This window comes from Rhineura floridana, chromosome 7 (genome assembly GCF_030035675.1).
Source record: "Rhineura floridana isolate rRhiFlo1 chromosome 7, rRhiFlo1.hap2, whole genome shotgun sequence".
NCBI lineage: Eukaryota > Metazoa > Chordata > Lepidosauria > Squamata > Rhineuridae > Rhineura > Rhineura floridana.
In genome coordinates this window covers 97,984,646-98,056,472 of record NC_084486.1, presented here as the reverse complement: position 1 = coordinate 98,056,472, position 71,827 = coordinate 97,984,646, and the positions used below count along the sequence as shown (strand labels likewise).

The window sequence follows — 71,827 nt, the reverse complement described above, 5'->3', positions numbered from 1 at the left end:
ATCTCTGAAATATATTGTATATGTTATGGTTTACCGTGCTGCTGCCCTGACTTACTTTATGTTTGTTGCTATTTTGTATTTTTATTATGTTTTTATATTGATTGTGTATTTTTATTGTTTTTACTATATTTGTAAGCTGTGCTGAGCTCTGTTTTTAACAGCAAAAGGGCAGGATATAAATTCTCTTAATCAATCAATAAATACTCCATAGTGTTGGAAACTAGAGTCTAGGCATTTAAGGCTGAAAATGTTGCTTTAAAAAAAAAGATTTCTCACATCTTTCCCCAGTTTTTGGTGGTAATTCCTAGGCACAAAAAGAAAACAACTGGACAATCCAAATATTAATATGCAAATATTTGCATAATATGCAAATAATATGCAAATTAACCTGCCCGGATTTGTGGAGCTGGAATATGGCAACCCTAGGAATTGTGGAAGAAATCTGGTTCAGGCCTTATAGTGAGCACCAAACTGGCTAGGCCTCATTGCATGTTAAGATAGAGTTATTAATAGGTCAGCTTCCTTGCATGCTAAATAGAATAGAGAGCAGCTGTTGCATAGTTTGCAGAGGAAACTGGAAACTGCAAGGCTTGCCAAATGATGTATAGGAAATGGTGGGGACAAGCAGATAAGGGTCGACTTACAAGAAAGGGGAAAAACAAGTTGTTTTGGACATGAATATTTTTTGATAAAGGTTTGCTATTGCCATTTATGAAAATATGTGTGTAGCTTCTTTGTGTAATTGTGTAATGTATGTACATCATTGAAAGGGTATAAAGCTCCCTGCATGGAGTGTGTTCAGGGGCTTGCACTAGGACTCTGTCAGGGTGTTTGTGCCCATGCAATTGCTTGTTTAATAAAGCTTCTAATTACAATGTCAATCTTGTGTTTTGAGAATTTCTTTAGGGCCTCCCAGGATCGAACTAGCAGGGATGAGGCCATTCTTTGGCTCCTGCCACACAGTCAAAATCATTTAGAAACAAATTCTCACTGGCCCAAGTCTCTTGAAACAGTAAGATATCAAAATTAATAATATCTACAAAGAGGAGATCTGCAATTTTACTTAGCCATCCTGCAATGTTCCAGGAAAGAAGGGTTAACTGTGATTTATATTGGCCCATATTTTGTCAGTCCTGATAACACAGGATCTCCTCTTGGTGGGTGTTCCGGGCTCTTTTGTTCATTCTGGAGGGAGTAGTTAGAATTATACTCACATGCATTGTATGTTGTTGCATTTCCCCTATATCTTCAATCACTTCTAATTGTGGGCTCATCCTACTAACATTTGATATCACAGGGCCTACCACCTTTATTGTGTGGCTAACAAATTCAGCAGGCCTCTCTGGTGAACCCAGTTCTTCTTCTTCCAGATACCTCATCTCATCCCAAGTATAAGGGTTATAGTTCTTAATCTTATATTTTAAGTCAGTGGGCACTATACTCCTTCTGTTACTACTCTGCTCAGACTTATATGCTGATACATTTACTTCTATAGCAGTCAGGTCACTCTGAGCACCCTTATCTCTCTTGGCAGTCACCCTTCCTTCTCCCACCCGTTCCTTTGGGTGATTTTCCTGATATACCAGATCCTGGTTCTCAGGATTCCTGCAAGTTCCCATTTTATCCAGAGAATTACCCCACCCTGTCTGCAAAGTTATCAGATGGTCTCTTAACATCCCCAGTCTTGTCACTATTTCTTTTTGTGCTTCTGCAGTCAGAGCACAAAAAGAGTTCAGGAGAGCTTTCTCTTCCTTGTCATGAAGATCCTCCGTCATATGCTGTATTTGCCCGTGTTCATTAATCCAAGTCGGCTTTTTCCATAACTATTTTGAGGTGAGTTTATGTGAGGGAATACGTTTATAAGTCGTATCTGGTTCCGTTAGCTGTATTAAATTGACTGAAGTATCAGCCTTCTCTCTTAAACAACCTTTTGTGGATTTTGAGGCATATCCTTTTAGGTCCCATGGGGCACTTGATTCTCAAAGAACCTTGAAACAATTATGCCACTTTGTATAAGATCTCCCCTGCTATCAAGAACAATTCTGGCTAAACCCCACTCTTTAAAGGTAATCACCGCACGGGCACTAGTTATAATGCAAATACTCCACATGACTTATGTCTGTTACAGAGAAATGAGAACCAGGAGGACCTTGTTTAATATTTGCAAGAGGTGCATTTTCTGTTCATTTTGATTTAAAAACCCGTTGGGTTTTGGATAATTAGAAAGAACCAACTTGTGACGGATCAACACAAGGTTTCAGCTGTTATCATTAACAGACTTCTTCTGACAGGATTTTGATCCAGGTGTTGTCATAGTCTGTAGATCCTGATTATCAGGATCCTGAACCTTATCCCTTGGATGCGCCAATGGAAGGCGTACCAAACCATCTATACTCTCAAATTCATTATCTGTGCATTTCATTTCTTTGATTATTACTGTCTTCTTAAGCTTTTGATCAGATTTCTGGTTTTGGATTAAGATCATCATCTAATAGTTCAAAAAGCTTAAATTCCATTTTCTTAATAGTATGCATTTTTAGTTTTTCACATTCTTGCTCTTTTTTAAATTATTAATGCTTTTCTTTCTTGTCACCTTCTTAGGAGCCTTATTGTTCTTCACAGCTAGCGTATTTTGTTCGTTTGTTTGTAACTTGTATTTATTTGGTTCTTTATCCACACCATCACTTTCAAACCCTGAGCCGTTCTTTTTAAGCACTTTCACAGGTGTAGTTAGAAATTCATTGTACTCAGATAAGTATGGAAGTATGGACTGCCTTCAAGTTGATTCCGAATTATAGCGACCCTATGAATAGGGTTTTCATGGTAAGCAGTATTCAGAGGGGGTTTACCATTGCCTCCCTCTGAGGCTGAGAGGCCGTGACTGGCCCAAGGTCACCCAGTGAGCTTCATGGCTGTATGGGGATTCGAACCCTGGTCTCCCAGGTCATAGTCCAACACCTTAACCACTGGGTTCAATAGCTTTCTTTAGCAAGAAAAGCCATCCTTCTATTGGCATATTGAACCCTGAGTAATCTCGTGCTGAGTGGGGAGCTGCTCCTTATTTATTTACTCAGAAAAATGTAGCAAGGAAGCCAAGCCATAAATCACATGGTCTTCGATATTTGTATACTAATGCGCAGAGCATGGGAAACGAGCAGGACGAACTTGAACTCTTAATACAGGAGGGCAATTACGACTTGATAGGTATAACTGAAACTTGGTGGGATGACTCCCATGACTGGAATACAGCAATTGAAGGATACAACTTGTTCAAGAAGAACAGAAGGAATAGAAAGGGAAGTGGAGTTGCGCTATATGTTAAAAATATATATCCCTGCACAGAAATACAGGAAGATGAGCTTGGTAGCTCCACCGAGAGTATCTGGATTAAAATTAACGGGGCAAGTAATAAAAGGAATGTGGTGCTTGGAGTCTAGTACTGACCACCCAATCAAGGAGAAGATGAGAATGTAACTTTTGAAAAGCAAATTGCCCATGTTTTGAGGAGGCATGATGTAGTAATAATGGGGGATTTCAATTATCCTGATATCTGTTGGGAGACAAATTCTACCAAATACGGCCCCTCCAAGAAATTTCTGACTTGTGTTGGAGATAACTTCCTCCTACAGAAAGTGGAGGAAGCAACCAGAGGATCAGCTATCCTGGACTTAATTTTAACCAATAGAGATGATTTGGTGGATGAAGTGGCAGTTACGGAACTCTGGGGAAAGTGACCACACCATACTTGAATTCTTGATTTTAACAGAAGCAAAAGCTGAGAGTAGCCATACGTGTACCCTGGACTTCAGGAAAGCTGATTTTAATAAACTCAGAACAATTGTAAGTGCGGTTCCATGGCAAGCCACCCTAACAAGAAAAGGAGTCCAAGATGGGTGGGAGTTTCTAAAAAAGGAAATTCTAAAAGCACTATGGCAAGCAATTCCAACAAGGAAAAAAGGGGGGAAACAGCAGAAGCCAATGTGGCTTCACAAAAAGCTTAGAGGTGACCTGAAAACAAAAAAGGACACATACAGGAAGTGGAAAGAAGGCCAGGCCACAAAGGAAGAGTACAGGCAGGTATCACGGAATTGCCGGGATGGTGTCAGGAAGGCTAAAGCTGAGAATGAGCTGAGGCTAGCGAGGGATGCTAAAAGCAACAAAAAAGCTTTCTTCAGGTATGTCCATAGTAAAAGACAGAGAAAAGAAATGGTGGCACAGCTACTCAATGAGGATGGCAAAATGATAACAGATGACAAAGAAAAGGCAGAAGTGCTCAACTCCTACTTTGGCTCAGTCTTCTCCCAAAAAAGGGTCTGTGATCCTCCCGGGAAACATGAAGTAGAAGGGGCAGGATTGGAGCTTGAGATTGATAGACAAATGGTCAAGGAATACCTAATCACTTTGAATGAGTTCAAATCTCCAGGGCCCGATAAACTGCATCCTAGAGTATTGAAGGAACTGGCTGAAGAACTCTCAGAACCGCTCTCTATTATCTTTGCGAAATCATGGAGGACTAGTGAGGTGCCGGATGACTGGAGGAAAGCTAATGTTGTCCCTGTCTTCAAAAAGGGCAAGAAGGAGGAACTGGGGAACTACAGACCAGTCAGCCTAACATCAGTCCCTGGAAAAATTCTGGAGCAGATTATAAAGCAGTCAATCTGTAATCACTTTGAAAGCAATGCAGTGATTACTAGGAGCCAACATGTATTTATGAAGAACAAATGCTGCCAAACTAATCTCATTTTTTAATCGGGTAACCTCCCTTGTAGACTGTGGGAATGCTGTGGACATAATATATCTCAACTTCAGCAAAGCATTTGACAAAGTGCCCCATGATATTCTGATTAGCAAGATAGCTAAATGTGGGCTGGATGGAACAACTATTAGATGGATCCACAGTTGGCTCCAGAATCGTACTCAAAGAGTGCTTATCAATGGTTCCTTCTCAAACTGGGCCGAAGTAACAAGTGGGGTACCACAGGGCTCGGTCCTGGGCCCAGTGCTCTTTAACATTTTTATTAACAACTTGGGTGAGGAGGTAGAGAGCATGCTTTTCAAATTTGCAGATGATACAAAGATAGCTAATACCATGGAAGACAGAAACAAAATTCAAAGGGGCCTTGATAGGCTGGAGCATTGGGCTGAAAACAACAGAATAAAATTCAACAGGGATACATGCAAAGTTCTACACTTAGGAAAAAGAAACCAAATGCACACTTATAAAATGGGGGATACTTGGCTCAGCAGTACAACATGTGAGAAGGATCTTGGAATTGTTGATCACAAGCTGAATATGAGCCAACAGTGTGATGTGGCTGCAAAAAAGGCAAATGCTATATTAGGCTGCATTAACAGAAGTATAGTTTCCAAATCGCGTGAAGTACTAGTTCCCCTTTGTTCAGCACTGGTTAGGCCTCATCTTGAATACTGCGTCCAGTCTCTGAACCAAGAAGGATGCAGACAAACTGGAACTGGTTCAGAGGAGGGCAACAAAGATGATCAGGGGACTGGAAACAAAGCCCTATGAGGAGAGACTGAAAGAACTGGGCATGTTTAGCCTGGAGAAGAGAAGACTGAGGGGAGATATGATAGCACTCTTCAAGTACATGAAAGGTTGTCACATAGAGGAGGGCTGGGATCTTTTCTTGATCGTCCCAGAGTGCAGGACATGGAATAATGGGCTCAAGTTGTAGGAAGCCAGATTTCGACTGGACATCAGAAAAAACTTCCTAACTGTTAGAGCCATACGACAATGGAACCAATTACCTAGAGAAGTAGTGGGCTGTCCGACATTGGTGGCATTCAAGAGGCAGCTGGACAGCTATCTGTCGGGAATGCTTTGATTTGGATTCCGGCATTGAGCAGCAAGTTGGACTCAATGGCCTTATAGGCACCTTCCAACTCTACTATTCTATGATTCTACTTCTCCCATACTACAAGCCAACTCAGTAACTTGTCTTAACATAAGTTCATTTAGCTGTTTATGCTTATCAGGTGATTGTACCTTCTCCTGGGTCGCAATGGTTTCAGCATGGGCCAGCTCTACTGCCAAGTTTGCAGTGGATAAATCCTCTGTAATCATCTTGCATTTCACTTTTAAAATCCACAGACCAATCTAGGACTGTGTTCAGTGCATCAGAGGACTCCCCTTCCACACCCTTCTCTTCATCTCTGTTTACAAGGAATTGCATGCTTTTTGTCTGCTCTCTACAATCTGTGTGTTCAGGGGAATGCTCTTGAAGGCGGGCAAAATCCCTGGTAAGCACCATTCTTTGCACATGAAAATATTAAATATAAAAAAGCTCAGTGGAACAGGGTATCACTGAGGGAGTGGCTTTCTTGTTCTAAACACACAGTTGCTTTCAGTCTTTGTATGCTTGTATTTAAATCCTAGAGCTTATAACGAAGCACGACATAATAGTCTGTGTTTATCTTTACCTCTTGGCTTGTGTGTTGTATCAAAAAAGTTATCTCTCCTTATTGGCACCGACCTCTTTTTTTTTAAGCCTCCTTCATTCCTTCAACAAATTTTATTTCAACTCCCGTCCACATAAGGAGTCGAATAATGAGGAGTAATAAAAAAGTAATAAAAGTCAGAAGTTACAGAGCTCCACACACATTCCTGTTAACACCACGCCATCTTGAATCCAAGTCCCAAAAGAAGCGTTAGACTAAGATCTTTTTATTCCACTAACAGAGTCTTCAACACATAATAGCTGCTGTATTTCTAGACTCATGCTTTTTGTTTTTTAAAAAACCAACTCAATCCTTTGGTAAGGAGGGAAGTTTACCAATAAATGTCATATTCTCACATGAATGTCTTCAAGCACAAAATATGTTGCCTCAGGGTCACATTTGCCTCATGGGCAACCTTTGGAAGGCCATGCCATGGTGGCTAGTGCCCACTGGGACTGGTGGGGCTGACCTCAGGGAGGCCAACAGTAGGTGGAGCCACAGCCAATGACTGGAGGTGCCAACCAATTCTTATTTTGTATCCTTTTCCCTGGTGAGTTCTACAAAGCCAATGCTGAGACTAAGGAAGAAGTGCCAGCCCCTGGATTGGCTGGTAAATTAGAAAGCAGGCAGATGTGGGGTGGCTGAGGGCAGACTGTGATCAGTGGGGCAGTGCTCCATTTGCCCTCATGGACCAGCCTCCGCTAGCCAGTGGTATGCAACCAAGAGGCAAAAAGTGGGCAGAGCAACAGATACAGCTCTTATCTTTATTTTTTATTTATTAGATTTATATCCTGCCCTTCCTCCCAATAGGAGCCTTTGTATAGCAAGCTACATTCTAGCTAGGCAAGTCTGCGGTTTCTATCTACACCCACCACCACCACAGCTCTCCATCCAGGCAAGAAACAAGCATTATCACACCTTCCAGACAAGCAGAAGCACTGGAAAAGGGCGTGGGTGAGCCCACTGTCCTGGAATACGGGGAGTCACCTGGGAAGAATCCCGAGGGCCAGACAGAGCGGTCTGGAGGGGCATTTTCGGCCCCTGCGCCCCAGATGCCTCACCCTGGTGTAAACACTGGCCCTGACAGCCTGGCCGGAGGGCCTGTTTATATCTGGCTTGAGGCAGGTATTTTTGAACAGTAATGTAGATAATTTGGGATTGAAATCGGGAGGGGGGGGGTGAGGCAGCAAACGAGAGCATCTACCCACCAGCACCCCAAACTCTGCGAAAAGGGCGCCACTGAGAGGCTCGACGGAGCGAGCGCAACCTAGTTTACGTGCTGCGCGTGACCCGCCTCTTCGCTACGCCCACGCTGCGGATCTCTTCTCTGTTTGGTCGAGAAAAGGCGAGGAGGAGCCATCAGTGGACCTCCTAGAGGTGCCCGAGGAGAACTGCCTGAAATCCAGTCGGCCCAGTTAAAAGTGAGTATACAAAGCGCAGCTGCGCGGCCCCCGGCGGCGATTTCTCAGCTCTGTAATGTGTTTGGGTATTTCCTGTTCTTACCAGGTCGCCTGCTCCTGGGGGACAGTGTTACCTTGCAGTGCTCGGATTTGCCCGCCGTCTGCGGTCCTAGAGAGCAGCCGTACTCTCTACCGCTCAAGCAGGAAGGGGCATCTACCTCCGCCCATATCTCTCGCCCTGACAAAGATCGGGTTCCGTGCCTTATTAGTGCTGCACGCAGGCAGTGCCTAGCCCTGTTCCCGATGCCTTCTCCTCTCCGGAGATAATTTGCGGGCAATAACGTGTCTAATTGCAACTTTGCAAGGAGCAGCCGTATTAATCTGTTGCAGAAAACAACGGCGAGCCTCTTCGCACCTTAAACTATGATTGTTTGCATATAATCAGTGTTCACAGTTTACAGAGTGCAAGAAGACACTGCTCATTTTTTAGTGGGGGTGGGTAGGATTTGTCCTTGCCCATATACTATTGGATAAGCATTTTAGGTATGTGTTTAATTGTTGCATTTCATCTTAAGTCACTTTGAGACTTTGTCTTTTGGATAAAGAGACTGACAAATTTATAAATAAAAATACTGTGCTGTATTAAGGAATGTGTCTTCAGTGCTATGTTGTGTGATCCTGAAGCCATCCTACCCATGATCATGATCTTTTGCTTCCCAAAAGGGTTCTTTTTCATGGTTACCTCTTTCATGAAAACAAACTGCTGAAAAGAAAAGAAAAAAGAATCGGGTTGAGTGCCTTTTGCAGGGAGAGGATCAAACTGGATGTTTATTTTACGTTTGCACTTCAGGTTCATCATGGCTGTTTCCAGCCTTGTCTGGCATTCCCCATTTGGACACCATTGGCCCTTATCAAGATTACAGATCAGATGGCAGAGAAAAGCCTTGAGTCTGTGGATTAAGAAGGAAGGAACAGGGTCACTGACAAGAGAGGCATACATCATGCCTTCCATCCGATGGAGCATCAGTCACCTCAAGAGAGGTCTGCATGCTACCCAGATTCACCGCCAGGAAGTGATGCTCACCAGTGAGCGGTATGGGGTGCAGAGACTTCCCTTTGCTCATGTTTCCAGTACTGACTTATCTTTTTTTGAACACCTTATGCCTGGCAGAGTCATCACAGATTTAGATGAACTGAAACCTTTTAATGTGGACTGGCTGAAGTCTGTAAGAGGTAGGTTATTTTAACAATTTCATTTAAGAACATAAGAAGAGCCCTGCTGGATCAGGCCAGAGACCCATCTAGTCCAACATCCTGTTCTCACAGTGGCCAAGGAGATGCCTATGAGAAGCCTGCAAGCGGGACCCGAATGCAACATTACTCTTCTCACTTGTGATTCCCAGGAATTGGTATTCAGAGGCATACTTTCCAACAGTGGAGATAAAACATAGCCATTCTAGCTAGTCACCATGGATAGCCTTCATGAATTTGTCATCTTCCTTTAAAACTATACAGGTTGGTGGCCATCACTGCATCTTGTGAGAGAGAATCTGAGCACCCAGTGTGCTGTGTAAAGTACTTTCTTTTGTCAGTCTTGAATCTTCCAACATTCATCTTCATTTGATGGCCCCAAGTTCTAGTATTACAAGAGAGGGAGATTCTCCCTGTCCACTTTCTCCAAAGCATGCATAATTTTGTACAGCTCTGTCATGTCCCTCTTTACCTGACTTTTTTCTAAACTAAAATGCCTCATATGTTGTAATCTTTCATTGTAGGGGAATTGCTCCAACCCCTTGATCAGTTTGGTTGCCTTTTTCCAGCTCTGTTATACTTTTTCTGAGATGAGGCAATCAGAATTGTACATAGTATTCCAAGTATGGTTTCACCACCATAGATTTGTATAACAGCATCGTGATATTGGTAGTTTTATTTTCAGCCTTCCTAATAATCTAGCATGGAATTTGTGTCTTTCACAGCTGCTATACACTGTGCAGACATCTTCATCACGCTGTCAACTAACAACCCCAGTTACTGCCAGTTCAGATACCATTAGAGTATTTCTAAGTCTTATCTGGATATGCTGGGGATTGAACCTGGAACCTTTTGCATGCAACACATGTGTTCTGCCATGCAACTACAGTCTTTCTGGTTTTGAAAAGGCCTACTTTTCAAAATTACATTTTAATTAGAAATCTGCAATCTATGTTTTTCTACCTACATATCGTCCTTTAGCCATCTTAGTGCTAGCTAATTCAGCACAGGTATTTTTATAGCAGGAAAGAGTAAGGTGGGCCAGCCACACTAGAAGCTTAAATAGATTTTCTCACATTTGCATTACAGGCTGCAGTAAAGTGTTGCTGAAGCCACGGACAACAGCAGAAATATCTGAGATTCTCAGGTAACATCAATTGCTTTTACATGAACTTGATCAACAGTTCTGTATAGTAGTTTCGTGGCAAATTCAGAAGTGCAGGGTCCCTTCATAATAGTCACAGCCACATCCCCTTCTAAGATTATACAACCAACTAAGATTATAGAATAATCTGGCCAGGCTCGAATACTGCTTTCTGCTTCTCTATCACTGTCACCATTTGACTGTCCTTTCTCACTGTCAAGAGATGTTGCTTGAATTTCTGAATTCAGTGTCTGCACATTTATCTCCTTTTGCTACAAACTGCTTGATGATGTAAATGGGATGCTACCATTAGACTTCACTGTCTCTTCTTCTGCAGTTACAGAATTCTCTCTCTCCACATCTTGGCTTTTTGAAGCAGAAACTAATAAGAACTCCTTAGCTCCAATCAGCAGTAAAGGACAAGGAAGCAAGTTAGAAGACTCTTCTCAGTGGCTAACACACTGCCCTTTCATGCTGATTGGCTTGTAAGATGCTGGAGATGTAGGGACGCTGCTGGGACCAGGCTCCCAATAAAGTAAGGGGTCTAAGACCCCCGAGACCCTGGATGACTACAGCCCTGGTTCTATATTTAGGAAATTTGCCTTACTTCATACCACACTCTTACATTTTAAGAAGAGAAGTATATGATGCTGTTTTCCCTAATATGGGTCATATTCAGAGGTCATATGAAATCCCGGAGTTTTTTCCTCTATGTCCCTGTATTCTCTCTGGTAGACAGAGGCACTTAGGAAGAGAAAGCAAGACAACTCCTGTTACATTCACCTGAACACACAGTGCAAGAGTTAGGTTAGTACTCTTGAAAGAGGAGTCTGTACTTCCTCACTTTGCTCTCACTGTGAGCAGCAGGTAAATCATATAGAATGACATAGTGGGAAGTAACCTTAGAGGTCATCTATCCCAACCTCCTGCTCATTGCGGGATATACATTGCAGGATGCACCTACAGCATCCGGCCTCTGCTTAAATACTCCAGCAAAAGAGAGTCCACCAACTTCCGAGACAACCTATTCAACCATCTAACAGTTCTTACCATTAGGAAGGTTCTTCTAATGGTAGCAGAAATCTGCTTCCCTGCAATTTCCACCCATCGGTTCTAGTCCTGACCTTTGGAGCAACAGAGAAGACATCTTAACCTTTAGTGTATTAGTTAAACTGAAAAACTGCCTGCGTAAACATGGCCTTGTTTTTTGTTGTTTTCTTTCTTTACGTTTTTTAAAATGTATTTATATAGCTTATATACCACTTAATATAAACAAACTCTAAGTGGTTTACAAAAGAAACGAATATGAACAATAGCATTTTAAAAATAATTTCAAAGTACTGGTAAATACCAATAAAATATGAAGCAAAATATGAGCAGTATAATCTACATTTTCATAAATACGCTCTACATTTTCTTTAGTCTAATTTTTCATAAATACACATAACATTTACAGTCCAGTCCATTTTGCATTTCCCATGGAGAGCACAGAATTAATGGGAAAAGACATGCTTTTAGTTTTGAAATCTTTTCTCCCTGATTGGCTTTTTCACAGTTTTCTGAGTTAAAATAAAGAAATAGAGCATAGACCTCTTCCAAGATTCTGGAGGTTCATCATCTGTTAGAAGCATTCTGTTTATTTCCTCATTAAGCAGAATGAAAGTTTCCTATAGAGGAAATTTCCTATAGAGAAATTGTGGCAGTTATGACAAAGGGTGAATTCAGTCAACTTGCTTTTTTATTGTTGTTGGGTTTTTTATAAAATACTGAAGAAGTTAATTGATGCTAGGTGAGATAGAAGAAGGTTTCTGATGTGTATGTACCGTGGATCTGAAATCTGTAGGAGTTATTTCTCAGTCTCTCTTCCTATGCACTTTTCTCCCTCCCACCTTCCCTTCTTCTCTCTATTACCACTTTTTCTCTCCCTTTCCCCCTGTTTTTTCCTTTTGTCTTCTGTATGAAATGTTGCTGAGGGCTGCATGAAATTAAGCCAAAGGCCACCTGCTCTTCTCTGGCACCTGGCTGCCCACCCCTGCATTAAAGGGATGCATGGCATCTCAGGCCACACCCATGCATGCATGTATACAGATATATAACCAAATAGAGAAAATGTGTGAACTGAAATCATACCAAGATAGCTCGCAGTAACTTCTGAGATCATGGCCACACTTTCTCCTATTGTTTCTACCACTATGACTGCAAGCTTAGGAATCACAGTGGCTATATATGTGGACTACCAAATTTGCACTCATGTGGCACTCTAGTATCCAGCAGGGTTTTGGATCTCGACCCACTATTTGAAGTCTACTGCAGTAATGGGATTAGTGTAAATATTAAAAGTGTATAGGCTATATTGAGTAGAAGCAGCCATGTTGACTCTGAGTTAGTCTAGAATTTAGGAAGGAAGAGTTTTCCGTTTCAGAAGTGCAACATTTTCATAGGCATATAATATACCTTTAGGAACAAGACCCTATGGGCAAAATGTGTTCTCTTTCAGGTACTGCAATGAGAGGAATTTGGCTGTGAACCCTCAGGGGGGTAACACTGGCCTTGTTGGGGGCAGCGTCCCTGTCTTTGATGAGATCATTCTCTCCACAGCTCTTATGAACCAGGTCATCAGCTTTGACAATGTTTCTGGTAAATATATTTTCCTAGGAAAAATTGGTTCATCTAGTAGTGATCCTCTAAAGATTACCTTTCTCCTAAATTAGGGATGGGGAACCTGTACCCCTCCAGATCTTGCTGGACTGCAGGTCCCATCATTTCTAACCGTTTGGCTGGGGCTCATGGGAATTAGAACCCAACTTCATCTGGAAGGTCACAAGTTCCTCACCCCGTCCTAAGAGTTTCTTGTAGGGGCCACATTTGCACCATACATTTGTTACACTATTATCCCACTTTAAACAGTCATGCTTTCCCCCAAAGAATCATGGGAAGTGTAGTTTGTGGTGCTGAGAGTTGTGAGGAGACCCCCAAATCCCCTCATAGACCTGTAGTTCCCAGAATTCTCTGGGAAGAGGGTCTGACTGTTAAACCACACTGACAATGGTAGCTCTGTGAGGAGAACAGGAGTCTCTTCACAACTCTCAGCACCCTTCACAAACTACACTTCCCATGATTCTTTGGGGGAAACCATGGCTGTTCAAAGTGGAATAATAGTGGAATAAATGTCTGGTGTGACAGTGGTCAGGGAGGACAAGATGGGAGTTTCCTGAACCCAGAAGGTATGGCAAAGTTGATCTCTCCCCTGCCAATAGCAATGGGGTGCAAGCTTAAAATAAGGGAGAGTGTATTTTCAAAAGTGTTTATGGCACACTGCCTAGTAGCACAAGCCACAGATAACAGCTGGGCAGCAAAAAAATGATACACCATGTAATGCTGGTTGTGTTACTGGCAGTAAATGAAAGAACTGGATAATGATGCCAATAAATAAGTATAATATAGGAAACAAGAAACCCACCTCTCAGGTCCTTGAAAATCTTGCTGAGGCTGTTTTGGAGGAGATAAACACCTGGTCCTCCTTTGACAGACTTCTGAAGTAGATTTCTTTGGGTTTCAATCAGGCTATCAAAAAGAAAGTTTGCATTAATCTCTCAGACTGTGAATGGATGCTTATTTTTTCAGGAATCCTGGTTTGTCAGGCTGGCTGCGTTTTAGAAAACCTCAACCAGTATCTGGAGCAGCTGGATTTCATCATGCCTCTTGACCTAGGAGCAAAGGGCAGTTGCCACATTGGAGGGAACGCAGCTACAAATGCTGGTGGCTTGCGGCTCCTGAGGTATGGCTCTCTCCGAGGAACGGTTCTAGGATTAGAAGTGGTAAGATGAAACTTTGAATGCTGCTTCCCGTATTTTGTCTTCTTCCTATCCATTATAATGAGGGTAGCAAGGTGGCTGCCCACAGGTCTGATTAAGCCCTAGCTGGTAGCCTGCCAGCCCCCTTGACCCAATATGGCGCCACCGCTGGAGGGTGGGAAATGCAGAATCACCAGAAGATGTTCATCCTCGTCAGGGTGCTGAGCTGGGTGGCAAGGTTGCCCAGAGGGTGGGTGCCCAGCCCAGAGCCACTGTCAGGATACATATCACTCCGTCCTCCTCACTCACCAAATGACTAATCTCATGAGTGTGAGGAGGAAGCAATCTTCATCCTGTGTGTACCTGCGTGTACATCTTCCCTAGCGTGTATGTGATATGTATGCACGCCTGCTAGTGTGTGTATGCCAGCTGTGGGTTGCCATGCCCACTTGATGGCCCCACCCAGCACTGGCACATGGCCCCTGGAAATGTCTGAAGGTGATGACATGGCCCTCGGACCCGAAAAAGTTAGCCACCCCTGCTTCATAACTTCACTCCTCCAGATACACCTTCTATATTTATTGAATTATTAGCTTCTTACTTCATTTCAAATATGACTCTGTTTTATTGTCTTTTTTTAAAAAAAATTGCAACCTGGAATATTTTGTGTAACGGTAACTAATTAATTTATTTGAAAATGGTATGAATAATTTTAGACCCCATCTGCACTATACTTTGAAAGCCGTGTTATACCCCGGTTCTCCTCACAGAGCTACAGTTCCCAGAGTTCCCTGGGAAGAGGGACTGACTATTAAACCTCTCTGTAGCTCTGTGAAGGGAATAGGGGTCTCCTAATAACTCTCACCACCCTTAATGAAGTTCCTTACAGCTCCCAGGAGTCTTTGGGGGAAATCATTATTGCTTAAAGTAGTCCAATACTGCTTCAAAGGTATAGTGCAGATGGGGCCCTATTGTTGTAGCCACCTTTCTTTAAAAACAACCAAATCCATCAAGGACCTTTGAAAGGATGCCCTCTTTCAGGTGCTGGCTGATGGTTCCATTCTGAACTGTTTGGCATCTTTGCGGAAGGATAATACTGGCTATGACTTGAAACAGTTGTTCATTGGATCTGAGGGGACCTTGGGGGTCATTACTGCTGTCTCCATCCTCTGTCCACGAAAACCCAAGGCTGTGAATCTAGCATTTCTTGGTAAGAGCCATCCTCATCTCTGTTTCCAGAAGTGGCATTTGTAATTATTAGTGATGTTATCGCAAGACTGGACTTGGATGCAACAGTCCTTGTGGTGAAACTGTTATGACCCCCTAAGTCTGGTTAGTTATATTTAGCTTGTGTTTCCACTGAAGGTGATGGCTGGCTTTGCTAAGAAAGGTCAGGATAAGAACAGAGAAGTGTAAAAGCAGAATGCTTAATTAAAGCAACAAACAGATTGCTTTTCACCATCAGCTTTAAAACTATATATGCCTGGAATACTTCTGGGCCCAGCTTCAAAATAAACATTCACTGTGCAAAGGAACTGTAAATAAGTTACAGAGCAATCCTAACCAGGTCTACTCAGAAGTTAGTCCTATTGCACTCAGTGGGGTTTAGTCCCAGGTAAATGAGGCTAGGTTTGCAACTTTAATCTGTTTTATTGGTGTCATTCCTAAAGCTGCAGTCTCTGTAGTTTTGCAGCACTGAAGTGGAATGAAACAGGTTGCGCCTCCAGCTTGAAGAATATGGGGAAAGAGAGTTCAGTGGTTAGCAAGGACACCCCAAATATAAGCTCCCCCTTTCCATCTCTGTAGATACAGCTTTGAGCATTACTGCACATGTGGACTCCTTTTTTAACACGAATAGCAGTGATGGTGTTCTTCACCTAGCTGTTTTCAATTTTTCCTCTACTCTTTTATTTATTGTTTTTATGTTTGTTTTTTTCTGAAAAGGTTGTCCAGGGTTCTCTCAGGTCCTGAGAACTTTCACTACCTGCAAGGGCATGCTGGGAGAAATCTTGTCTGCTTATGAGTTCATGGATAACAAGTGCATGAAGCTGGTTGAGCAACACCTCAAACTGGCCAACCCTGTGGCAGGTACCAGTACAAAATTCACAGAAGGGATTCCTTCACCAGTGTGGTCAACAAAACAAAAAATCAAATGGCTGGATTGAAATGTACTGGTTCCCTAGGTGCTTTCTTTGTTTGCTGCTACTCAGTTGTCCAATGTAATCTTAGGCTTAAATGCATTCTTTTGCTCATAGTCGCACTACATCATCGATTTTGTAGTCTTAAAAGATGCACAGGATACATGTTTTACCTGATGTTGTTTCACATCAAGATACTGATATTTTCTTATTTAACATTTACAAAAATTTTTTAACAAGCATTCCAAAACATGAATTTGTTAGACCATATGTAATTGTGATTTCTCTGCCATTTTCACAAATTCACAGAGCCATCCGGCAAGGGCAGGAGAATCTGTGGTGGTAGAACTGCCCAATCTTAAGCCCTGTTAGTCTCATGTTGGCCAAGATGGAATAGAGTCGGACAGACTGGAGGTGCATTGGAGGAACTTTCCCAATCTATCCCCAACATGACCCCAGAACACCCCCCCTTTTCCCTCTCCACCACTGGAGCACCAGTGGTGGAGGGGGCAACAGCAGGAGTCTTTTTCACAGTAGCCTGGAAAAGGCTTCTTAAGGACTACAGAAAGGGAGATCTGCAAAATCTTATGGTCCCTGGGATGCCTGTCTAGGATCCATAGGATTGATCCCTTATTGTTTAAATTACTATGACGCACCTGAAGAACATTAGAAGGAATTTCTAGTTCACAGAGCCATTTTTGGCTGTAAACAGGGGCAACTAACTTGTGGTTCTTCAGATGTTGTTGGATTCCAATTCCCATCAGTCTCAGTCTGCTTAGCCACAGGTTGGAGATGATGGAAGTTGGAGTCTAACAACCTCTGGCTGGCTGCAGGTTAGCCTCCTCTGGAATAAAAGATGGATGTCAAGGGATTTGGTGAGGTTGCGGAAGATGATCTGGCACAACCCAGATGCCAGTGTGACTCAGTAAAGGGCCTTGTCCTGTTCTCCTTTGGTAGAAACCTTTTGGGCAGGTCAGCAGGATCCATTGAAGATGTTTTTTAAGCAATCTATAATTTAAGAAAAACACAATTTTCTTAGCTTCTGCCTGGTGCAGTAGGAGTCATTCCAGTGAATATAGCATGGTTTTTTGCTGTTGCAACTGACGTCTTATATCTGTGTACAGTATTTCAGCTGTTTGTGACTGTCTGTTTTCGGATTCTGCTTTTACAATTCCAGAAAGTCCTTTCTATGTGTTAATAGAGACTTCAGGCTCCAATTCTGCCCATGATGAGGAAAAGCTGAGCCATTTCTTGGAACGCGTCATGGCCTCTGATTTGGTAGTAGAGGGAACACTTGCCTCAGAAGATAAAAAAATTAAGGTAATTTCTCCTTCTTCCCAAATGTGATTGGTTTAGGGCTCTGATTTGAATCTGAACTACATACCAATGAATGTAGAACTATTTGCTTATGTGGCATAGATCAGTGATCCAAAATTGTCAGGCATTAAGGAATGCTGTAGGTGAATGATAGTTAATGGTTTCCAGGTCTCAGGATCCTACTAATATACAGAATGCATTTTATTTTATTTATTAGCATTTCTAAATGGTTTAATGTTTTTAAATGTTTAACAGTATACAAAAGTACCACATAAAAACAATAAAACAATAATGAAAACACTAAAACAGTATTCTAAAACGGAATAAGAGTGTCCACTATTATGGATCAGGGAAAGCAAAAAGATGTGTCTTTACAAAATGTCTGAAGGAACTGATGGATAATGCTTTACGTATTGCAAGGGGAGAGCAGAATGAGCTGGATCCCTTAGCTGATTTGGAGAGTCATGAAAGGGTAGCAAATTAATAGTTATTTAATTTATTATTGTCATATTTTTAACTGCCAGAGAAAGGGAAAAGTTAATGTGGTATTTTCTGCCCCAGGTGCCAAAATAACATGACTGGCCTTGGGAACTGTCTACATTGACTTGGGGGATAATATTTGCTACTCTGCCTCAGGCAGCAAAATCTCTTGAGGTGCCCTTTTCAGGTCTGTTTCACAACATTCCCATTCAGTCATCTTTTTTGCAGCCTCCTCTCTCATAATATTAATGAGCAGATCTTAAGATAGTTAATGAAACATATTTAAATAATGACGTAGCTTAACTTCTGTATGCAGCAGTAGGGAAATGCCTTCTCTGAATGCCCAAACTGCTGTTTGAATTGTTCCAAATTCAAGAAGCAGTCTGACGATTAAGCATGGGAGCTTTTTGAAGAGGATATTAGGAAGGAAGGCGTGTTTGTGTTGGGGGGTTGTCACCTTTGCAAAGGTCTTGCATGTAATCAGTAAAGGTTTTTTTGAACTTGCAAGGGTTCAGTAAGCAGGTTTGAGGTTTCTAGGGCCAGGCCTTTCTAAACGGTAGCATGGAGAAAATAATCAGGTGTGCATCTAAGACATGCATGTGCAGCCCTTTGAATCTCAGCAAAAGCATTTTATAAAGCCACAGGTATTGGAAAAAAGATTTATATTGCACAGCTCTTTTTGTGTTTCATTTTGACTGGCATGTAACCTCTGGTGGCAGAACTAGTACTGCAGACATGATGTAAGGATGCTATTTGCTTTGCTGGATAGCTTATTGTGTCGATTCCACGTTTGGATGCTAGTTGGCCGAAACATGAAAATGGACTGCCTTCAAGTCGATTCCGAATTATGGTGACCCAATGAATAGGGTTTTCATGGTAAGCAGTATTCAGAGGTGGTTTACCATTGCCTTCCTCTGAGGCGAGAGGCAGTGACTGGCCCAAGGTCACCCAGTGAGCTTCATGGCTTTGTGGGGATTCAAACCCTGGTCTTCCAGGTTGTAGTCCAATACTCTAACCACTACACCACATATTGACTGCTTTCTCTGTGCACTGCAACAAAAACAATATAAAGAAGGGCGGCTGCTTTACTAGAAATTGACTGCTTTACTAGAAAGACAGAAATGGTTGTAAGTTAAGAGGGCACTTCCAGACTATTGCTGTTTTCGGGTGGGAGTCAGTCACATACCAGCAAATTCAGGTTACGCTATTATAGTTCATTGGGAAGTCTTGCACAACAAACCGACTTCCCCAAAAGATCAGACTTGCACTGGAAAGTGTGGTAGAACAATTGCTTTGATGTAACATCATCTACCTTCCTTGCAAACAAATCAGACTAAATGCTCAATTGTCTGGAAGAGATTTTAGTGACTTGTATGCAAGATTTTAGTGACTTGTATCACTATAATCTAGCTGCAATGCTGCAAAGGAAGACTTAAGCTGCTCTGGCATCACTCATTGCAAAGGCAAAATGTCACCCCAGCGCTATATAAATTTTTGGTGACTCATTGAATTTAGGGTAAATTCACTGTTCTTTGAAGATTAATTAGTGCTCTTAACATATACACCCAAGTAGCAGAGAAGGTGTATCCAGTGGCATTAAGCTAGCAGTCCACTTGTGTAAAACCATCCACTTGGAATGAAAATGAAATCATTTTGTTTCCATCCAAATCAATGCAGGCACTGTGGGCTTTACGGGAACGGATCACAGAGGCCTTGACTTACGATGGATTCGTTTACAAATATGACATTTCGCTTCCTGTGGAGAAACTCTATGATCTTGTGACTGACATGCGGGCACGACTAGGCAGAAATGCTAAGAATGTAGTGGGCTACGGCCATCTAGGTGAGTTGACGCATGCTTGAAAACAAATGGCCTTCCTTTGTCTTCATGGATTTGAGTCTAGAGTTATTGTAGCAAAGTGGCTGGATGATCTCACCTGTGCCCTGAACTGCTAGATAATGTTTGGCCAGCTTCTGTCTCTCAGCCTCAACCCAGATCAGGGGTAAAGGCATCTGCAGTATGGGCTCAATAATACTGAGCTACCTTACAAAGTTGTTGTACGGATTGGTGAAACAATGTAGCAGTTAGGTGTGGACAGTTCAGTTTGAAGCTGGTTGGGCCCCATTCTCATGTGTTCACAACAGTGTTCCATATCTGCATTTTATATGCCTTTTTAAAAAAAAGAAATATGAATGATTTTTTTTAAAGTCCTTACATCTTACGAGATAGCAAGTGCTGACTTCTAACCTTTTTTGAAAACTAGTAATAGCTGCCTGGACTAGCTAGAAAGTCTGGCTTGTGTTGTACAGGTTGAAAATTGGCTGCCCTGGGCTCCTTCTGGGAGGAAGGCTAGGATATAAATTTAATAAATAAATAAAGTGGGGTCACAAATGCTTCTGGGAGTGATGGGACATGATGATATACTGTCCCTCCCAGGGATGTTGCAAAGGCCATCTGCAATGGATCATGGGGGCAGCCATCTCTTTTTCCATATGGCGTCCATGAGAGGCTCAGTAAAAGCAGACTTTTTTTCCCTATACAACATGGATGGGGAACCTCAGGCCAGGGGGCCAAATGTAGCCCTCCAGGCTTTTCTATCTGGCCCTTGGGGCTCTCCACACGCCACACCCTCTCCGTAGCCACACCTCTCAATGGCCCTGCTTTGTACCCTCTAGAGTGTTTTGCCTGGATGGATTGTGTTCTTGAACTCTAATACTGTAGTGCTTCTTGCTTGCCTAGATGGAGGTGTATGTGTAGAAACTAGCCTGCTGTACAAATGTAAAAATCACATTTGTTATTCTGCCCACTTTCGCCTCTGGCCCTGCTCACCGCTGCCATATGGCCTCCAGAAGATTGCCAAGAAAGAAATGTGGGCCTTGGGCTGAAAATCATTCCCCTTCCCTGCTATATAATGTTTCTGGGTGTGACAGCACACTGTCATGTCCCATCACTCCATTTTCAAACTGTGTGGTAGGAGTCACACTTTTTGGCTACTCGTGGTGCGTATTGCCTGTTTAAAAATGGGGAGGGAGGAATCAGCTTTTGGAACACCTCATACAATTTGTTGTGGACATGGAATCCAAAGAAAGAGCTCGTTCTGATCTGCGCATTAATCCGGGAAGTATGGATCAAGCGAGTCTGCTTCAGAATTTGTAGTTGCCAGATCTCACACCCCTAGTAGCATGGTATAAATGCCAAGTTATTTTATTCTTGCTTTGTCTTGAACAGTGAGGCTGTTCCCAAGAGCTGTTCCCAAGAGCACCAAAAACATTATAATATGGAATTATACATGTACGCAGGCACACATCAAAACACATCAAAACCAACTGGAGTTGATTAACTGGGAATGAGGCTGGAATGGGATGAACTATTCCAATGCACACTATCAAGAAACTGTGTGGGAACCTGCTTTAATTGCTGTCCCTGGAAAAGCCATTCGCATGTAGTGACTCACCATGCAGATACTATTATTTTTCTCTATGTTACTGCAGTCTGTTCTCTGGCAGTTTGTGATGATATCCAGAAAAGCACTGCATCAGACTTGTGAACCAACATTACATACAAATGGCTTGTCTTGCAGAATAGCTACCCCTCCCCATCCTGGAGTAATTTAATGTGTTCAGTGTGCAGTCTCTTGTTTGTGTGCGTTGGCTCTCGGACATCTAATGGTGAAAAATAGCCCCAGGTAAACATTGGGGAAAGGGCCAAAATTAGATCCATGTGATGTGAAAAGAACAGAGCTTTTCAGGACATTATAAAAGTAAGCGAATGATGAAAGGACACATGGGGAAAGGAGTTTACCTTTTACTACAAAAAGAAAATGAAACTTTCCATTCTTACTATGCTTTGGTCTTTGACCCAAAACACTTGGCTGCTGCAGATCAACATTATCGATTAATTGATTGCATTTGTGTCCCATCCTCATCCAAGGAGTTGAGAGTGGCTATGTGATCCTTCTTTCCCCCACCCATTTTATCCTCACAACAGTCCTTTGAGGCAGGCTAAGTGACTGACCTAAGGTCCCCCAGTGACTTCGGTGGCTGAATGGGTATTTCAACCTTGGTCTCCCCAGTTCTAGTTTGACCCTAGCCCAGGGTTCCCCATCCTGGTAAGCCAAAACATCCAGAGGGCACAAGTTGCAGAAGGCCACTATACTGGTTTTAGGAGAAGCAGAAAGGGAGACAAGGCAGTAACTGTGAAATTGTAGCAAAGGCAGCAGGGCCTGATGAAGTTAAGAGTGGCTTCACAAGCTACAAAAAAACAGGAAGATGCTTGGTATTACTGTGCGCCCGGTGTAACATACAAAACATTCCTTTGGGGAAATAAGATGCACAAGCTCCTCTTTTGTGCATAATAAGAAGCATAATAAGAAAGCATAGCTCACTTGTACAACCTCTTCCTGTTACTTCATTGCAGCCTAACCTCACAGTGGTACATAAAATATTAAAAGAATAAATGGGAATAGTCTTGGAGTGCTTGTTTGTCTTTCAATACAAATGGAGGGGAGGGGAGCTCCCTGAGGGTTGAATAAAGGTTTGCCACTGTGTGAGCTTGCTCTAGGCTTGGCATCTCTGCCCTCTTCTGAGTCCTCTCACCATCTGAAAGGACGTTGGTGATGACAGTGGTGAGAGATAATGGAAGTTGTAGTCCAGCAACATCTGGAGGGCACCACATTGTATACCCCTGCCTTACACCAATTATTTTCACTATATATATATTTAAAAATACACATCTTTTGTAAAGAGAGAAAGTATGGGGAATTGTTGCACAGTAAACCCACTGAATGAATGTGCTGCCTGCATTCTGTTTTGAAACCAACCATTTCCCACCTTTGGGGCTTTGCTTTGGCAGGAGATGGAAACCTGCACCTGAACATCACAGCGGAGTCCTACAGTCATTCTCTGCTAGAGGCCATTGAGCCATATGTGTACGAGTGGACTTCCCAGTATCACGGGAGTATCAGTGCAGAACATGGCCTGGGCTTTAAGAAGAAGCATTATATCTACTACAGTAAGCCCCAAGAGGCAGTCCTTCTCATGCAGCAGTTCAAAGCTCTTTTGGACCCCAAAGGGATTCTAAATCCTTACAAGACATTACCGGTCAAGGCTGTATGATTGTGCCTCTGAAGAAGGGGATCTGTAGCCTTTTGTGTAGAGGTTTTCTAGCACAGGAGCTGTAATAAATTGTGATGCTGGAGCCTGAAATGGTGGCTTGTACAAATGGTAAAGCTGAATTCTCTTCCCAGTATTATCTGTCTACCAGCTCCTAAGCCAGCGTTTCCCAACTAGTGGGCCACCAGATGTTGTTGGACCACAATTCCCATCTTTCCTGACCATTGGCAATGCTGGCTGAGGCTGATGGGAGTTGTGGTCTAACAACATCTGGTGGCCCACTAGTTGGGAAAGGCTGTCCTAAGCTTTGAATGGTCTAGAAAGCAGAAAGCACTGCTAAAGAGAGTACCTTTAGGCACTCTGTTTTCTAACCATCTTACCTTCAGATTGCTCTCTATTTTCAGGGTTCTGTTCATCTGTATACAGCATGTACAAGTGGAATTTCATAGGGCATAGTGGTGGTAAGAAAATCTTTTACAGGCAGAAATCCCAGACATTTGTTTTCCATTGCAGTTACGTATATTCAAAACACAATCAGTAGCTGCAGGACTGTGCAAGAACCTTGAAGATAAGTGTGGGTATTATGTGCTTTGAACTGAGGGTAGGAAATAAACATTTTACCTCTTTCCATGGAAAAATCAAAAATAATAAAACTTGAAAGTGTTTTCTTGTTTGCTCTACATTTCAGTGTAGCCTTTCTTTGTAGCTTCCTCATCTTTATTTTTTATTTTTCAAAAACCTACATCTCCCATCATCCCTGATCATTGGCCATACTGACTGGGGTTGGTGTGAGTTGAGTCCAGCAACTTTTGGAGGACCACAGATTCCCCCACCCCCTGTCTTAACTGATGTCCTGTTTAAGCTGAGAATGAAACTCTAAAATGATGGCAGTATGAACTGTGTATTTCTGACCATTGGCCATGCTGACTGGGGTTGATGGATGTTGTGGTCCAAAACATCGAGGGCACCAGGTGCGGAAGGCTTCTCAAGAGTTTAGACTTGGTGCTCTTTAAACTACAACTCCAGTCAGCCCTACCTGGCAGTCAGTCAGTATTCTGTGTCCACTAGGGATGGGGTTCGCTGCCTAGTTCTGATCCACTTGTGTTCCAATAATCCATCATTTGATCCAGATCCACCCTTTTTTTGTTCCCGCTTGCTTTGGCACTGCTGATTCAATCCGTGGTGGGGGTTTTTGGGGGAGTGAATTTTTTTCATAATTTTTAATGTAAATGCTTATATAAATGATCACAGTGTTTCACTTTTTTCCCTATTTGCATATCAATGAGGCAGATAATCGCCTTTGAGTCTGTGTCTTGCCTCGGGTTAACTGATGTGCTGCGTAATGATTCCTCTCCCATTCGCAATTCTTGAATTAGTTTGTCAGCAGCACTGCAGCAGCATCACCAGCCCCACTAGTAGCACAGAGAGAGACAGCCCGTGATGAGCTGTAGCAAAGTATGAAGATAATTACATAAAATAGGAGGAAAAATTCAGAAATTGCCTATTGCAGTCGCAGCTGCAAAATCGGTGCCAATTACAGCCACTGCCCACTGCAAGAAATCAGTGCTGGTCCGAAAAGATAGTGGACTGTCGAACTCAGTCAGAATCAAGTGCTAGGTCTGATTTAGCAGATATTCTTCCCCCTCCCTAGTGCCCACTGAGTATGTTCAGTCCTCCTTGACCTAGGGTTTTTCCTAAAGGATTTTTTTTGTTGGCACTTCTCCAAAAGTTGGGGTTGCCCAAAGGCTGCTGTTGTCTCCTTCTTGTGCATGGATGGTACCATTTTAGCTTCATAATGACCCACGCTTGGAGGATGAATTCACTATCAGTGTATTGGATATTTAGTGGAATGTGAGCGTCTTTGTTGGACAATTGGGTAGTGATGGCTGGTGGCTCTGTGCTGAAGCACCGTGGACAGCTCCATGGAAGTTCAGGCTAAAACCTGGAGCTGATTCCACTGCCCCACTGACACAGAGACACCAGCCACCACTGCAATTGTGTTAATGTGGGGGCATAGTAGTATAGCATATGCCTAGCATGCAGAAAGTCTTAGGTTCAATGCATGGCATCTCCAGTTAAAAGGATCAGGTGGCAGTTGATGGGGAAAAGCCCTCATCCGGAGGCCAAGCAGAGCCACTGCCCTTCGTAGACAACGCTGAGCTAGATGGACATGCTCTGTGCTGACCTCCAGCTCCATCAGCCTGCAGCAAAGCTGTTGTGTGCATGCCACTTGCCTGATACTGCATTTAAGCCTCCAGATTGGCCTTTGGCACATCACCACAAACTGTGGTTGGGCGGGAGTAAAGGTAATTTTTCATTGCCTGTTCAAGCAGAATGGAGGGGTTGTCGTTTGGTCATCATGACTTATGTCCCATACAATAGTTAATTGGTGCCAATGGCACTCACAAAGCGAATGCATTCTCTTAACTGGGGAAAGTATCGTATTTTCCAGGTGTGAAACATAGCACTTTACTCCCAAGAATCTTATTGAAACACAAGTGATTCACTGACAGAATATTTTTCAATTGTGGGCTATAAATAAATAAGTGCCCTTTTATTGCTTTTTAAAATGTGTTTTTAAATTTGTATATTTGTTCTTAATGTTTTTATTGTTGTAAACCACCCAGAGAGCTTCGGCTATGGGGCGGTATATAAATGCAATAATAAATAAATAAATAAATTATGTAACGAGAGAAAGATTGTGTGTAAAACTCAGAGCACTAAGTTCTGACTTCTACCACTTGGGGGTGCTGTGACAGTTGCCTTCATAAACACACTTACTAGGGCGTAAGCCACATTAGACATAGTCATAGACATGTCATTAACATAGACATGCATAGGCTTGTGGTGTAAAATTACATCTTTTGATGAAATAATATTGCTGATGAGAGTTGTTGGTGAGAACGGAAATGCATCCTTCCCATTACTACATGAACCTAAAATGGAAATGGATTGCCTTCAAGCTGATCCCGACGTATGGCTACCCTATGAATAGGGTTTGCATGGTAAGTGGTATTCAGAGGGGGTTCACCATTGCCTCCCTCTGAGGCTAGTCCTCCCCAGCTGGCTAGGGCCTGCTCAGCTTGCCACAGCTGCACAAGCCAACCCCTCTCAAGTACTCTATATAAGCGGGATTGCTTAAATATCCTTCTGGGGTCTCTTCCCTGACAGGTTGTTTTTGCTGGGCAGTAGCAAATCCTATAAGTGCTACCCTCAATTCATCTACCCCTTTACCCTCGTGAGGTAAATTGAATGTTATGCACTTCTCCACCAGCTCCTCTCTTTTCATTTTTATGTATTCAGCCATGGTGTTTGAGTTCACTCACTCTTTGCCACACACTCTTTGCCAGTCACTCTCACAAGAAATCTTGTTTTGTTATTTCTGTTTGCCACACCACTGTTCTGGATTCTCTAGTATTCGTATCTGGATTCTCTGTTGTTCGTATCCCACCGCTACTGCCACCACATGTTAATGTTTAATGTTCATTTGAATGTTTTAAATTCAAATGGATTTTATTGTAACATTGTATTTTAACTCTGTTTTGTACACCGCCCAGAGAGCTACCAGCTATGGGCGGTTTAAAAATGAAATAAATAAATAAATAAACCCTTCCTTGTCCGCAACTGCCAGCTGGGGGGAAACTGGGCTCCTTGGGGCTATGCAGCTTGCCCACGGCTGCACAGGTGGCAGGGCACGTAAAATATGGTGCAATGTGTTGTTGTATTATATTCACTGTGCCAATGTTTGGGGGCCTAATCCAAGAGTATGAGAAATGATCTTAAGATATAGAGCAAAATTAATTGAATAAGATTTGGGATAGGAATGGGGGAAGAAATTTGATTCAGTTCTCATTTAAAAGCCAACTCTATCAAATTTGCACCTTCCAAAACAATATGAGAACCAAAACACAGCCATCCTTCGAAATTCACATGAATCTGAATTTTGCGATGCAGTTCTCCAACCAGTGTTTACAAAAATGCATATAGTAGGGGAAAGTGCATAAAAAATGAATATATTGCTGAAAACAACATTTACAGATCAACTATATTAGTTGAATGCATACAAAAATGTATTTATTAGGATAAATTTGCACTAAAATGCTGGAGAATTTTCATGAGGATTTAAAAACAACTTGCAGAAATATGGAGAACTGGATTTAAGAGTGGAGGGGGAAGTAACAGAGAACTTTCATCCTTAGTTTGTGACTCCACATTCAACTTGACATTCTGTACAAATATACAGAAAATATGGTGTAAGTTAATAATAAGCCATTGGTCCTTAACTCCAGTAAGTTTGCGTAGAAACCAGAAACAATAACATGAAGTGTTAGAAGCAATGTAGGCGGAACAGGATTCACTGCCGAAGGGAGTTTCCTTCTGCATAGGCATTCTGAGACCAAGTACTGAGAACATGTGGGAATAACCTGTACTGCCCTGTTGAAAAAAAGAACCGAAACTAGTGTTGTTGTTAATGGAGCCTCATCATCCTCTGTCTTGTTATAAAGATCTTCTATTTTTGCTTGTTTGTGCCGGGCAAAATAACTCAAGCAAGCACATAGAGAGTCCACAGTTCTCTCACCTACCATGAGTGGATGAAAAAAGTGTGGTGTTCATGATCATGCATAAACTGATCTGTCAGATAGGGGAGCCCAAAGTACAGAGCAAACATACTTCTTCTTTTGAGACTTGGGTCCTGTTCTTAACACACATTGAAACCTCAGGAGAAAGGCAGTTCAAGTGTATGTCCTTGTAGGGTCCTCAGTTTGGGAGGGAGGAACCAAGGACACATTTAAAAATTTGGGAAATGTTGTGGGCACCACCAAAAAAATGGCTACCATGAGGGCCTGGCAAGTCATGAAGGAAAAGTAACTTGCCAAAGAAATAGCACAAGACAGAGGTTGGTTCTGAACTCCAGGGGGCCGTAGCTTAGTGGTAGAGCATCTGTCTTGTATGCAGAAGGTCCAAAGTTCAGTCCCAGGGCAGTGAGAGACTCCTGCCTGAAAACCCTTCAGGGTTGCTGCCAGTCGGTGTAGACGGTGCTGAACTAGATGGACCAATGGTCTGACTTGGTATAAGGCAGTTTCCTATGTTCCTAAATCATGTATCCATTTCAGTCTGGCTTTAGGCCTGGTCATGGCACTGAAACTTCCTTGGTTGTTCTGTTTGATGACATTTGTTGGGAGAGAGATGGGGGAGAGTGCAACCCTGCTCATTCTTCTTGATCTCTTGGTGGGTTTTGATACCATTGACGACAGTATCCTGGAGTTGCTCAGGGAGCTGGGGGTTGGGGGCACTGTACTTCAGTGGTTCTGCTCCTACCTCCAGGGAAGTTTCCAGAAAGTCATTATGGGAGGCTATTGTTAACACCATGGGAGCTTTCCTATGGTGCCCCACAGGGTTCCATCTTGTCCCCCATGCTATTTAACATCTATATGAAGCTGCTGGGAGCTAGCATCAGGAGTTTTGGAGTAAACTGTCATCAGTATGTGGATGACACCCAGTTCTATCTCTGTGATCCATCTGAATTGGGAGAGGGGGTTGAAGTGCTAGACAGTGGAGGCAATGATGGGCTGGATGTGGGCCAACAAACTGAAAATGAATCCTAAAAAGACAGAGGTGTTATGTGTGTCAGGTTCTCGAGTCCAGGAGATGGGAAGATGGCCTGTTCTGGATGGGGCTGCACTCCCCTGGAAGGAGCAGATTCACAGCTTGGGGGTATTGCTGGATCCAGCATTGTCACTTGAGGCCCAGATGGCCTTGGTGGCTAGAAGTGCCTATTTCTAGTTCCAGCTGGTTCACCACTTTTGGCCCCTTTCGGACAGAGATAACTTGGTCACAATACTCCATGCTCTGGTAACTTCCAGATTGGATTATTGCAACACAGTCTGCATGGGGCTGTCCTTGAAGACAACTCGGAAACTTCAACTGGTCGAAAATGCAGCAGACAGATTACAGGCTGGGGTTGCTTTTATACCTCATACAACCCTGTTCTAAAACAATTGCTTTGGTTTCCTAATGATCCCTAGCATAGAATTTGCCTTTTTTTATAGCTGCCTCACACGTCGAGCTATTCACTATGAACCCAAGGTCTCATTCCTGGGTGGTCACCACCAGTTCAGACCCCATGAGTGTATATGTAAAATTATGAGTTCTTTGCTCCAATATGTGTAACTTTACATTTGTTTACATCCAATTGCATTTGCCATTCTACCCACCCATTCAGGAGAGGTCCTTTTGGAGCTCTTCGCAATCCCTTTTTGTTTTAACAAAATTGAACAATTTAGTACTAAAAGCAAACCTGGCCACCTCACTGCTCACCCAGTGATAAATAGATCATTTATGAGCAAGTTAAAAAGCTCAGATGATTATGATATATTTTGTATGTTATTTTCACTAATATATGCATCTTATGGATACTTTGCCCCAGTGTATGCACTTTTGTACACATTACTTGGCTGGAGAACTTCACTATAAAATTCAGAGTAATATAATTTTTAAAAATAGCTGTGTTTTGGTTTCCAGATTGTTTTTGAATCTGCAAATTAGGTAGATTTGTCTTTAAATATGAATACAGATAACAGAATACAAATAACAAATAGGCTACACCCCTGCCAAGGCAGCCATTAATCTGCATGAGCAGGGCCAGTGCCAGAAAGTGGCCAGGTCAGGGCCCTCCTCAGGATGGGTAGCACTCCCATTCTGTGGCAGCGTAGGCTCCTGACCCTGCCACAGATCGCAGTGAGGGAGCTCCGAGGCACTTCCCCTACAACCACGCGTAGCGCACATACGCCCCGTAGGGAAGCCTCGTCCATCACCTTGGTTGATTGTAGACATGCACGTGCAGCACGGCCAGCATTTACAGCAGGAGGAGCGGTAAGTGGCACATGCAGGCGGGCACCATGGCTCTGGGGCAGGCTAGTGCCCAAGGACCCAGTCATGCTTGGCGCAGGCCCTGTGAGTAAGCCTGTTTCATGTTTGCAGGCTGTCCTCTTGCTGGATTTGGGCACCAATTTCATTATTGTAAATTCTGAGAGCACCAATTGGTCCTTCTGCTGATTTTTTCAAAGAGTTTTCAAACTGAATTATTTTTTAGAGCTGGAAACCATTGTATCTGGTTTTTTAAAAGAAATGTTGCATTTTAATTGTATTGGGAAAATGTCTGTGTCCTTGACTTTTGGATGCCAGACTTGTCTTCTGAATCCCTAAGGAGATGCGAGCAGTTAACCATGAGAGAGATGCTTCCTCCCCAAATCAGTGTTTGTATCTGTCCAGATCAGGTGAGGAAGAAAAGTGTTGCTTGTTCCTGAAGATTTTTTTTCATAGACCTGATAGCTTATGCATTTTCTCATATAAAAGGTATTTGATCAGCCAGGATTACACTTACTGATACATTTACAATATTTTTTTATAAAGAAAAGCTGCTTATTTCAAAAACCGTGGATAAAAGTCATAGTTGACCAGATTTCAGTTTTTAAAATCCATTATGCATAAAGTTCTTTTTATCATGCATCTAAGGATATTAAAATCCTTCAGGACATTTGGAAAATCACAGATTATCTCATATCTCAACTTTGAATACAGCCTGGTACATATTTTTTCTTCTTTTTGACGTTTTAAAATTGGAATAGTTCCTTTGACTTACAGTATGTGCTTTGTATTTATTGCCTCCAGTCTTATTTTCACCTGGCAGTCATTGTGGGCCTTTGTGTACAATGACTATTTCTTCTTTGCTGCTGCTGATAACCTATGCTTCCTTGAGATGATCAAATAGTTTCTGATTCTCAGATGAGACCAGTGAAAATAGGAACTGGGAGAGGACTTTCGATGGTGGAAAATTGCCTCTTCATCACCTCATATTCCTAAAGAGGCATAGGTAAAATCAAGTCATTTGAAAATATCTTCAAATTAATTATTATGCAAATAATGCTGAGAGACCATGACATCCAGCTCATTAACCCGTGTAATTATTTCTCCATAAGTGATGACAAACTTCCAGAAAAGGTTGGCAGTCTAGTCACTTTTAGATAGGGATGGATGGATCTGTCGATTTTGGTTCCTCGGTTTCTCATTTTTCCAGTCTTAAATTCAGTTCTCCACATTTCTGCAGCAATTTGCCATTTTTATTTTGAAAATCCTCATGAAAATTCTTTAGCATCTTAATGTGAATTTCTCGTCATAAACATTTTTATGCATTTTTACTAATGTACACATTTTTGCAAGCAATTTCTCCTAATACCTCATTTTTATGTTATTTTCACAAATATATTCATGTTTATGCACAATTTCCCCTAATATATGCATTTTTAAAACATTCGTTGGTTGAAGAACTGCACTGCAAAGTTCAGATAAGTGCGAACTTTGAAAGATGGCTGCGTATCGGCTCTCATATTGATTCAGAAAGTGCTAATTTGATGAATTCAGCTTTCAATGCAAAATTCATTGAATTTCTTCCCCATCCTTACATTTAGACCCACAATAACTGCATACATAATGCAACCCATCATTATCAGGCTACAGAAACAAACCCAAAGCTATGGCAGAGCTCTTATTCCCAGAGTGGTTTAACAGTCAATCCCTTTTCCCGGGGAACTCTAGGAATTGTAGCTCTGTGAAGGGGAATAGGGATCTCCTAACAACTCTTAGCACCCTCAACAAACTACAGCTCCCAGGAGCCTTTGGGAGAAGCCGTGACTGTTTAAAATGGTATGATACTGCTTTAAATGGATAATCCATATGGAGACTATTTCTGATTTCTAGTGGACTTGAAAGACAAGAAGCAAAATGCAGGAAAGCACATACAAGCACAAAGGCAGACAAATGTCTTATCGGTAACATAGGGAGCTGGCAGGGTCTCTCCAAGATTTCAGGCGAGAGCTTTCTCAGCCCTACCTGGAGCTGCCAGGGATTGAACCTAGGACCTTCAGCATGTACAGCATGTGCTCTGCCACCGAGCTACGACCCTCCTGCTCAAATCCTCTGCCATGGTTGTGAACCAACACAGAGATAAAGGACACATGACCTAAATCACAGGGTTTGCCCTTGAGTGCAGGATTATCAAATACTCAGCACTGGGACCCCAATCTGGAAAGAGCAACTGGCATAGGGGTAGAGATTTTTAACCCGTCACCTCTCCCGCATCCCAGTCTGTAGCAGCAACAGAATTCCCTTTCTTACCCACAATCATGGGACAAAGAAGCTGGGTTTTCCATCCCATTGAATCTGAACTGGCACCCTGTGTCCACCTTGACATCCCACCCATCAAAGTATCGGTAATAACACTGAACTCTGAGAGAATTGATTCTCTGGTAAGTCATGGAGGTCATGAGATTCTTACTACAAGGTGGTTTGGGCAGCTTCTTACAAAAAACCAAACCAATCTTTGCCAACTCTGTCCCTTGATAGAAACACTTATTTTCATTCGTCTTTCAAGTGTATATTTCATTTAACAGCAGCATTCCATCCTTACCATTCATATTTCTGTATCATTCATCTCTTTACTTTGGCACCAAGCCATTCCCTTGTGCCTGCCTGGACTGTTGAGACTGTGGCACATTCAGCTGGCTAACGAGAAACTCGCATGTCATTAAAGCAGGATCAGCAGCAGAATGAAAGGCACTTGCAGGTAAGAAATAAGTAGTAGTCGTAACTTATTTTGCAGAAAGTATTGATGAATGTATGCTGTTAACTACTTACATTGTTAATATATCTGTAGGTTTAATAACAACTTATTCTGGCGAGGTAGATTTAATTCAAGGTGGGTTTCCATGGCTAAAAAGATCCTCCGTGGCGCAGAGTGGTAAGCGGCGGTAACACAGCCGAAAGCTCTGCTCACGGCCGGAGTTCCATTCCAACGGAAGGAGGAAGTCGAATCTCTGGTAAAAGGGGTCGAGGTCCACTCAGCCTTCCATCCATCCGTGGTCGGTAAAATGAGTACCCGGCATATGCTGGGGGGTAAAGAAAGGGCGGGGAAGGAACTGGCAATCCCACCCCATATATAAGGTCTGCCTAGTAAATGTCGCAAGACATCACCCTAAGAGTCGGAGCAAAAAATCTGAATTTCACATATACGCTCATGGGGTCTGAACTGGCGGTGACTGACCAGGAGAGAGACCTCGGGGTTGTAGTGGACAGCAGGATGAAAATGTCGACCCAGTGTGTGGCAGCTGTGAAAAAGGCAAATTCCATGCTAGCGATAATTAGGAAAGGTATTGAAAATAAAACAGCCGATATCATAATGCCGTTGTATAAATCTATGGTGCGGCTGCATTTGGAATACTGTGTACAGTTCTGGTCACCTCATCTCAAAAAGGATATTATAGAGTTGGAAAAGGTTCAGAAGAGGGCAACCAGAATGATCAAGGGGATGGAGCAACTCCCTTACGAGGAAAGGTTGCAGCATTTGGGGCTTTTTAGTTTAGAGAAAAGGCGAGTCAGAGGAGACATGATAGAAGTGTATAAAATTATGCGTGGCATTGAGAAAGTGGATAGAGAAAAGTTCTTCTCCCTCTCTCATAATACTAGAACTCGTGGACATTCAAAGAAGCTGAATGTTGGAAGATTCAGGACAGACAAAAGGAAGTACTTCTTTACTCAGCGCATAGTTAAACTATGGAATTTGCTCCCACAAGATGCAGTAATGGCCACCAGCTTGGACGGCTTTAAAAGAAGATTAGACAAATTCATGGAGGACAGGGCTATCAATGGCTACTAGCCGTGATGGCTGTGCTCTGCCACCCTAGTCAGAGGCAGGATGCTTCTGAAAACCAGTTGCCGGAAGCCTTAGGAGGGGAGAGTGTTCTTGCACTCGGGTCCTGCTTGCGGGCTTCCCCCAGGCACCTGGTAGGCCACTGTGAGAACAGGATGCTGGACTAGATGGGCCACTGGCCTGATCCAGCAGGCTCTTCTTATGTTCTTATGTTCTTAAATGACTCACACTATAAGTGCAGGGACACCTTTACCTTTTTTTTCCATGGCTGGTTCTCAGGTTTTAGGCAAAAGAGAAACATTTGAAGAAAGTTTAACGTTAGATGGGCAGTGTTTTTCCAGAACTCCCCTAATGACAGCTGTAATTTCAGGAGCTATTGATGAATGTGGATTATGGACTTGTGCAGGGATTTCATAAAAAATGTTTTATACTCCACAGCTGTCTGTTCATCTGATGCCATTGTAACTTTGTCCAGGGTTATTCAGAATGCCTGTTTCTTCCTCAATCAGTTTGCACTTTCTTAAAAATGGTGTCAAATTTTAGAAAAGATTTTTAAATACAAGAATGTCAGAGCATTGTCATTGTGGTGGCAGGATAAATCCTGCTTATAGCATAATTGGCCGGTGTCCCCTCTCCCAGCTAATAACACTGCACAAACTAGGTTGTCTTTTAGCTGGTGCAAGTGTGTGCTTGGATGTGTGTGTATATAGTTTATTGGGAATAAAGCTCCCATTTTGGGTGTGGATGGCAAGGTGGGCCCTTTGAGAGATTCTAGGGGCCCTTGTATGTGCATGCACACTCAGGAACGTAGGAGGCTACCTTATACTGAGTCAGACCATTGGTCCATCTAGCTCAGTATTGTTTACACTGACTGGCAGCCACTCCCCAGGTTTCTAGATATGTTAGGGATTGAACCTGGGACCTCCTGCCTGCAAAGCAGATGCTTTACCATGGGGTCATGAGCCTTCCCCTACTTGAGGCTCTGCAAAATAAACTTTCAGCAGTTACTTCTTCTGGATTATAGTTCTTCAGTTCCTGATAGAAGTGTACCCCATGATCCCACTGTATTCCCCCTTTCCTAATGGGCAGCTGTGCAAGAGATGTAAGGGAAAGCCTCCAGACACGTGGCTGGAGAAGGGGGCCATATGACTTTTCCTCCCAGATCTCACAAGGCCCTGGAACTGAAGTACTGTGATGTTTAATTACAAGATAATTGCATGGGGAAAATGTAACTAATCCATCATGGCCTTAGCCCAATCCAATACACATGCAAATATTTAGGTAATGAGCAAAATGAAGAGGATCAGACAAAGTTTTTCTTTTGCCTTTTAAAATGATACAGGCAAAGTGGATTTAACATTTTAATTACCTACAGGCTTCAAAAAGAATTGAAAGATAGACTAGTGCCTCTCTGAAGAGCAGTTGTCTCCATGTGCATAAACTAGTCTGCACGTTTCATGTACTTATTTGAAATCTTTTACTCTGCCTTTCCTTTATATATGCTCAAGGTAGCTTATGATATGAGAGTTAGATAAATAATTGTCTAACCATAATTAAATTAAGCCAAATGGGATTGAACAATGAGTTTAGCAAAATCGAGTTTAGCAGTCTTGTCCGATGCCATCTAAGGGCCAAACGAGGTGGAGTTCAATGAGTGACTGGATCACCCAATGACTTTTTTCTTTGGTTAAAAGTAACTGTACAGGAGCAGAAGATCTGGATGAGGACTGGGGCTGAACCCTGTGTTATTCTCTGGCTTAAATTATGTCCTCCCAAATTGCAGTAAACCATGGAGGGGGGCAAAGACTTGTATCTTTATTGCCTTTTCCCTCCTCTCATAGCAGTTCTGAGGGCACTGTCAAACTGTTACTGTTTTAGGGAGGGATTCAATCACATACAGGCAAATTCAGATTATGCCGTTAAAGCTGATTTGGAGCTCCTATACAAACCGACTTCCTTTTTTACTTTTTACTTTTTGCAGTAAGAAAAGTGATGGGGAAGTGTGGAATAATAATTGCTTTGATGCAACATCATATAACCTTCCCATAAACAAACCGGAATGATTGCTCATTAAATAGCCAATGTCATCTAATCTCCTTGCAAACAAATGAGGATGAATGTTCAATAAACAAGTGGCTGCAAGCACCCTTAAATTTTGAAAACAGTGCATGGATGAGTTCCCTGCAGCTGCTTTTAATCAGGGGGAAAGGAACTAGGAGACCATGTCGGATTTAGCCAACCTTATTCACAAGCAGTCCTAGTGTGATATACCCTAAATACATCATTTTGTAGTGGTATCATCATCATCAATAATTAAAAATAGATTATGATGAACTATAGTCATATCAAAATCTAGTTTAGCAGGCTTGTCACAGCAGGTTTTTGTTGCTGCAGCTAAATTTGAATAGAAGCTCCAACAAAATTCTTGCTTGCAGTTCAGTGTTTATTTGTTTATTTGGCGTCATCAGTGTGCAATTACAGAATACAAGAGGAATAATTGTAAAGCAATTTACAGTCTAAAATTTGATACATGGGAGAAAACAGGAAGGGATGGGAAGTAAACATTAAACACAGCATAGGATCTAGACTTGCACTTCCATTTGTGGAAGAAGCCAAGGCTGCATATACATCATACATGTAAAGCACATAATTCCCCACAAAGAATCCTGGGAACTGTAGTTTGTTAAAGGTGCTGGAAATTGTAGCTTTGTGGGGGATAAACTACAGTTACCAGGATTCTTGGGGGAAGTTACATTCTTTAAATATTCATTAAAAGTATGTTGTGTTTGTGGTCCAAGGGGAGGTGATTTTTGCTAATTTCCCCTGCGGCCCCCAGTGCTGCCTCCCAGGCAGTGAGAATATGTGGAAATCACCTCCTTGCCTCTTCCTCCAGTCTTTGTTATGGACAGAGTTCCACTCATGCGTAATCTGGATCAACTAGGGATAGTGATGAATTTCGCAAAAATTGAGCTGAAGACCAATATTTGACCAAGTTCACACTTTCACAAACAGAACTATCATTTCCTAAACATGTGAGAGATAGAGAGCGGTCTGTGATATCAAATCCGCTGGGAAGCATTTCACCCTGAATGAGTCAATGGGAATCACAGTCTCCAAGCTAAAGTTTGGAACTCTGCTCAACTTGCCACCATTGTTTATTGGATTGAATGTTTATGTGAAGTTAGAACTTGTCTGTGCCCTTCCATCTGACTTTGGTTTTGCAGATAACAGCACCAGGGTGAAGGCGCATCAAGTCTCTCCCATAATCTCTGTCTGTCCTCCCCTCCTGATTTTCTTTTTGAAACAACATCCCACTATTAATGCAGTTTGTTTACAAAAATGATTGCTTAATGCACGTCTATTTTGTCCAACTATACAGGACCACTGCAAGGAAGTGCTTGTCTTGGTGTAATTGCCCAAGATAGGGCAACAGGGATGGGAGGGCTTTTCAGTATGCCTTTGCGATCAATTCAGGGAGGCTGGTGGCTCCAATGTCAGTGGGGCAGTGAATCTGCTCAGGTTTTAATCCAACCTGTTCAAGGAGCTGTCCAAGATGCTAAAATCTGGAGCAGATTCACTGGCCCACTGACACGAGAGCCACGGGCTTCTGTGGAATCAATATACTTTTTAATTTAATTTCTGGGACATACTGGACCAGTTGTTTCTGAGAGGGGTCAACGGGCTGAATTTGTCAAGCCAGATCCTTGAAATTCAGCTACTGCTTCCTTACTCTTGAGTAGATTATGGTTATGCCTCACCCTGGGGAGGTACACCGAGACTTTTCCTTTGAACAACAAAGTTGCTGCTTTAAGTATCTTCTGAAGTCCCATTGAATTTAGTGGGACTTACTTCAGAGTAGACGTGATTAGGATTGCAGCTCACACAACCCCTCCCCCCATCTTCCCTTCAAACTGACAAGAGCAATTTCCTCTACAGCTGCAATCCAAACTATATTTACCTGGGAGTAAGTCCCATTGAACTCAGAGGTATACTGACTGACAAGTCACCATGCTCAAAAGCTGACACAGGTCTGATTGTGTGAGCAGGGGGGACTTCTCACAGCTTTGACCTCCCCAGATGATGCGTTCCCATTACACATCCCCTCCTCCAACCCTGCTCTGCTTAACGAGCAATATAATGATTGAGGCATGTTCAGCAAACAAAGGTGGATGAGCTCGCTGTGGCTTGTTCAGGGACGATACTGTGCAAACCTGATCATTTATAGACTTTAGCTTGGCACTGCTGGATGCTGGGTTGTTGTTTTTTAAGAGAGGGAGAGCTCTATCTCTCCCTACCACCTGATTGCAGGGAGGGAGTGCTCATCCTAAACTGGTGCCTGTAGGCTGGGAAGGGCTGGATGTGGGCTAACAAACTGAAACTTAATCCAGACAAGACAGAAGTACTGGTGGTCAAGGGAAAAACTGCATCAGGGACGGGGTTGCAGCCTGGTCTGGATGGGGTTGCACTCCCCTTGAAGGAGCAGGTCCGCAGTTTGGGAGTCTTCCTGGATCCTGCCCTGCTGCTTGAATATCAGGTGGCTGCGGTAGCCAGGAGTGCTTTTGGCCAACTTAAATTGGTCTACCAGTTGCGTCCGTTCCTGGAGGCAGTTGACTTGGCCACAGTGACACATGCATTGGTGACATTGAGGCTTGATTACTGTAACACACTCTATGTGGGGCTGCCTTTGAAAATGGTTCGGAAATTGTAGTTGGTTCAAAATGCAGCAGCCAGAATGTTAACTGGAGCACGGCGCAGGGAGCATATCACCCCTGTGCTTTATTGACTCCACTGGCTCCCAATTTGTTTCCGGGCCCAATTCAAGGTGCTGGTTCTGACCTTTAAAGCCCTAAACGGCCTTGGACCAATGTACCTGAGGGACTGCTTACGCCCATATGGGATTTAAGATCATCTGCCTCTGGTGTCCTCTGCGTGCCTGGAGTGAAAGATGTTAGATTGACAGGCACGTGGGAGAGAGCTTTTTCAGCTGTGGCCCCCAAGCTCTGGAATACCCTACCTCAAGAAGTTCACTCTGCTCCCTCCCTGTTGGTTTTCCGGAGACTTCTGAAAACAATCTTGTTCTGGAGAGCCTTTGGGAGGGACTGAAGGTAGAGCCTGACACTGATTTTGTGTCTTCTACGTTAAATTTTACCTTTGTAGTCCCTTTAGTATCAATCCCTATATATATGTATGTGTGTGTGTATATATATATATATATTGTATTTTATGTATTTTAATTGTATTTTATGTATTTTAATTTATTTTAATATTTTTGTGATTTTATTGTTTACAATTTTATTATGTACGTGTTTGATTTTATTTTTGTAAGCGGCCCTGAGTGCCCTATTAGGGTAAAAGGGCGGGATAGAAATATTTTAAATAAATAAATAAGTGAAAAGTGTCTGGAAAAAGTCTTCATGAAAATTTGCCAACATGTTAGTGTGGTATGTATTTGCAGAGCTTGGAAGATTACTTTTAAAAAGTAATAAATTACAGTTACATGGCCCAAAAAAGTAGTAATTACTGTTACAATGACAATTGCTCTGAAAGTAACTGATTACTTTACTTTTACTCAAAAGTAATCACTACAATTACATTTCAGTTACTTTTTAAAAAAAATACCTACAAGGTGCACATTTAAGTAGCCTAAAACAACATTAAAAATAAAGACACACATACAGAGGTAGTAGAATAATTCTTTTTATCCATAAGATAGCAATGGTGGTCTCTCCGCTGGTAAGTGAGGTGGGGAGGGAGGCTGAGGCCACTACTCAGATCTTTGCACATCAAACCAAGTGCAACCCCCCCCCTCAGCTAGCCAGCATAATCTCTCTCATTTAACCACCTCCTGGACCCTGCCTTGCCACCAACTGTCAGCTCTGCACTGAGTCAGCAGTGCCGGTGGGGGCTGGAAATTCCTGGGTCATTGGCAGGGAAGGAAAGTCCTTAGCCGGCAGTCTGGTCGTAAATCTGCCAGGTCTATGAGGAGGGAACCTGATAAGGGCCAGGCCTGTCCGAAGCTTACTTGCCAAGTCCGAAGTCCAGAAGCGAGGTAAGTAGAGGTCCGGGATCAAGTGCCAAGGGGTCAGTCCAAGAGATGTTGCAAGGAAGCAAGGAATACACGAAGCCACGCCTGACGTTGCAGCCAGCAACAAGCTGAGGCCAATGTGTGCCTTATAAGGAGCAGGTTGGACAGCAGGTGTGAGCCCTCAGCGTTTGGGCCTTAAGGGGACAGGCCTGCCTCTCTTCTGCCTGACCTTCTGCTGTCTACGTTCTGCAGGTGAGGGGGGAGTATCCTGTTCACTGTCTGCGTCTGGCTACAGGGCCTCTGCTGTATCTGGGGTGCTCTGCAGCTGAGGGGGAAAAGGAGCTGGATTCTCAGGAGACTCCTCCGTGTCTCCTTCTGGGTCTGCTGCTGTTACTCCCGAGTCATCCTCATCGGAGGAGTCCTCTGACGGGGCCATGACACCAACTAAGGGATACTCACCCAAGCAACATTTTTCCCTGAGATGCAAAAAAGTTAAAATACTGCAAAATGCAGCACAGTAGCCAGAGAGGGGGGTGGAGGCCTCCCTCATTGCCTCCTACCCACCTGTCAGCTCTTCACTGAGACAGCAGTGTCGGTGGGGGTGCAGGCAGAGCTGGAGATTCCTTGGTAATTGCCAGGCCGTAAGTCCTCAGCCGGCAGCTTGGCTATAAATCTGCCAGGCTAGCAAGGAGGAAGCAAGATAAGGGCAGAGGCCGTTCAAAGCTTACGTGGCAAGCCAGAAATCCAGAAGAGACGTCAGTGAAGGTCCGGGTCTAGTTTGCCAAGAGATCAGTCCAAGTCAAGGTTCAGGGGATAGGAAGACACATATTGGTCACGCCTGATGTTGTAGTCAGCAACAAGCTGAACCCAAGGTTTGACTTTTAAGGAGCAGGTTTGTCAGCAGGTGTGAGCCATCAGCGTTTTGGCCTTAAGTGGACAGGCCTGCCCCTCTTCTGCCTGACCTTCTGTTGTCTACGTTCTGCAGGTGAGGGGGGAGTATCCTGTTCACTGACTGCGTCTGGCTGAAGGGCTTCAGCTGTGTCTGGGGTGCTCTGCAGCTGAGGGGGAGAAGGAGCTGGGTTCTCAGGAGTTTCCTCCATTTCTCCTTCTGGGTCTGCTGCTTCTGGGTCTGCTGCTGTTACTCCCGAGTCATCCTCGTCTGATGACGGGGGCCATGACACCACCCACAGAGCATGAGGGAAGAGTGATGCTGCACAGAAACCCAATTTGAAGCACATGTTTTTCATCCACAAATCAGAGGAGCAGAAGACTTCCCCTGCCAAGTAATGCCCCAAAGTAATGCTGGAAACATTACAATTACTCCACAAAAGTAATAAAATTACTCCTAGTTCTATTACAATCAAAATGTAAAGGAATTACCCACTTGTTCCCCAAAAAAGTAATGAATTACAAGTAAAAATCATTACTTGTAACAAATTACTTCCAAGCTCTGTCATAGATAACTCCCACTTGCAGTTGTGAAGCACACAATTAACATTTCTCTTCTCCCCATGACCCCCCTCCCATTCTGTGCTTTACAACTGCTTCTACATTACTGATATGCTAAAGGGCAGAAGGGCAACCTATGACCCTCCAACTGCCATCATTGACCATGCTGGCTATACTAATGGGAATTGGAATCCAACAATATCTGGAGCTTCCCCAACCCTTTGCTAGCTAGGGTACTTCACCTGAAACTGCAACAACAGCAGAGTCAAGGTCACTCTGAAGTTGAGCGGCTTTATCCTCAAAGTGTGTAGCCAGTTGGTCATAGTGAGTCCTGTATACTCCAGGGGTGTAGGAGTCAGTAAGCTCTGGACCATTTGAAATAACTCTGCCGGCCAGCTACTGGAGGATGCAGTGTGAGCTGCAGAATGAGCTGTCCACAGCCCGCACTGCCACATAGTGGGCACAATTGTGTGTGCTAACCAATGTTCGGTTGGCTTCAGAGTGAGACTTGTGCCACTTGTACTCCAGTCTTCATCTGGCTTGCTTCACAGCCCAATGCTCCTCAGAATACCAAGGAGATACTTGGGCTAGAGAGACGCTTGGGAGCAATCGTGTCAACACCTGTTTCATCTCACCATTCCATAGTAATGTCCAGGGCTTCAACAGGATTGTCAGCTTTCTCTGCTAGAAAATACCTCGGAGCATTCAGGAACACATCAGGTACCACCAGTGTCCAAGGATGGGCCATCCAAATGGGCCTGGCCAGCTGCCCTCTGACTGAAATGTTTGATAGGTCCCAAACCTATTCACGCTTCCAAAGTTCTTCTTTGGAGCTTTAGGGGTGAATTATTGCTACAATAATTCTACCTATGAAGGTCATGGCAGTAGAACATATCATAAAAAGGAATATACATGAAAAACAGAAATGGTGTATTTGGAGTACATACCAGTCCCAATCATTTGTCCATAAAAGCTATTTTTCCTAGGGTTTGTCTTGATAATATTTGTTACATTTTGCACTGACAATGCATTTTGAATTTTGAATCCATATTCATAGGCAGATCTTGACCAGCAGCATCTGTTCTTGTCAATTTCACTCCTTAAGGGTGGTGGAGAAGGAACCCCTAGAACTTCTCTACCTTCCAGTGAAATCGGCTAAACTGAGCAGCTCTGTTCAAAAACCTTGTCCTTGCCATACACTATAACCTGGAGCTGTTTTGGTTTCATTTATCCTGAAAGTAAATTCCTTGGAATCTGCATAATCTCTGACTATAATTCTCATTGTTCTTATGGTGCAACTAATATAGACCTCTCTGTGCAGGTAGAACAAAGTTCCTTCATGTTTAGGCCATTATGCTGCACAATATATCTTTCCTAAGTAGCAAATGCAGTGTTTAAACCAGTCAGACATATGCAGTAAAACATTTTTCTTTAGAAATCACGGACTAACTCTCTGCTATCCCAAAGCTGAGCAAAATGGATAGTTTCTATATTAGCAGTGTATGCAGACTTTACTTCCTGGTAAAGACAAAGTAATCTGGGTTTTATTCGACAAAGATACCACATGTTAATTTTGGAGGGGATTTTGGTATTGAAAGTCACCCTTGAGAACACACACATTGTGTGTGGGGGGGGGGGGATAAGCAGGTGAATGAGCTCAACTTTCACGATTCTTTGGGGAAAGCCAAGACAATTTATAATAGCCCTGTGTCTTCAGAGTTAAAGCAGTACTGAAAAATGCAGAACATGTTGTTGTTCTTTTTCAGGTACTTTCGACAATTTACATATCTCACTCTTTGGCTGGGAACAATAGCCTTGATAGGATTCTTTCAGCGCAATGTAAAGGGTGGCATGTAAGTTAATTTTCTAAAATGACTACACTAAAGAAGATACCTGCTACCAGAAAATTCAACCTGTTTTAAAAAAACAAAAACAAAAAACAACCCTTGATATTTCTCATAGGCATACTAGGAGCAAGTGATTTTGATGGTGACAGCAATCTGACTTTTGAATATAATCTCATCTCTTCATTTGTTTATGGCATTTGATAAATTTCAGTAAACTGACTCAGTAGATAGTAGAGCCCATCAATTAAAACTACTTCCTACCATTTGCTTTTCCATTGCTTTTTACATCACATCAACACCATACACATAAAGCACATTTAACTCACATTTAAAGCACATGGCTTCCCTCAAAGAATCCTAGAAACGGTATTTTGATATGGGTGCTGGGAGTTGTGTGAGGAGTAAACTACAGTCCCCAGGATTCTTGTGTGGAGGAGCCATATGCATGAAATGTGCTTTGGATATATGGGTGTTGGGTTTTTTGCATTTATATTGTGCAGAACATGTTTTCTACAGCACTAGTGGGCATTTCTAGAATATTACATATAAGGGTCAAATGGGCACTTTTATGTATCTTTGGGGCATGCCCCAAAATACTATTTTGGGCTATGGTAGTATTCTACAAAAATCATAGGAACAAAGGAAGCTCTGTTATGTCAGGCTAGACTATTTGAACATTTAGAATAGTATTGTCTCCTCTGACTGGCAGCAAATGACAATATTTGGCCAGCTGAATAGCCTGAATATGGTCCTTGTCAGTGTTTATGGTAAACAGAAGTCATGTGGACATGAAACTATCAGAATATGTGGATGTCTTGCAGATTTCATTTGGTGGAATATTTTATCCACAATGAGAAAATCCCAAACTTCAGGCTCTTTGGCAGAGAACTTTCATACCACCTGCTTTCATTATAACTGGAGATGTCAGAAATTGAACCTGGAGTGCAAATCACTGGAGCTGTCAGAGACTGAGACCTTCTGTGTGCAAAGCTCATATCACTGACACAGTCTCATTCCAAATAACTGGTTATTATGCCCTCTCCCCTGGCTCTGCAGAGGATTCTATAAAACTACTTAAATAACAGTTGGTAACTTTTCCTCCCTTGCTACAACAAAATCCCAAGTGGCAACTAAAAAGGGAAACACAATATGTCTTAAAATTAATGGATGGTTTGAAAAAATAGTTTGGGATTTTCTCATTGTGGATAAAATATTCCACCAAATGAAATCTGCAAGACATCCACATATTCTGATAGTTTCATGTCCACATGACTTCTGTTTACCATAAACACTGACAAGGACCATATTCAGGCTATTCAGCTGGCCAAATATTGTCATTTGGTCATCATGACTTATGTCCCATACAATAGTTAATTGGTGCCAATGGCACTCACAAAGCGAATGCATTCTCTTAACTGGGGAAAGTATCGTATTTTCCAGGTGTGAAACATAGCACTTTACTCCCAAGAATCTTATTGAAACACAAGTGATTCACTGACAGAATATTTTTCAATTGTGGGCTATAAATAAATAAGTGCCCTTTTATTGCTTTTTAAAATGTGTTTTTAAATTTGTATATTTGTTCTTAATGTTTTTATTGTTGTAAACCACCCAGAGAGCTTCAGCTATGGGGCGGTATATAAATGCAATAATAAATAAATAAATAAATAAATATATAAGCAGAAAACTATAATCTCCCCAATGTGATTGCTTTTAGATACATTATATGATGCCTCCCATATTCTTTATTATTTTATACTTCTGTCTTTTGTTCCTCTGAGTGATTTGCAATGTTAAAACAAATAATTTGTTCATATTTTAATTTGTTCAGAATGTGTTCATTCACATTTTTCACTATTACCACTTTCAGAGTTTTTGTCAATTCTTAAGACTGTTTGAACAATTTAAACAAAAAGCATATAAAATGGGGGGGATTAAGGTATAGTTTAAAGACAGAGAGATATTTCACATTTTAATGTTCTAGTATCAAGTGCATGTGTTTTTTCTCATTCAGAAGCCCTTATTACTAGGTAATGCTGTTCAACAGCCTGCCTGCTAGTTAGGTAGTGTGTCAAAATCCATTTCCAGATCACAAATCACTGCCTGTTATGGCCCCTGACAATACAGAAGGTCATCCATGATACAGACTTTGTTTGCTTGTGCTAATTCACAGCACAGTGAATATAGAGTGGATTGTATGCTGGGCATGGTGCATATTGCACATGTTGGGTGTGCATTTGGAGCCTGTTCAATGCAGCTCCATCTATGGAGTTGTGCCAGTGCAGAGGCACAGTCTCACTTTCTGATAGGGGGAAGTCAAGGAAATTTGAACCACTAGCCTAGCTTGCTTATCATTGCCTCAGTTTCCACTTCAGGTCTTGCCATGCTCATGGAACTAGCCAAAACTTCACCACTCATTCCCAAGAGAAATGTATCAGCAGATTTGAGGTAACATCACAAGATTTTGCAGTTACTCCAAAATATTTAGACCAACTCCTCAAAACAGCTCCGTAAGGACTCAGTGACATGGAATGCTGTCAGAGGCTGTGTACACATGACCATTTACTCTGCATCCCGTGCACCTCCACTGCTAGTTTTTGAAGCCACATACACTCAACACTAGTCACAATCCATATCGATGCTGTAGGGTCTTGAGAAATACTGTTATCTGATGCGTTCTTCCACAAACCAGCTTCAATTTGACTGGAAAACATAAGCCACACTCACTTTGCAGTTAAGTCAAGTGTGTACACAGCTGTTGCGCATGCGCAGTTGACAGCTTTATGAACAGGAGTACTGGGGTGGATGGGTTGCAGTCAGGGTCAGCAAAACCAAACAGGTAATGCACGTCAGGTGAAGATATCCCTTCCCCCTCTCTAATGTGTACAGCAGCATACAATTGCAATGTGAAATGCAGCAGGGGATGGAGAATGAAGACTGTAAACACATTGGCAACCAGATCAAAGCATTTTCAATAGACACACCTGGAGGGGGAATGGGCTGATCTGCCCATCAGTTGCAAAATCTCTGTGAAACTGAGTTTTAAAAAAAAAAAACGCACTCAAGTGGCTCTCACCAGGTTTTACAGCAAAAAGGGGTGGGGTTTGATTAGCACTGTGTGCCCCCGTTTTCAGAAGAGAGCGGTGGAAATGCACTGGCAGAACAGTGAGTGAATCTCTATCCAAACTCACTGCATTTTATGCCTTGAATATGTATATTATGCCTCTAATATGTACATGAGTTAAAGAAAACTGACAACTGTAATAATAATAATAATAATAATAATTTAATTTGTGGGTCGCCTATCTGGCCAATGGCCACTCTAGGCGACGTACAATTTAACAACAATACATTACATCATAATAAAATACATCATAAAATACAATAAAACAATAAAACAGTTCCAGTACAGAGTAGTAGGCTATTCGTCGTAAAAATTTAACCCTCCCCGTAAGTCCCAAAGGCCTGTCTGAAGAGCCAGGTCTTCAAAGCTTGGCGGAATACATTCAGGGAAGGGGCATGTCGAAGGTCATACGGGAGGGAGTTCCAGAGAGTGGGGGCTGTATAAGAGTGGAGTGGAGTGGTTTGAAAGGGAGAAGGGGAGGGAAAGAAGTGAGAGTTGTCCATAAACATCAATGGAGAAATAAACATTTTTACTGTATCTACGATTGTGGATCCACTTCCCCATCCCAACCTCCCTCCCCCCCCAAAAAACACTGCAAACAGGTCAATGAGTCCTCAGTGACTGGCTATAGGTGGGGAGGAAAATGGGAAGCAGAGTGGTTGGACCCTGAACAGAAGCTCTCCATATTGCAGGGATTGTGATTCTATTAAACTACCACAAGGGAAAGCATGAGACAAGCTGCCTATCTGTTCCCCTTAAAGCTGATTACTTTGGGGGGCAATCCTGGTTTACAGTGCAATCTTATGCATACTTGCTCGGGAGTTAAGAATTCAATGGGCCTAGGTCCCAAGCAAGTGCATGTAGGATTGCAGCCTAACAGCAGCACTATATTGAATTGTATCAACTGAAGGTACAAGTCTTTGAGATCAGATAATGAAAAGCAGCTCAGGTTCAAGATTTTGCATCATCCCCAGTGCAAAGTGCACAAGAGAGCAGAGAAGGACATAGCAGTAGGCAGTATATTATCATCAGGTGGGAAAGGTGGTTTCTGAAGTTTAAAAAGATTCTTCCCCTTCCTTATTTATTTTTTATTAATGTAGGCTGTCGCCTATTTTCAAACCTTGCCAACCTACCATGAATGTGATGTTCCTCAAGACACACAAAACTGCCAGCAGCACAATCCTCAACATCCTCTTCCGTTTCTCAGAAAAACACAACCTCACTGTGGCCCTTCCCTATCGCTCAGATGTCCACCTGGGCTACCCTCAGCGCTTCAAGGCAACTTTTGTTGAGGAGTTCAGAACTATTGGCCGAAACTTCAACATCATGTGCAACCACTTGAGATTTAATTTGCCAGAGGTAAAAAACACAGAGGGGACCTTGTGTAACTGCTGTTGCTTATTACACTGGAGCTGTCCATTCCTCCCCACTTGACTACAAAGTTGAGTTAAGCCAACATCTGTGATACATTTCCACAGAGATTGGGGGGACGACATGATGTTGTTAATTCAACATTTGTGATTGCACCCAGGTAAGGATGAGGGAGAAATTTGATTCAGTTCACATTTAAACGTTAATCTATCAAATTTTCACTTTACAAAACAATATGAGAACCAAAACACAGCCATTCTTCAAAATTCACACCTATGCAAAATTTTAGATGTAGTTCTCTAACCAACTAATGTTTACAAGAATGCATTATATTAGGGAAACGTGCAAAAATAAATATCTTAATAACAACATACAAAAATGCATATTAGGGAAAATTGCTTGCAAAAATGTGTACATTAGTCAAAACTGCATACAGAAATATATACCGTAGTCAAAAGGACACACAAAATGTATTTATTTTAGGAAATTGAACTAAAATGCTGATGAATGTAAAAAAATACAAATCGCTGCAGAAATGTGAAGCACTGAATTTAAGATTGGAAAAATGAGAATCAGATAACCAAACTTGACAGATCCTTCCTTCCCTCTACACAAGCTATACTGTGAAATGACTACGATTTCAATGAAAAGGGAAAGGAAGAGAAATGGAGAACATGTTAAGAAATGGGAAACCACAGGCCAGTTGAGGGACAAAAAAGTAAATGGAAGGCGGGAGAGAGAGGAACTTGGTCTCCTCAAGTCCCTAATACATTTTAGTAAGTATCCTAAAAAGTGGGGAGGGGAGGGATGGAGGGATTACTTCCATTAGGGATGGAGGGATGACTTCTATTAAAAAACTCCCCTCCTTGTGAGACCTGGGGTGGGGACCACTTCCCCTACTACATAGCAATAAAATGCTCAGTCAGTCAAAGCAGTGGTAAAAAAAAGAAAGGGTCCTTTCCCTCTTCTCATCCCACATCTTCAGCCTACCCCACTGAGCATAGAGACATACTTTTCTGTTCTGCCGGTTCCAGTGTGTCTCCACCTCTCTTTTCTGAAAATGGGGGCACACGACGCTAGTCAAATCTAGCCCCTTTTTCCTGTAAAACCTGGTGGGAACAGCTTGAGTGTGGGGTTTTTTTTAAAAAAATTCGCTTCTAAAAAATTTCACAACTGATTGGCAGATTAACCTCTTCCTTCTCTGGGTGTGGCTAATGGAAATGCTTTGATCCGGCACCTAGTGTGTTTACAGCCTAAGTGTCCTGAACAACACTACAAGGCTTTTGGTTTGGGTTGATTGGAGTCCCTGAACAAAAGCACTCCAAGGGTAACATTTGTTGCAGGACTTGTTTATGATACGGAATTTCTGCCTGTGGTGTAGCTGTGATGAGGGAATGGATGGAAGGATGTGTAAATTTCGGCTCTCTCTGTTTCTCATTTTTCCAATCTCAAATTCAGTTCTCCACATTTCTGGAGCAATGAGCAGTTTGTTTTTTTAAAAAAACCCTTTAAAATATTTTTCAGTGTTTTAGTGCAAAATTCTTCTAATAAACACGTTTTTGTATGCAGGTTTGACTAATGTACATACGTTTGCAAGCACCTTCAATAATATTTTATCAGGTCTCTGCACTTAATGAGGAACATGGGCAAAAGGTTTTGCCAATACTCTGTGTCTCCATTTCTGCCCACTTCCACCAGTGGGTATAACTGCAAAGTGTGCAGTCATTCTTCATTAAATTAATTAAACATATGATGGCATAACAACTCTTCCGCTGGCCCTTCCCCAAATGCCTGGCCCCGCACTAAGGTAACAGATTGGATCTCTACAGTCTGCCAAGAACAGGTAACACATCAAATTGCACTAACCCTTCCCTATATCCTGATGAGATCTGCAAGAGACATATCAATTGATTTAATTTTAGGATGCACGACTCTTTACTGATCATTCCAGTGAGGCTATACTTACTCTGTTCTGCTCTTTATTACAAAGGTAAGACGAGTAATGCCAAATGACACCTTCTATTTTTCTGTCCTGCGGCACCCTGCTTCATTGCTGGAATCCTCCTATATTTATTACAAGTATTCACCAGCATTTCGAAAGTCCAAGAATGTGAATGAGTTTCTGGCATCTCCATGGTCATCCTACAATCTGACTGAAAAGAACTGGAACTTTAACGCCAGGAACCACATGTGGTTTGACTTAGGCTATGACAACAATGCTGAATACAATGACCACTACGTCCAGTCTGTAATACAGGATGTTGAGCAGAATTTCCAGTTGATGCTGATTGCTGAATACTTTGATGAGTCCATGATCCTTCTGAAGAATACTTTGTGTTGGGATCTGGATGATGTGATTTATTTCAAACTAAACACCAGGAGTCTAGACAGTGTTCAGACTCTGAATCCAGAAAGCAAGGAAAAGGTGAAAGAGTGGTGTGCTTTGGACTGGAAACTCTACACACACTTCAATAATACCTTCTGGATTAAGATTCAGGAGAGGATGCACCTAAAGACTTTGTACAAGGAGGTTGCCCTTCTGCAGAAGAGACAGAAGGAACTGATGGAGATATGCCTCTTGGAAGAAAGGGCAATTGATGAAACCAGAATCATAGACAAGAAACTGAAGCCCTATCAGTCGGGGCATGCTAAAATCTTGGGCTACAACCTCAAAAAGGATTTAGACAATAAGACACAGGCCATCTGCCAAAAGATGATCATACCTGAGCTCCAATATACAGCATACATGTACAGCCACCAGTTCCCAAACAAGATGAGAAAACCCGTGGACTTTCCCACTCCATGAAATAAGATCCTATAATGATTAGGATATACCACTGTACCATATTGCAGCAAGTTGTGAAGCACCCTGTATTTCTGATGTGCAAGGCTTTGTTTGCCCTGGAGCCAGGCTGATTCAACAGTGTTCCAGAACACATTAATATGTGTGTCATCAGCGTATTGATGGCAATACACTCCAAAGCTCCGGATGTCTGTACCCAACGGTTTCATGTAGATGTTGAACAGCATTTTTGAAACAATGCAAGAACCAAAACACAGCCATCCTTCAAAATTTGCACTTCTCTGAAATTTGCAATACAGTTCTCTGGCCAAGTAATGTAAATCAGTTTATTACTTTAATCAACTTGCACAATAAAAACAGTAATAGCAAAGACGTTAAAATCAGATATACAAACAGCAATAAATAAATACTCATCCAGTATGATAAAGTGGTCAGAGTGTTGGAATATGACCTGAGAGGTCAGGGTTCAAATCTCCAATCAGCCATAAACCTAATTAGGTGACCTTGGGCCAGTCACTGCCTCTCAGCCTAACCTACCTCACAGGGTTGTTGTGAGGATTAAAAGGAGAGGGGGAGAACCATATACACCACCTTGAGCTCCTTGGAGAAAAGGCAGAATATAAATGCATTAATAAATAAACAAATAAATAATAACAATATATTAACAAGAACAAGTCCTTCACACAAAACTTAAAGGATGAGTATAACCATTAACATATCTAACAACCCTCCCCATTAAACAAATGCAGAAGATGAGGGTCAGGGTGATGGCCAATGTACACTGCAAAACATTTGTCCAAACAGCATTTGCTAGCATAAAGAACATTAAGATAATTCTAAACCCTCTTTTATGAGGTTCTAACATTCATATTAAAAACCAGGAAATATGGAGTAGAACTTGCTGTAAAGTTTGTGGTTACAAGCCACATGATAAACGCCCGGTGCAGATATATTTTAATACCATGATCACCTTTTCATCTGGAAGCAATGGGTTCAGTTTACCAAAAGCTTTTCATTCTGCCATATCTACCCTCCATTACAGCCAGTAAAGGTGACCTTGTGAACCAGGTAAGACCAGGACAATGACTTCCAGCTGTAAATACCAGTACACTATCAGCCAGGCTGCACTTTGCTTTGTGTGGAGATGAGGGTGAATGAAGTAGTAACAAAAGAATGAAATTAATGGTGTGGAAATTGTTTGCTGCTCCATAAGTTTTTAAATCCGAGTGAAAAACAGTCATAGTGTGTGAATTTCTGACAGTTTCTGAGAGTCAGTTAGATCTCTGACAGTACAGCAAATGTTATGTCATGATGAGGTAGAAAGCCTATCTCTCCCACACCATGGCCAAGAGTTAAGCAAATCTGATGCCAGAAATCTAATTCTGAAAACTGGCCTCAGTGTAGTGATTTAGCCAGTTTTATATTGCTTTTCAGGTGAACCTCTCAAAGCAGCTTAAATAAAGTCAATACATTTTGATGCTTACTCCCTCTCACCAAATGATTCTCCAGACCGGACTATCAGTTCCCATCTAGTATCTTTTCTAGGCCATTTGCCCTACTTTACAGTCCTCTATTTGAATGAGTCCTCTGTTTGAAGGGCTGTCCAGTTCAAGTACTATGTGAGCAGGCATGCAGGTCACCTGGTCACAGTCTTCCCTTCTATGGTGAGATGTATTTCTATTCAAACTTTAATAATTAGTTCTAAATTTGCATCTTTATATATACATTAGCAATGCGAAGTTTATAAAAATCTGTGCATTCTTTTGTCCTGCCCAAACTCCACCCCAAGTAGCCACCTCCTCCTGGAAATGGCTGCTGGGAAAGTGTGGCATCAGATGACAGGTATGGTGTATGTGTGGCTTCTCCCCACTGGACTATTGGTGTAAAGAGTGGTTGCTGTCTCCACAGTGTAAAAACAAAAAAACCCATAGAAATGGCCACCAGCAAAACATGGCAGTAGATGACAATGACAGTGAAGTTGGGATTTTGCTTGATCACTGACATAAGTGTGGTCCCCAGCTGCTGTGTCTTCCTCTCCCCAGTGGTTACAGTTTGGGGCAGAGTTAGCAGGCATTGGCTCTGCCTGATTAAATGCTGACAAGCACCATCATGACAGGTGCACTGTTCCAGAACCCATGTGTCAAGCACTTCTCCGAAGGACTTCACAGAGAGCTCCCACTAAATATGTTCCAAGGATATGGTTTGAAGATGTATGATGCAGTTATCTCGCTGAAGCTAAGCAGGTCTGGGTCTGATCAGTATATGGATGGGGGAACTGCTCAGAAAACCCCATGTGTGCTATCTTGAGTTCCATCATGGCAGAAAAGTGAGGTATGCATGTAATAACCCAACAAATATTGACTATGGCATATGGCTTGTGCATACTCTGTACAAAAATCAACATTTTCAAAAGTATCCCAGTAGCCACAATCAGCATATACTGTGCAAAACAATTACATTTTCATATATGTATTTGGCTTGCATTCTTTTTTGTATGTTTCTCTGGTCATAGGGAGGTACAGGAGCTATCTCTGAAGCCCATCCCACTATAACTAACAGAAGTCCTGCTTAAATCCCTGGCTTCTGAGATTTTGCTAAACATTCCCCTCTCATTTTCTAGCCAAATGGGCTAGAATGTTTAAAAACAAAGCATAAACAAACACCAAGGTTCTTAGGATGCTGAATTCTTCACCCCAAGCAAAAGTCCTCTGCCTTCTTCCTTTACTTGAGTATTGCAAGATAAGTGTTTCAAACAAATCTTCCAGCCCCTGCGCATAGAGAGTCATAGAATAAGAATAGACTAAAATTCATACAGTGATTCTTCTAACCACATCCAAGCTGGACTATTAACCCATCAATCTATCATAGGTCATTTTAAATTGTGCTGCGCTAAACTCTTCTCCCTGATAAACATTTAAAATAAATATGACTCCCACATCTGCATTCTGAAGCTATAGGATCCAAAACTCAAGTGCCACAGTGTACCACCTCATTGAGTACAATGTGTAGAATGGCTCTTGTGCAATCCAGACCATGGTAGGCCAGTAGGAGAGATGGAGGGCGTGCATTAAGATGCCTGCTGTGCAATAGCTCTGCATGACTCACACAAGCAAATATTTGGTCAGAGCATTGGTTTCGTCTTGTATCCTACAAATCTTAAACAATAAAGATATGACTTGTCCTTGTCCTATTGCCAGAATGAACAGATGTTGAAAAAAAAGGTAACAGACCTTCAGCACAATTATTAGGGCTCTCTATGGTAAGTAGGACAAGGAGCATCAGGAATGTTTGACTAGCTACTCTGCTGTGCCTGCACAGTGCTGAGCTCCTCTGTGCCTTTCTTCCCCTCTCGGTAAGTGACAGTGATGTTGGGAAGCCAGGTAAGCAAAGTGCCCTAACTGCACCGTGCCACTGGCCGCTAGTGAAATGCAACCCTTGGAAAGTGTGGTGAGGGAAGCAAAGAAGGGGAAGGATCCTCCGGACAATTGCTTGAGTGGTGCATTTAATCATGGCTGCAGCTCAATGGAGATCACACATTGTGCATGTTTGCCATTGCAACTTGAGAAATGCTGTACTAGAGTATGTCCCACTGGACTCAATGCTTCTAGGCTGAGGAAGTACTGTGTGCACATATGGAAAGATCTACTGTTATTTAGCCAGTTCCTATGCATGCTTACTTGAAAGGAAGCCCCTGCAAGATGTAGGGGTCTTACCTTCTTATGTTTGAGCAGTGTTATGCTTTTGCACACACGTTAGGGGAAAAAGTAAATAAAGGCACCATTTACAGCAACATAGAAGTGCCAGCAGAAGGGAGAGAGAGCAGCCGGAAGTAGCTCTTCAGTTCATAGGAAATGAAATGAAAGAAGGGAGGAGGAGGGAGTGGGCGTGAAGAGGGGAACGATTGACACACCCACCTAAAAGCATCAGAGCACAGCATCTGCAAGCACTAAATAATAATAATAATAAAATTTTATTTCTAGGCCGCTTATCTGGCCGAATTAACGGCCACTCTAGGCGGCATACATAGACTAAAATATAACCTAGAGTAAAATATAACATATGATACAAAACAAAACCCCAGTAGTATATAGACATCCCGAGCAGCAGGTTCACGCACACATACACACACACGGTCTCTGGCCCCTTCAGCAGTTGCTGCTTTTGTAGCTGGAGAGAGACAGGGCCCCGCCCTTCCAGGCCAGGTGGAAATCAGCCAGAAATGCAGGGAGCAGGTCTTGCAGAAACTCACACAGGTAGATGGTCTCTGGCCCCTTCAGCAGTTGCTGCTTTTGTAGCTGGAGAGAGACAGGGCCCCGCCCTTCCAGGCCAGGTGGAAATCAGCCAGAAATGCAGGGAGCAGGTCTTGCAGAAACTCACACAGGTAGATGGTCTCTGGCCCCTTCAGCAGTTGCTGCTTTTGTAGCTGGAGAGAGACAGGGCCCCACCCTTCCAGGCCAGGTGGAAATCAGCCAGAAATGCAGGGAGCAGGTCTTGCAGAAACTCACACAGGTAGATGGTCTCTGGCCCCTTCAGCAGTTGCTGCTTTTGTAGCTGGAGAGAGACAGGACCCCACCCTTCCAGGCCAGGTGGAAATCAGCCAGAAATGCAGGGAGCAGGTCTTGCAGAAACTCACACAGGTAGATGGTCTCTGGCCCCTTCAGCAGTTGCTGCTTTTGTAGCTGGAGAGAGACAGGGCCCCACCCTTCCAGGCCAGGTGGAAATCAGCCAGAAATGCAGGGAGCAGGTCTTGCAGAAACTCACACAGGTAGATGGTCTCTGGCCCCTTCAGCAGTTCCTGCTTTTGTAGCTGGAGAAAGACAGGGCCCCGCCCTTCCAGGCCAGGTGGAAATCAGCCAGAAATGCAGGGAGCAGGTCTTGCAGAAACTCACACAGGTAGATGGTCTCTGGCCCCTTCAGCAGTTGCTGCTTTTGTAGCTGGAGAGAGACAGGACCCCACCCTTCCAGGCCAGGTGGAAATCAGCCAGAAATGCAGGGAGCAGGTCTTGCAGAAACTCACACAGGTAGATGGTCTCTGGCCCCTTCAGCAGTTGCTGCTTTTGTAGCTGGAGAGAGACAGGGCCCCACCCTTCCAGGCCAGGTGGAAATCAGCCAGAAATGCAGGGAGCAGGTCTTGCAGAAACTCACACAGGTAGATGGTCTCTGGCCCCTTCAGCAGTTGCTGCTTTTGTAGCTGGAGAGAGACAGGGCCCCGCCCTTCCAGGCCAGGTGGAAATCAGCCAGAAATGCAGGGAGCAGGTCTTGCAGAAACTCACACAGGTAGATGGTCTCTGGCCCCTTCAGCAGTTGCTGCTTTTGTAGCTGGAGAGAGACAGGACCCCACCCTTCCAGGCCAGGTGGAAATCAGCCAGAAATGCAGGGAGCAGGTCTTGCAGAAACTCACACAGGTAGATGGTCTCTGGCCCCTTCAGCAGTTGCTGCTTTTGTAGCTGGAGAGAGACAGGGCCCTGCCCTTCCAGGCCAGGTGGAAATCAGCCAATAATGCAGGGAGCAGGTCTTGCAAAAACTCACACAGGTAGATGGTCTCTGGCCCCTTCAGCAGTTGCTGCTTTTGTAGCTGGAGAAAGACAGGGCCCTGCCCTTCCAGGCCAGGTGGAAATCAGCCAGAAATGCAGGGAGCAGGTCTTGCAGAAACTCACACAGGTAGATGGTCACTAGAGACACTGCGTGAAGACTTTTTTCCCCTTCTCTTTTTCATAGTATGAGAGGACTGGTACAGGTTTACAGGGGGAAAACTGTGTGATAGCTTCTGTTTGCCAGGTACATGTGAACCATGCGAATTAAAAGGGGATGTGAGTAGCACCAAACACACACTGCATCACTGTGTAAATGAGCCCCCCCCCAGTCATAACCAGCTTGTTGAATTGTACCTGGAAATGGACTGATAGCCAGTGAAGCTGTTGTACCAAGGGAGCTAAATGCTTCTAATTACCTGGCCCCATCAATAGTCTGGCTGCAGCATTCAGACCAAGTTGAAGTTTCCAAACTTGCTTGCAGAATTACAGCATCTTTAATGAAAGAATGTCATTAAGGAACATGAGTGGGAAAGGCCTCTGCCCAAGACCCCAGAGCGCTGCTCATAGTTAGTGTGCAAAGTCTTGGACTAGATGTGCCAATGACCCTGCATATCTGTGGCTAATTTCTGGCACCACTACACCATACACTCTTTGTACAATAGGTACAAAACAGTTTTGCACATCTGAAGTTGGACCTATTTATTTATTTATTTATAAATATATAGATGCAGATAGATGCCATCTGTTGCCTTCCCACAGATGAGGCACAGAATAAGACAATTTTGCCAGAATTCCATTCCCAAGCTCCTTTGAAAAGAGGAAAGCATGAAAATTAAGATGCTTATACCCCAAGTCCTAGATTCTTCTTTCGAGAACAGGCTCTTTCCAGACTTTGAGCCCACTAGTGTGGTTTCCTTCCATTTGCATTGATAAACACAGTAATTCCACAGAGGGGAATGGGCTTATTCCAGCAGCATGGACATTAGAGAGGGGAGCATGGCACTTTCTGGTCACTGCCACTTCACCAGGAATCTGATTCTGATTATGGAATGTGTTGCTAATGAAGCCTAAATATATGAGTAAGTATACCCCATGAGAGTCTCCTGCAGCCTGTGGTCTCCCAGCTGACTAAAAAAGAAAAGGGAAAGTAGTGGCCACAGGTACCTACACATGGACATTGCTGTGTCCTCACTGTGTGCTCTGACAATGAAGTCTTTGTCCTCCCTTTGCTGATTAAGCTACTGGCTGCTGGCTCAGTGTTTTCCCCCAAATATGTAACAACTAGCAAGACCCCTGGGTCAGAGAGGCAGAAGGAGGGGGCATGCTTGAGAGAGGAAATATGGCAATTGAAATAAGACATCACAAAGAGAAGGAAGCTGATGAGATTGCATCAGTCAGCAAAGTGACATTTGAAGGGGGGTATAAACAGGACTCAGTTGAAGACAGAGCAACATCAATAACTATCAGTGGCTTTGAGGACAAAAGACGACCTACCAAGCAGAAAGGGGGCAAGGTTTGTGGTTCCATGCTTTCTTTGTTTCTGTAGTCTTTCCCAGTTTCTAGACGCCTCCTTCCTTATTTTGGGCACCCCTAGACAGACTATGATTTGCTTCCTCCATTTCTTATACTAATATCCTTTCCTGAGTATGAATTAAGAAGAGATTATGCAGTGTAATGTGGGCACTGTATTGGGTGGGCACTGTAAATAGTATGTGGCTGAAATTTGGAGATTCTAGGCTCCTTCAGATGGCCTGTGTATTGAGCATTCATCCTGATTTGCTTGCACAAAGCTTATGCAAAGGTTAGACAACTGAGCATTTGTTTTGATTTGTTTGCAGGAAGATTGTATGTCTTCTGATCAATCAGTAGTTTACTCTACACTTTTTAGTGCTTTTCCCCATCAATTTCCTAACTGAAAAAAGCCATTTTTTAAAAAAAGTGGATTGGTTGTGCCAGAGAAAGAGATCGCTTTAATCCACTTTAAGTGTAAAGAAGATGTAATCTTCCTCAGCTATTAAATCCTCAGCCTACAAAAAGTCTAGATAGGAAATTAATGCCAGTTCTCCCCACCCCACTTAAATTAGCTTCCTTGTATTTGGGTTAGAGGCAATTCCAGCAGGAAGATATACACTTCTCAAAACACTTTTCAAATATGGCAGAATTTCCCTGTAATTCCCTTTCATTCTAGTCTGCGCCCACAAACAAAATGCTATGAAACCCCCACTTACAAACCTATATGGCTGGGCAATGCAAACGTCGTGCATGATTGGTCTGTCTGTCTGCCCAGACACAAGTTGCTCTATCCAGATAAGGCAGGTATTTGGACAAGGTCAAAGATGCTCTCTGAGTCTATGACAATGGACATTCTTGATTTCTATTCTCTCTGCTTTTACTTCAAAGAACATATATACCCTTCTTGTTGTTGTTATGTGTCTTCAAGTCGATTACAACTTATGGCAACCCTATGAATCAGTGACCTCCAAGAGCATCTGTCATGAACCACCCTGTTCAGATCTTGTAAGTTCAGGTCTGTGGCTTCCTTTATGGAATCAATCCGTCTCTTGTTTGGCCTTCCTCTTTTTCTACTCCCTCCTGTTTTTCCCAGCATTATTGTCTTTTCTAGTGAATCATGTCTTCTCATGATGTGTCAAAGTATGATAACCTCAGTTTCAGCATTTTAGCTTCTAGTGATAGTTCTGGTTTAACTTGTTCTAACACCCAATTATTTGTCTTTTTTGCAGTCCATGGTATCCGCAAAGCTCTCCTCCAGCACCACATTTCAAATGAGTTGATTTTTCTCTTATCCGCCTTTTTCACTGTCCAACTTTCACATCCATACATAGAGATCGGGAATACCATGGTCTGATTGATCTTGACTTTGGTGTTCAGTGATACATCTTTGCATTTGAAGACCTTTTCTAGTTCTCTCACAGCTGCCCTACCCAGTCCTAGCCTTCTTCTGATTTCTTGACTATTGTCTCCATTTTGGTTAACAACTGTGCCGAGGTATTGATAATCCTTGACAAGTTCAATATCCTCATTGTCAACTTTAAAGTTACATAAATCTTCTGTTGTCATTACTTTAGTCTTTTTGATGTTCAGCTGCAGTCCTGCTTTTGTGCTTTCCTCTTTAACTTTCATCAGCATTCGTTTCAAATCATTACTGGTTTCTGCTAAGAGTATGGTATCATCTGCATATCTTAAATTATTGATGTTTCTCCCTCCAATTTACACACCTCCTTCATCTTGGTCCAATCCCTCTTTCCGTATGATATGTTCTGCATATAGATTAAATAAATAGGGTGATAAAATACACCCCTGTCTCATACCCTTTCCGATTGGGAACCAATCGGTTCCTCCATATTCTGTCCTTACAGTAGCCTCTTGTCCAGAGTATAGGTTGCGCATCAGGATGATCAGATGCTGTGTCACCCCCATTTCTTTTTAAGCATTCCATAATTTTTCATGATCTATACAGTCAAAGGCTTTTTACCCTACAAATATAAAATTTATTACCAATTTCACTGTCATGGCTTCTTCCTGGGAATTGTAGTTTGGTGACAACACTTAAAATTCCCCTGCCACTACCATCTTCTCCTGTGTTGTCTGATTACTGAATGCAGGCCCCACATATGTGCTGATAATGTAACAGGGCTATTATTACTATTGCTATTACTATTAAGTCAGTTTGCATTTAAAGGTGAACCTACTTAATTCACAGTTTCAAACAATAAGAGAACCAAAACACTTAAAATTTTCTGAATTTTGCAATGCAGTTCTTAAGCTAGGTTATGTGTACAAAAATGCCTATACTGGTGTAAATTGTGAATATAAATTCATATATTTCTGACAATCATATACAAAGCAACATTCCCCACAACAGCAGCACAAATGTTTGGCACACCACACCTACAAAGAGCAAACAACATCATAGTCCATGAAAAGCTTGGGGGGAAAGGTCCCTTTTTTACCTGGCATTGAAGAGATGTCAGTGAAGGTGCCAGGCAGACCTCAATGGGGAGAGAGTTCCAGAGACAATATTAAAAGCCTCTTCTAGGCCAGAGGTGGGGAACCTGTGGCCCTCCAGATGTTGTTGGAATCCAGCCCCCACCAGCTCTAGCCAGTTGGAGTGCAACAACATTTGGAGGGCCCCATAAGTTCTCCATCCTTGTCCTTGGCTAAAGGAAGAGAGAGAAGGTGGTGTCTGGAGATGACAGTGCACAGTTTATGTCCTGTGTTGAGCTTTGAATACAACACACATCCCTCAAAGAGTTCCCAGGTCCCTTCCCTAGAGATAATGATTATTAAACCAGTTTTAAGTCTGCTATATAGATACATCCAAACTCTCCCTTTGGTATTTTAGGGTTTTCTTTCCTTGCTGCAGTTGCAATGGGCTCTCACCATTTCCCTGCCCGGAGTGTCCTCTTTGATAGGGAAACAAGCGGAGTGACATACCGAGTGCCAGCACTTCTCCACATCCCCTGCATAGCGAAGCTGATGGCTTTTGCAGAAGAGCGGCTGAGCGATGATGATGCTCATACCAACTTACTGGTGCTGAGAAGGGGCACCTTCTACAAGAACTTTGTGGAGGTAAAACAAAACAACTCTGGTTTTGCTGAGTGTAGGAACAAGGCTGCATCTTAAAAGCAAGGCATAGGGGAAAGTCTCTGTGGCACATCTGTCTCTTCATTGCTCTTTCTTTGGTAGTTCTTTTGTTGTTGGACACAATGTAATTGGTGTCTCCTGATGCTTTGAAGCTCCCTTCTTGCACAACACCTGTATAGTATCTATAATATTTAATTAATTAATTAATTTAAAATATTTCTATCCCGCCCTTCTACTCTGCAATAGGGCACTCAGGGCGGCTACAATAAAATTCCACACATATATAATAAAATACACAATAAAAACACAAACATTACAGTAAATTAAAATGCATAAAATACAATTAAAATACATAAAATGCATTATGCATTCACATACACACACATACAAACATACATACATGTATATATGTGCATACACATATGAGGGAATGAGAACAAAAGAATTTAAAATATAAAAATAAAAGATTAAAAAAACAGTGTCAGGCTGACCCGTCAGTCCCAACCAAAGGCTCTCTGGATCAAAATAATTTTTACAAGTTTCCGGAAAACCATCAGGGAGGGTGCAAAGCAGGCTTCTTGGGGCAGGGAATTCCAAAGTCTGGGAGCCACAATTGAAAAGGCTCTCTCTCGCATGCCTGTCACTCTTTCATTCCAGGCACGCAGAGGAGACCAGAGGCAGATGATCTTAAATCCAGGGTAGGAACATATGGGCGTAAGCATTCCCTCAGGTACATTTGTCCAAGGCCATTTAGGTCTTTAAAGGTCAAAACCAGCACTTTGAATTGGGCTCAGAAACCAATTGGGAGCCAGTGGAGTCGGTAAAGCACAGGGGTGATATGGTTCCTGCGCCGTGCTCCAGTTAACATTCTGGCTGCTTCATTTTGGACCAACTGTAGTTTCCAAATCTTTTTCAAAGGCAGCCCCATGTAGAGTGCGTTACAGTAATAGCCAGGAGTCGTCCAGAGTAGAGGGAATGATAAAGAACAGTAGAGCCTGCTGTAACCAGTCCATCTTGACTGCACTAAATAATCAAAGTTATGATGCTTGACACTGTGCTGTTCAGATGATGACCTGCATATGTGAAGCTGCTGGTACAGTTCATGAGCACAGCTTTCTTTTCACGCCACCAGGCTTGTCAGTGGAGGCAGTGCACCTGTTAATCTCCTTGTCACTAAGTGATCAATGCTCTAAGAGTTCAAATAACATACGCAGGACTGGCTCCAGGTTTTGGGGGGCCCTTGGGCACAGGCTGTCAGTGGGTTTCTTGTCCCCTTGCTTTCCTCCTCAAGCCACACTCCTCCTCCCTCTTGGCCTCACCCTTTGAAAGTAAAACAAATCTTGACTGATATGGCAAAAAAAAAAAACCCATTGTCAAGGAAAAACAAGAAAACATTTTGAACTTTTGAACTGATGACTGCCATTTCTTCATCAGTGAATGGATACACCACTCCCACACATCTAGAATTAACCTTTGGGTCTCTCTCTTTCTACTATAATCACATTTCACACTTCCTCTTTTGGAGATAAAAATGTAACATTTTTGTACAGGCAAAGTACATACATCAATAGAACTTGATATTATAGCGACATCCATAAGCTTGATCTGCCAGCGGGGTTGGGCTGGGGCCAGTAAGGAGCCCCTCTGGCCTACCTCCAGTGCCGGACCTGGACCACTGCTGGAGCTGGGCCTGAATGTATATATATGTGTGCAATCAGCCTTAACAGTTAATGGATACCTTTGAAGATAAAAGTTGTTTTCCTATTGCTACTACAAACATAAGACCCCCTACTGGATCAGACCTTTTGTTTTAATGGGAAGGGCCTAAAGAGTAAAAATAGCCCTTCCCTCCACAGGTAAAAATGCTGTCCTGATCACAGCGTACCACAATAGCTGAGAATAAATTATGCTTATGAAAAGAAAATTTCTATATGCTCAAACAAACCCAAGCTTTTTGAATTGATAACTTCACACAATTCCATATGTGATAAGTAATTAATTGTCATATTGTTAGCATGGCAACTTATTCTGAGATGAGAGAAGAGCATCTTATTATCTAGGGCAGTGATTCTCAAATGGTGCGCCCAGGCACTCTGGTGCGCCCTAAGAGGTGGCTAGGTGTGCCTCAAATATTATGAAAGTATATTTTAAAAATGAGAAGAAACCCATTTGTAATAGTTTAAGTTATTTTTATTCATAGTTTAAATATATATTAATATATTTTTAATTTTGCACACGAAGTGAGCCAGAAAATTTTTATATGTTTTACAGTGCGCTGAGAACCAAAAAAGTTTGAGAACCACTGATCTAGGGGATTCTTTTTCTTGTTTTAACAGATCAGCTTTGGATTGATCAGCTCTTATGCATTAATAAATTGCCATTTCAAAACAAGTGATTGTTTTCTCAGAGAACTGAGGGAAAAAATGAGAGTGAAATTCCTAAGCTCTTTTGCTGTCTTTCTTTCCCAGTGGGAAGATACGAGGGCCCTTAAAACTGCAACTCTGGCATACCACCGGTCCATGAACACTTGCCCTATCTATGATGAGCTTACGGGCATGGTTTTTCTGTTATTCATTGCTGTGCTGGGCAGGTCTCCTGAAACCTTTCAGATCATCACAGGCCAGAACACTGCCCGCCTCTGCTGTGTGTCTAGTTCTGACCAGTGCATCAGCTGGAGCCATGTGACTGACCTCACCCAGCAGGTAATTGGCATGTCCATCAAAGGTACAGAGACACAGTAGTAGTTAATGCAGGAGAAAAGATGGAACCTACCTAAGAGGAGTAGATACATTTCGCCGAGCCTTGAAAACATGGCTCTTTGGACAGGCCTTTGGGATCCCCGGGGTGGGCTAATTTCTTTATATTGTTTTAAAACTGTCTATTGATGGCCCTAAACTGTTCTGTACTGCTGCTTTTAAAATGATTATTGTTGACTGCACTGTATTTTATTATGTATTTATATTGTATTTGAACTTTAATGTTGTACGTTGCCTAGAGTGGTTTCGGCCAGATAGGCGACACAAAAATTAAATTTATTATTATTATTATTAGCAATGTCAATCTGTTGCAGCAAAAAACCCAAAAACAACTAAGAGTGTTTCCAGATCTATTTTTTGAGCATCCATCCTGATTTGTTTACAGGGAGATTAGATGATGTTGGCTATTTATTCTGATTTGTTTCCAGGGAAGTTAGATGATGTTACTTCAAAGCAAGAGTTACCCTACACTCTCCAGTGCATTTCCCTGTCACTTTTCTTATTGCAAAAAGGCCAATATTTTGGGGAAGCAGGATTATTGAGCAAGAGCTCCCAGACAACTATAACTGTGCAGCCTGAATTTGCCAGTATGTGATTGAATCCCATCCAAAAAGAGCAACAGTCTGGAAGCACCCAAAGAGTTATGTGGCATCTTTAAAAATGTAAATGTACTGCCTTCAAGTCGATTCCAACGTATGGCGTCCCTGTGAATAGGGTTTTCATGAGGCTGAGAGGCAGTGACTGGCCCAAGGTCACCCAGTGATGGCTATGTGGGGATTCGAACCCTGGTCTCCCAGGTCCTAGTCCAACACTCTAACCACTACACCATACTGGCTCTCATGGCATCTTTAAGACCAGCAGATTTATTTAGTTATTATAACTTATCATGAGGTATGATCATTTTCATTTGACATTGAAGCAGAACAATGGTTTCTTGTCCCACTTTAGGTGTTAATTAACAGAGCAAAGCTAGGATGATTGTGTGCTTATTTTGCATATCTTTAAGCTTTAATTGAATGGTCACAGGCTATACTTTTTGACTTCACTGGCATTTGACCCCACAGTTTGCAACTTTCTTCTCCTATATTGGTGGTTCCCAAACTTTTTCACCATGGAGCTCTTGAAAATTGCTGAGGGTACCAGCAGACCACTCAATGATTTTTCTGCCTGTTGTAGCAATTGTAATCTGCTGTGCTAGATTGTATGATTTTTAATTTTATTTTTATTGTTTATTTTATTTCTTAATTTAGATTTTATTGTATTAACATTTGCAATCCAATTATAGAACTGAATTATAGAATTGAATTAGAATTATAATTATAATACAATAAAAACAATAGAAGAAACAGAAGCAATAAAATAAAATTAAACATCAATATGAATGTTTAATGTGGACATGCTACGGACCACCTGAATGATGCTTGTGGACAACTGGTGGTCTATGGACCACAGTTTGGGAACCTCTGCTCTACACCCCCACCACACACGCCAACTGAGGATAGCACTTCATGCATTTAAAGCACATGACTTCCCTCAAAGAATTCTGGGAACTGTCATTTGCAAAGGGTGCTGGGAATTGTAGCTATTTGAGGGGCAAACTACAGTTCCCAGGATTCTTGGGGGAAGTAATGTGCTTTAAATATCTTTGAAATGTATGGTCTGATTCTGTATGCAACCTACAAAAGCTCATGCCATAATAAATGCAATGGTCTTTATAAGATTTCATAAGATGCTTTATTGTAATTGTTCTTTTTCCTTTTGTTATAGATTGGGCCATTTTTGCTGTAGGTCCTGGCCATGGCATTCAGCTCAAGTCAGGCCACCTGCTGTTGCCAGCCTATGCTTACCACATCGACTGCAAAGAGTGTTTTGGGAAACTCTGCAAAACGACCCCGCATGCCTTCACCTTCTATAGCGATGACCATGGACAAAGCTGGCACTTTGGTTAGTTCATCCCAAACCTGCAGAGCATTGAGTGCCAAATGGTGTCAGTGGATGAGGAGGACGGACGCAATGTGCTCTACTACAATGCCAGGAGTCCCTTGGGCTTCCGGGTGCAGGCGCTTAGCACTGATGATGGAGCCGTGTTTCAATCAGGCCAGCTGGTGCAGCGGCTTGTGGAGCCCCCCTATGGTTGTCATGGCAGCATCATTGGGTTCCCAGCTCTGCCCTACTATATGCATCACAGCGTTCACATCTTCCAGAGAGAAACGTGATCTGTTAAAGGCGTGGGCTTCCTACCACCACATGGAACGGATAAGACATGCCAGCCTTGTCTTGCTCCACCTACTTCTTCTTCTGGAAGCCAGCCTCTAAGTCATCAACAGCATCAGGAAACAATCACATCATCATCCAGACCTTCTAGTGCCTTTTGCGGGCACATCTCAGGTAAAGCACAAATCGATAAGGAACATCATAAAGGCAGAACTGTTTCCCAAACAGACTTTTCTTTCCAAATGCCAACGTGGGTGCTCTATTCCCATCCAACAACCTCCAGATCCCGAGTCAACTTGGGGGTTTACCTCAGCACATTTCCCAGGGATGCCAACAGCTGGACTGAGCCCTGGGTTATTTACGAAGGCCCCAGTGCCTACTCAGATCTGGCTTACATTGAGCTGCCTTACTCAGAGTTCTCAATATCCGGAATCCCTGCCATAGCCTTTGCCTGCCTGTATGAGAATGGGGTGTGGTCCCCATACGAGCAAATCTCCTTTAGCATGTTTACTTTGCATGAGGTTCTTCAGAACATTCCTCTAACAACTTCTTCCCCAGGTTTGAAGCAGACATCAAGTGGTAGAAAGAGAAAGGGGAGGAGCTGTGTTGTTTCTTAAAGGTCATGATTGAGGGCCAAGCTAGATGTAATGCCAAAGACATCATTAGAAGCCGTGCCAGTTTCTTTGCATAAATAAATAAAAAAGCAAGCACAGGGACAGGTTTTCTAGAGAATGCAGCAGGCAAGGAAGGGGAAGGTTTCATATTTTTGAACCCAGCTGTGATCCCCCCAAAATCCCCTGATGTAGCTGGGGAGAGGTTGAACCTCCCTTCCCAACCTGCTGCAGTCCCTATGAAAAAAGCACCAGTGGGAGCCTTCTCTTTCCGCCCCCCCCCCCAAAGGCTCATAGCTCAGCAAAATCATGGCTAAGGACGAAAGGGCTAATCCGCTGCTCCCTGCATGCTACAATATCTACAAAAATCCTCCTGGGACTACCATTAAATTGTGATAATTTTAAAACCTCACATGGTTTCCAATGGTGCCGTTTGTATCATGTCTAGTTTGGCCTTGTAGGGCATCTATTTCCTACATCACAACAGATGAGAAGAGTATGCAAAAATGAGAAAGCACTGAATTTATTTTGTTTTTTTTATGTAACGAAATGTATATACCATTTGATTGTACATTTGTACATTTCCAGCTCATATAGGGCAGGGGTAGGGAACCCTTTTCAGCCTGAGGGGAAACCGTTCTCTTGTGAGGACCCATCCAGGGGCTACACGCCAGTAGTAGTAGCCAAAAGTAGACGAGGCCAGTGGGAAAAGTGGGCAGGACAACCTCTAGGCTACATTGCTCCTGCCTCAATCAAAACCAGAGGTTTCTACATGCCCCACCCACACCCCAACATCTCTCCATCCAGGCAAGCAAGAGGCATTATCACCGTTCACAAACACATTTTCTAGCCAAGGAAAGCACTCAAGGTGGGGATGGAGCAGGGCAGGTAGGGGACTGCAGCCTGGGAAATGTTTTGAAGGCCAGCTAGGAAAGCCTTGAATGCTACATTCAAGCCACAGACCAAACGTTCCCGACTTCTGATATAAGGCTTTCTTCTCAAGCTTGATACCATCTCATGGAGGAAATTTGATGGTGGTGCCCCTGCATATATGAGCCACTTCTCAGCTGCAAAAGGGACAACAAACTAAACTTTTTTCAGAGGTAGTTATATGCGTAACTGAAAGGTGAGCAAGCTTTAAACACTGGCTGCCTCACCCAGTAACTGTCACATTGCCAGCTCCAATGTCCTTTCAAGGCCAGGGTTAGTTTTTATCTTTTTATTGTAATAAACATACCACTGTTTTCCATTTTTTATGTAGACTCCAGCAATGTTTCTCCAGGTCACACTTGGGCTGTAGGGAAATCCCCTTTTCTCTGTACTGGATGCACTTTATTGACTACTTGGGAAAACCACATTTATTTATTTGTTTGTTTGTTTGTTTTGTATCCCGCCCTTCCTCCCAGTAGGAGCCCAGGGCGGCAAACAAAGCACTAAAACACTTTAAAACATCATAAAAACAGATCTTAAAATACATTAAAACAAAACAGCATTAAAAACATTTTAAAAAACAACCTTAAAAAAGGGTTAAAACATTATTAAAAAAATATTAAACAATTCTGACACAGATGCAGACTAAGATAGCTCTCAACTTAAAAGACTTGTTGAAAGAGGAAAGTCTTCAAAAGGCGCCGAAAAGATAGCAGAGATGGTGCCTGCCTAATATTCAAAGGGAGGGAATTCCACAGGGTAGGTGCCGCCACACTAAAGGTCTGTTTCCTATATTGTGCAGAACGAACCTCCTGATAAGATGGGAGGCCCTCCCCTGCAGAGTGCAGTGATCGACTGGGCGTATAAGGGGTAAGACGGTCTTTCAGGTATCCTGGTCCTGAGCTGTATAGGGCTTTGTATACCAAAACTAGAACCTAGAACTTAGCCCGGTAGCAAATGGGCAGCCAGTGCAATTCTTTCAGCAGCAGGGTGACATGTTGACGATACCCTGCTCCAGTGAGCAGTCTCGCCGCTGGATTTTTCACCAGCTGCAGCTTCCGGACCAACCTCAAGGGCAGCCCCACATAGAACACATTACAGTAATCCAGCCTAGAGGTTACCAGTATGTGGACAACAGTGGTCAGGCTATCCCGGTCCAGAAACGGCCGCAGCTGTCTCACCAGCCAAAGGCACTCCTAGCCACTGATGTCACCTGGGCCTCTAGTGACAAAGATGGATCCAGGAGCACCCCCAGGCTACGGACCTACTCTTTCAGAGGGAGTACAACCCCATCCAAAGCAGGCAACTGACCAATTATCCAAACTCAGGAACCATCAACCCACAGTGTCTCTGTCTTGCTAGGATTCAGACTCAGTTTATTGGCCCTCATCCAGCCCACCACCAAGTCCAGGCAGCAGTCCAGGGCTTGCACGGCCTCTCCCGATTCAGATGTTACAGACAAATAGAGCTGGGTATCTCAGCATACTGCTGACACCTCACCCTAAAGCTCCTGATGACTGCTCCCAAGGGCTTCATATAGATGTTAAACAGCATGGGGGACAAGATGGTACCCTGCGGCACCCCACAGCACAGTTGCCAGGGGGCTGAAAGACAGTCACCCAATGCTATTCTCTGAGAACGACCCTGGAGATAGGATTGGAACCACTGTAAAACAGTGCCTCCAATACCCATCTGACCAAGTCAGCCCAGAAGGATACCATGGTCAATGGTATCAAAAGCCGCTGAGAGTTCAAGTAAGAACAACAGGGTTGCAATCCCCCTGTCCTTCTCCCGATAAAGGTCATCCATCAGGGCGAACAAGGCTGATTCAATCCCTTAACCAGGCCTGAGCCCAGACTGGGATACACCAAGATAATCTGTTTCATCCAAGAGTACTTGCAGTTGCTGCGCCACAACCCTCTCAATCACCTTCCCTAAGAAGGGGGTATTTGCAACTGGTCGGTAGTTGTCACAAACCAATGGGTCCAGGGTGGGCTTTTTCAAGAGTGGTCGAATCACCGCCTCTTTCAAGGTGGCTGGAACCACTCCCTCTCCACACCCTGGATCCACTCGGTCAGATGCCCTTGGCAAGCTTTAATAAGCCAAGAAGGGCAAGGGTCGAGAAGACACGTTGCTAGCCGCATCATCGCAAGCACCTTGTCCACATCATCAGGCCGCATCAACTGAAACCGTTCCCAAGAAGTTGCAGCAGATGTTGCACTGGACACTTCATTGGGGACTACAGTAGATGTGGATGGGGCATCAAGACTGCTACGGAGGTGAGCAACTTTACCCTCAAAGTGCCTTGCAAACAATTCATAGTGGGCCTCTGAAGGGTCTAAGACTCCATTTCCTGGAGTTGATGTCAACAGACCCCTGACAATACGGAAAAGCTCCACCGGATGGCTACTTGAGGATGCGATGGAGACAGAGAAGTGGGCCTTCTTCACCGCCCTCACCGCCACACAGTAGGCACAGTTATGATGCTTTACTTGTGCCCGATCAGCCTCAAAGCACATATTTCGCCACTTGCGCTCTAGCCATCGTCCAGCCTGTTTCATTGCCCTTAGCTCACTGGTGTACCAAGGTGCAAGCCGGGCTCCACAGTGCCGGACAGGGCGCTCAGGGGCAACCGTGTCAAGAGCCGGATGTACTTTGCTGTTCCACAGCGTGACAAGGGCTTCAACAGGGCCAACTGCTCTATCTACTGGGAACTCCCCCAGGGCATTCAGGAATCCAGTGGATTCTATTAGGCTCCGAGGGTGGACCATCTTAATCTGTCCACCACCAATGCAAGGAAGGATCGGAGCCATAAGTCTAAACTCACCAGGAAGTGATCTGACCATGACAATGGGGTGACATCCACCCCCTATTTCCAGATCACCCCTTCCTCCAGCAAAAACCAAGTTGAGGGTGTGCCCTGCCCTATGTGTTGGGCCAGTAACAACTTGAGACAGCCCCATGGTCGTCATAGAGGCCATGAAGTCCCAAGCCAGAACACTAGAGGCAGCCTCAGCATGGACATTGAAATCACCCAGCACTATCGTTCTGGGCTCCTCCAACGCCACAGCCAAGATGACCTCCACCAGCTCAGTCAGAGAAGCTGCTGGGCAGCAGGGTGGACGGTACACCAGCAGCAACCCTAGTTTACTGTGTCCTTGGCCCAAAACCAGGTGCAGGCCCTCACAGCCAGCTCCAAGACAGAGTGGTTTCCTGGTGACAGAGATGGAAGTTCTGTAGACCACAGCAACTCCTTCCCTCCATCCCTGCAGCCTGTGCTGGTGCTGCAGCGAGTATTCAGGTGGGCAAAGCTGGGTCAGATCAACCTCTCCAAGCTCACCCACCCAGGTCTCGGTAATACACACCAAATCGGCACCTTCATCCACAATCAAGTCATGGATGAGAGTGGTCTTATTATGTACCGATCTGGCGTTAAACAGCAACACACACAGGCCAGTGGGCACATGCATTCCTTTTTTTTTTTTTTCCAATTAATTTTTATTCCAATTTTCAAAACCAAAACAATACAAAAGAAAACAACACAAATCAATAACTAGTACAATACAAAAAGAAAGAAAAATATATATATATATAAAAAAGAAAGAATATTGACTTCCGATTTGTCATAGTTCAGCTATAAATCTATAATATATAACAAACCTATCTCTTAATAGATTATAAAATCACCTTCCTCCAATGGTTATCTTAGTTGGTTTCAAATCTCATTAACATCATATCATTTTAATCTTCCACAAAAAGTCAAAGAGAAGTTTCCAATCCTTGAGATATATGTCAATCAATTTTTTTTCTAAATAAACATGCCAATTAATCCAACTCATCAAATCTACTAAGTCCAGTAATTTTAAATCGCTCTTCTGTCATTATCCATATTGGGTCCATCTTCCATCTTCCATCTTTACGCACCCAAAAATCTTGCTGTCATAGTCATATAATAAAAGTCTGATAGGAATTTCCTCCATCACAGATGTTTTCTTACCATCAAATCCAAACGTATCACTGAAGTGTTGTTGCAAAGCCGCATCTCTGTTCCTCTTTTCCACATGATACACTAGTACATCTCTTGAAGGTTTTTCCATTGACACAAAACAGGTATTAATTCTGTTAACTTTCTCCATTTCAAGTTCCATCAAATCCTTCCAGTCCAAGAATTTTCTTGAACCGATAATATCTTTATCTCCAATCTCTTCAATTCCTTCAAGGACAGCGCTGAATTCCAAACTATAATATTTGTCTCCAGGATCCATCACAGCCAGAAAATCCAAATCTTTTTTCATGTCCATAATTAAGCCAATCTCCATAGTTTGAACCTTGCCTTTAATTTCTCTTCCATCCTTTTTTTGTTTTCCAGATCTATCTTTATTCTCCTTTCTCATAGAGTCCTGAGTTTCTTTCAGCTCCTGTCCCATTTCGTGAAATTCAATTCTCCACGCTTGTCTATTATTTCTCAGTTCTTGTTTTATTGAGTTAATCCCATTCATTATTTTCTGAAACATGTCTAGAGATAAAGTCCCTTCTTGTACATCCATGATCTTCTTAATTGTCATTCTTAAAACCAAAGGAACAAAACTCCTTCAATTTTCAATGTCCCAAACAGAGAGCAGCTTATTTCTTTAACCAGTTACAAAGGAGTTAATCTTTCCAGCAAACTAACGTCACACGCTAGACAGCCCTTATCTCTTATCTGCCCAGAAGTGTAAGAACGGCTTTAGTTCACAGCGTCGAAATAGCTAGTGGCAGAGA

At 42.8% G+C, this 71,827-nt stretch overlaps 3 protein-coding genes across 7 annotated transcripts; all 3 read left to right on the top strand.

The window, feature by feature from the left end:
• The first annotated feature begins 7,784 nt into the window (after nucleotides 1-7,784).
• On the top strand, nucleotides 7,785-23,772 carry D2HGDH (D-2-hydroxyglutarate dehydrogenase). 5 transcript variants are annotated; one of them, XM_061636638.1, is made up of 10 exons: nucleotides 7,785-7,877; nucleotides 8,707-9,089; nucleotides 10,197-10,254; nucleotides 12,749-12,888; nucleotides 13,876-14,069; nucleotides 15,087-15,255; nucleotides 15,990-16,133; nucleotides 17,361-17,503; nucleotides 19,658-19,823; nucleotides 22,833-23,772. In XM_061636638.1, exons 2-10 carry the CDS (start codon nucleotides 8,714-8,716, stop codon nucleotides 23,093-23,095), a joined length of 1,653 nt encoding a protein of 550 aa, XP_061492622.1. In that variant the 5' UTR covers nucleotides 7,785-7,877; nucleotides 8,707-8,713; the 3' UTR covers nucleotides 23,096-23,772. The 5 variants fall into 5 exon arrangements, with proteins under 5 accessions (XP_061492622.1, XP_061492621.1, XP_061492620.1 ...); XM_061636637.1 differs by having other exon boundaries at nucleotides 7,857-7,877; nucleotides 8,580-9,089; nucleotides 17,385-17,503; XM_061636636.1 differs by having other exon boundaries at nucleotides 7,857-7,877; nucleotides 8,580-9,089.
• An 8,837-nt stretch (nucleotides 23,773-32,609) lies between these two features.
• GAL3ST2 (galactose-3-O-sulfotransferase 2) lies at nucleotides 32,610-50,419 on the top strand. The gene is made up of 4 exons (XM_061637716.1): nucleotides 32,610-32,714; nucleotides 43,038-43,124; nucleotides 47,343-47,601; nucleotides 49,604-50,419. The coding sequence occupies exons 1-4, from the start codon at nucleotides 32,698-32,700 to the stop codon at nucleotides 50,417-50,419; spliced, it is 1,179 nt and encodes a 392-aa protein (XP_061493700.1). The 5' UTR covers nucleotides 32,610-32,697.
• Nucleotides 50,420-60,339: 9,920 nt separating this feature from the next.
• On the top strand, nucleotides 60,340-66,142 carry NEU4 (neuraminidase 4). The gene is given in 3 exon segments (XM_061634424.1): nucleotides 60,340-60,540; nucleotides 63,024-63,279; nucleotides 65,079-66,142. Coding segments are annotated over 3 exon segments (1,521 nt in total).
• The last annotated feature ends 5,685 nt before the right edge of the window (nucleotides 66,143-71,827 follow it).

Bases quoted from the DNA above. Each gene is read 5' to 3' on its own strand.
- D2HGDH (XM_061636636.1), top strand. From the start codon at position 8,681: ATGTTTATTTTACGTTTGCACTTCAGGTTCATCATGGCTGTTTCCAGC. The intron at 9,090-10,196 runs GTAGGTTATTTT...TTTGCATTACAG, and splicing joins CTGGCTGAAGTCTGTAAGAG to GCTGCAGTAAAGTGTTGCTG. The intron at 16,134-17,360 runs GTACCAGTACAA...TTACAATTCCAG, and splicing joins ACTGGCCAACCCTGTGGCAG to AAAGTCCTTTCTATGTGTTA.
- GAL3ST2 (XM_061637716.1), top strand. The intron at 43,125-47,342 runs GTAAGTTAATTT...TTATTAATGTAG, and splicing joins CGCAATGTAAAGGGTGGCAT to GCTGTCGCCTATTTTCAAAC. The intron at 47,602-49,603 runs GTAAAAAACACA...TTTATTACAAAG, and splicing joins TGAGATTTAATTTGCCAGAG to GTAAGACGAGTAATGCCAAA.